Below are 71,278 nucleotides of genomic sequence, written 5' to 3'. Positions count from 1 at the left end.
AATGTAAAAATTGAAATAAAATTAACTAAACTTTAATAAATAAAAAAGGTTAAGTAAATAAAAGTAAAAGTAAGCAAAAGTAAGTAAATGTAAAAGTGAGTAAAAGTAAGAAATGTAAAAGTAAGTTTAAGATTCCTTGCGTCATAATCTTGATATATTCAGCTCTACTAATTGCTCATTATCTGACTTCTGCCTTAGAATAAGTCAATTTTGTTGTACTTAGTGCCCCTTGCGTTGAGATATTCTGTTTTATTATTCGACTTATGTTCATTGTGTAACACAAGTGCACCAATATGAAGGCGTAAAACTGCTCTTTACCACTTTTAGAAAGTAATTAAAAGAACAATAAAGGAAAAAGTAAGATAAGTATGTTTAATAAAGTAAGTAAACTACGTAAAGTAAATAAGTAAGCAAACAAATAATTAAGGAAAGTAAATAAAGTAACGAAAGACGGTAAGTAAGTTAAGGTAATAAAGTGAAACATGTAAAGTAAGTAAAGTGAGTAAAATAAGTAAAATTAGGTTGTGTATTAAAGTTAAGTAAAGTATGTTACGTAAAAGCCACCCCCCCCCCCCCCCCACCAAATAAAAGTAACTTTAAGCAAGCTTACAATAAGGTTAAAGTAAGTACGTAAGTTAAGTAAATAATGTAAGTAAAAGAAGAAAGTAAAGTAATGGAAGTAAATTAAGATAAATAAAAGTAAAACTAAGCAAAGCAAGTTAAATAAGTAAAATAAGTTATATAAACTAAAGTAAAAGTAAATTAAGAGTGAGTGAAAAGTAACGTAAAATAAGTTAAGTTAAAGTAATTCCTTGTTTACCTTTAAAGGTAAGGCAGGTACATAAGTAAATACCTTACTTCCATTTACTTAGCTTACATTTAATGGTAAGGTAAGTAAGTAAAGCAATTAACAAAGTAAGTAACTACGTAAGCGAAGTCAAGTAACGAGTTCTTATTCACTTATTGACTTATTACGCAGCCCTCTTGTACTATTCCCTGAGGCTTCGATACTGGGCTTCAGCCATTATAATGTCTCTAGGGCCAGCTCTGACTACCCATTGAAAATAAGGACATGACTTAGTCACTGTTTTTTACTTTATTTATCCTACTACATTCCTCAACGATTTCTTCCTCTTCTCTACAATTCAAAAATTCGCATTTTGAAAAAAGCAGTCCGCAAATTTGTTTTCAGAATCTCATCAGCTCCTTTATCACAATACCTGTTTGCTTTCCCCTGATTTCCTTCTTTTACTTTTCCAATGGTGACTGCTGAAAAATTAAAAAAATATTTTGCATCCCACTTCTCTATACATCTGCCCATTTCCTTTTTATAAAGTTTATCTGTCGTATCCTCACACTCCAGCATCGTCCAAGGGGCCATCTCTTCCCAATTAAATTCATTCTCTTGCACCTCTGACGTGTTTACTTTGTATTTTCCTTTATCTTTTTTTCCCAGTACTGCCATCCTATTCACTGCCTATTGCTCAACAAGGGGCCTGTATCATTTTTTTAGTGATCATCATCATCACTAAGGTAGACGTTTTGACGTGAAGCACGCTGATCTTCTTATAACCCCCATCTGCCCCGCTGAAGAATTTCTGTCATCTTAAGAGGTAAGGTTATTCCACGTCGCATTCCCCAACGAATAAACATATGCCGGCAGGGTCGTGCAGAATAATTGCACACGGAAAGACTATTAGGCTTGATTAGGGCTAAGGGCACTTAGGAATGAAGCAGGCGGGCTTCAAACATCGGGCTTCCAGGGCAGCATCACAAAAAGGGGGCGGATGACACAAGACTCTCGGGTGGAGGCTGACGTCGCCAAGAGGGCACTCCACGCAATACTTTCATATTGTAGTCCTTGAGGCTTGACAACAAGCCAGTGAGCTACCCTAGATGCTTGCTTCGTTGATCGCTGTTGTATTGCCAATACGGGTATTGATGGTTGGACGAGTATACCATCGACCTCAGAAGGAGTCGCGGTCCGAGTAGATTCGTCGCATCTTTTGCGATGTGCTCGCGAGCGAGATCTCCGACATTTTTAGCCTCTTTAACCTGTACGTACCATTTCACTGCTGCCACACCTTAAAACCACAACAGGGCTCTATGTGTCCGTCTGTCCCTCCTCCTCGCTAGGCCTCATTCACACAACCGTCATTCGTCCCGTTCCGTCACCGTCACGGCAACTGTTTTCCGCAAAAGAAGAACGCCATTTTCGACGGGTTTTTCCTCAAAAACGGTAAGCAGGCACCATTGATACATGCTCCCAACCTCGTCGGCGTCCAGTTTTCTTTTAGGTGAAACGACCGAGGAAACGCTGTCCCCTGACGGGAACTGCTTGCAGTAACGGTATCTAGCCACCGTAGTGACGGTGACGAAACAAGCTCATGGCACCTGCGTGAATAACGTCTTTCGCCGTCGTCATTATGACTACGCCGCATACGTGGCAAACAAAACACTGAGTTTCGCCCATCACGATAAGCAGTGAGAAAATGTCGGGAGAAAAAAAGAAGTGCGCTTCAATCCACACTAGGAAGGTACTTTGTCATTGAAGCTGTGGTATCACCTGATCAGATATACCAATGTGACGTAGCCTTGAACGGGGGCGTGCCGAGCGTGAGCTGGACACCGTTGTGCATACTGATGTTGCGGTTCCCGTTGCCGCTCATCGTGTTTACGCTGCTTTTCGGGAGTAGCAACTTTGCGTGACCTTTCCATAGCGCTATCACAACACCAATGCACTCAGCTGCTAAGCGGGCTCTTCTTTTACGCGCGAAAGTGTAGCGACGTGACTCCTTTCTTCGCGAGCTACACTTCCCGGCAAACGCAGCTTATGCAGCCGTAATCTTTACCGGGAAACGCTCGCGAAGAACGCTATGCACGAAGCCGAGCTTTCTGGGTCTCTTGCTTTACCCGCACCGCCGGCGCCGCCGCTGCCGGATGCGCGGAGGCAAGCGCCATCTCGTGGTGCTGCAAGGCAACCAGCGACGCGAGCCTCCCGCTGTGATTGGTTGAGATTTAGGCTGCGTGGGCGAAGGAATCCCGGGACCCTAGCCGTACAAAACTTCGCTGTAGAACATTCGTGCTGAATTTAGCTACCGTAGATCGTCAAAGTATGCGACGGCATGTTTATAAGTTTGAGAGGCACGCGCTTTAGGCAGGTGCAAGGATGCAAGATTCAATGCACACAAGCGCAAGCAAAGCTCTCGTCGCGCGCTTATTAAAAAAATCCTCTAAATCTGTCCATCTTCTGCACTCCGTTTTGCAGCATAGCGATTACTCGGCCCGGCATCGAGTGACAGCGGCCCAGTTTACTACGCTAGTGTCTCTCTAATTGGCCCCACACCTTTCAACGTGCGGTAGCCGTCTCGACAGCTGCTCGTGCCAGCGCTGACGGGCGACCTTCGAAATTGCCGTTTAATGAAGTGACTTTTCTCTGTTTCGAATCTCGGTGTGCAAACTCATTGTGGTTTTGTGCACACTGTGACGCAGTGGCGTGTACGCTCAGCATAGCTCACTCGGATTTTCGGTAACGTACATACACCTCCATAGTGGGTGAGGTTCGCGTATACAGTGCCTTAAAGGAATGCGTGACCAGCGATGGAATCAAACCCGCGTCTTCCAGCCTAACAGCCCTATGCTCTAACCATTAGGTCACGATAGGAAGCATAAGCCTTTCTCGTATCAGAGTCGATCTTGAGGCTGTCTGGGCGCGTTCGTCGCGTGCCCGTTTGGTCGCATTCTCGTCTCGTTAACTCTAAGCGCTTTGAGACGCTGTGTTAGATTGCACTGCCTTCGGGATTTATCCACGTATTGAGTCGGATAGCTTCTAAGTGCGCTGGAGTCCATCTGTCACGCTTTCGCTTTAAAACCTCATTGCGAGTCGTACCACACCATCGACTTAGTGTAGCGCGTAGTTTGTAGAGCTTGTCCGTGTTGCTCGTTCACGGTATGTTTTTGTTCAATTCGTGCGGTACACTAAGTCAACAGAGCAGAAATTAGCCCAAACCGGCGCGATTCCCTGTTGTACCCCTGTCAAGCGGGCAAGTTAATTGCACTTACGGGGAGTGCACTTCAGGACCTTGAGTGACACTTTAGGCTGCGCGGTGCTAAACGGGAACACAGAGTGCACTCGCACTGAAAGAAGAAGAATGAATCAATCAATCGATCGATCGATCCAGCTAGCACGCGCGCGTGCTTTTATGTGCGTGCGTACTTAATTTCTTGCGTCCGCAAAGATAAAAGCTCCTTTGTTCGCCGGACTCCATTGAAACCACTGGGAATGTTGTTGAAAACTTGGATGGATGTGGAAGCTGGTGCGACTAATCGGCGAGGTATTTTGTGTGCATACGTGTTATACGAAGCATACGTGTTACATGAAGTACGAAGCACACGGTTCAACGTGGCTCCTGACACGATGCACGATGTGTGTGTACGGAAGGATATCGAGCCCTCAAACTACGGGAACCTGTGCTGGAAAGGTTGTTGGGTGCGGCTGTTGGTGCGACAGGCTGAACGAAGGATTACGCGCTCTGTATAGTAACATGTGTATCGTGGTAATTCGTGATAAAAAGAATATGCTAGCGGCCCACCATCTGACAAACGGACAGAAAGGAGGAAGCGGGCACTCTGCTCCTTATTGTCAACGACATGCTTGAATTCGAATGCAGGATTGTTCAGACTTCATACTTCTTGAACCACCTTTGTGAAGCGTAGTGGTTATAATATAGGGCGTACGTGCAAGTTATTTAGCTCTTGAACTAGGACATGCTACAGCACTCAAACTCTTTGATGCGTCATAGCGCGCTTTCAGCCATAGTAAAGGAAAGTAGGCGCTGTCCCGAAGTCACTTTGTGTAAGCCTTCGCTCGGGCCTGTGCTTCACTCGTTTGCCTTGTTTTGATGAATTGTGCTTTGTAATGGCAGATTGTGCTGAGGCCCAATTTTGTTAGGCATTCAAAAGCAAGCGCTCGCACTGGGCGACTCTTAGCTGTGACTGAACCAAGGAGAGCTACCCTTATCATGATTAGCTCAGTTCAGATTGATAATTGAATCATTCAAAATTCTATCGTCGTTAATTTTTCCGTAAGTGGTTCATCGCTAGGAAAAAAAACGAAGGTGAACTATATATAAAGAGAGAGTAAACTTTAATGAACACCAGCAGTTCTGTCGGCTGGGCCTAGGCCTCCCACGATGGGACGTCGAGGTCTTGCCTCTTCGCCGCTCCGTAGGCCTGCTGGGTCGCCCAGAGTTGGTCGTCGAGATGGGAGCTGCGCAGGGCCGCGTGCCATCTCGACGAGAGGGTCACGGGATTAAGCTTTTGGTATTGATCTTTGCACTCCCATAGCATGTGGGGGAGTGTTGCCGATTCAGTTTTACAGACCTTGCACGTCTGGCTCGGGTAGATGTCGGGGTATATAGTGTGATAGCGTCTGAGGGAGGGTTATGTATTCGTCTGTAGCAGGCGAAGGGTGGTTTCCTGTGCCCTGTTTAACTTGCGGTGAGGGGTGGGGAAGGTTCTTCTTGCGAGGTAAAATGACTTTACAAGGTCGTTGTATCTTGTAAGGCGGTCGCGCCCTGCGGGTGCACCTGCACTGTCTCCGGCACGGTTGACTAGTCCTCGTGCTACGGAGTGTGTAACCTCGTTGAGGTTGGTGAGGTGCGGGTGGACAACGCCGGCGTGTGCTGGGATCCAGACGAGGGTGATTTGATTTTCAGACGAATGCGGAATTTGCACAAAATTCTATCGTCGTTAATTTTTCCGTAAGTGGTTCATCGCTAGGAAAAAAAGAACGAATGCGCAAAATTCTATCGTCGTTAATTTTTCCGTAAGTGGTTCATCGCTAGGAAAAAAAAAACGAAGGTGAACTATATATGTATACTTTTTTTTTTTCACGGCGAAACTCTGTGACGTCAAATTGACGTCACAGCGCATTAACCGTTTTCTAACTGAACTAATTTCAGTGTCTGGCTCATTTGTAAAACATCGTAGCCTGTATTCACTAATTAGGAACTAACTAGGTCTGAGGCAAAGCGTCAAGATCCATGTCGTAACTGCTCGCCGGTACTGAAACATCAAAGCGGCGTCGCCGGTATTCGGTCTTTTGTTTATGCGCGTCTTTTCTTACTAATTAAGCACCCGCAGAAGAGCGCTAGGCCACTACTCGCATTTCTGCGTGAGGAAGGCGTCGACGCTTCTATTTAAGTGTACATCTAAGGCGTACGGCAAGCTGCGCAAAAAAAGAAAATCTACTCTCACTATACGAGTTTCTCCAATATGTATTACAGCTGTGAAATTTGCTAAAACGGTTCAGCTCAACCTATTTCTTTTCTTTGGGCTCCGTTTGAGCACTGCGTGTCAACAGGAATTTTCTTTTCTGTTCAGCTTGCCAGCTCTGTCGCCGTCATGCAGTACCAATCTGGCTATTACAAGGATCCAGCTGCCTACGGACAGGCGTACGACCCGGCAAAGTACGCGCAGACACCGTACGGACAGGCGCCGTATGGACAGGCGCCGTATGGACAGGCGCCGTACGGCCAGGCTCCGTACGGACAGGCTCCGTACGGACAGGCTCCATACGGACAGGATCCGTACGGACAGGATCCGTACGGACAAGATCCGTATGGACAGGCTCCGTGCGGCCAGGCTCCGTACGGCCAGGATGCGTACGGCCAGGTCGACAACATGCAGGCGGGTCCCGCCGGTTACGCGCCAGCCCCCATCAGTATGTAATGTAAAAACATGGTTGCTGGGATAGTTGACTTGTAATTATAGCGGTGTCATATAGCACGAGCATATACGATATATATATATATATATATATATATATATATATATATATATATATATATATATATATATATATATATATATATATATATATATATATATCGTATATGCTAACTTAAGGATGGATAGTATAACCATTTGCTCCCAAACGGTTCGTTGGCAGATACCTCTAACCTCGTTGATTATGTTTGCCTTTCTGCTTGATTAATATGGTTCGTGCTAACAAACCATCGATCCTAATAGAGAACTATGGTATCATATCAGCAAGCTGGACGAGTTAGAACACCTTCGAAAGAATAACGCGAAAACGGACAACAGACCGTCATTATACCGTTTAGCTTTTACTGAATCATCTTTGTCAATGTCCGTTTTTCTCATACTACTAGGTATAAGTACTTACGTACCATTGCTTAAATGTTTCACTGGAACGTGAATGGCTGATCAATCGTACCTTACACACGATGAAAGCCGATTTCTCCACACTAAATTTAAATGCCCGAGCTATTCCGGGCTACCCGCATACAGGTGCTATGCTATGACACACACACACACACACACACACACACACACACACACACACACACACACACACACACACACACACACACACACACACACACACACACACACACACACACACACACACACACACACACACACACACACACACACACACACACACACACACACACACACACACACACACACACACACACACACACACACACACACACACACACACACACACACACACACACACACACACACACACACACACACACGATGTGGCCGGCGCCATGGGAATAGGCACTGGATCAGGCGGAGAACTGTCAGAAGAACCACCGCCGAGCTCCGGGAAGTCGAGCTCTTCCGGTTTGGAGGGAGCGTCTTCTGCGAGGGTAACGCGTGGTTATGTTGACGTGAATTAAACGTTCCTTAACGAAGCAATCAAAGAGGATCGCTTGCTGAAACCGATGTAAGGAAAGCATCGTGTGTGTGTGTGTGTGTGTGTGTGTGTGTGTGTGTGTGTGTGTGTGTGTGTGTGTGTGTGTGTGTGTGTGTGTGTGTGTGTGTGTGCGTGTGCGTGTGCGTGTGTGTGTGTGTGTGTGTGTGTGTGTGTGTGTAGTTCATAGCACCTGTATGCGGGTAGCCGGGAATAGCTTGGGCATTTAAATTTAGTGAGGAGAAATCGGCTTTCTTCGTGTTTAAAGTACGATTGATCAGCCAGTCACGTTACAGTGAAACATTAAAGGAATGGTAGGTAAGTACTTATACCTAGTAGTATGAAAAAAACGGACATTGACAAAGATGATTTCATCAAAGCTAAACGGTATAATGACGCGGCCTGGTGAAACATATGCAGGTACAAGATATATGAAGTAGCTATATGGAAGAGAGTAATGGGCTACGGGTTAACGTTTGCTGACTCGGTGCTGCTCGTAAGTTCACAAAAATAGTCAGGAGTGGACGTTAACCAGGGACCTATCCAAAAAGTAGCTGGGAACATGTGGAAAAACCGCAAGGGAAGCAGTGCAAAGCGACACAACCTGGTAGTTCTAACTTCTGAAGGTTCAAAGCAAAATCTACTTTAACAGGTGACTGAGCGATTGGTATGGATGAAAATAGACAGGCGGCTAGGTTATTCGTATATTCGCAAATCGTATATATGTGGACTTCTAGTGCTGCAAAAAGGACCGGGAAACAAATTAGCGAATACTATGCCAGCGCTGCGAACTGTGGCGGATATTAAATGTAAAGTCGGGGATGCAGGGACCATATACCGGGTAGGCGCACTGGATATGGAGCCAGCTATGAAAAGATAGCAAACCGCCAAGAATAAAATGAACAGACAAAAACATTTATGATAATTGGAGGGGGAGTGCTGTAGGTTCAAAGACAGGTGTAGCGTGTCTCAGAACTCGAAGTTGTTGTGCGCGGAGTTGTAGATGACTATGTCGTGCGTAGCGTTGGCAATGGAGTAGAAACCATTTAGTATATTCTGGTGCACTGTGACACTATCCATCTATCGATAAATGCACAACTGGTTACCCTACTCAGGGCTTTCGATTTCGTGATTTATGTGGTTCCCGTGTAAGTGCGACAGAGCTGTAGCAATATTCATTTAGACCTGTGCAAACAGGCACCAAGCCGAAATAGAACGCTTAATTTGTGCTATATGAGGACCACCAACCGACCTCTTCGTCGCTGTAGAATCGTGAAATCACCGTGGAAAAATGCTCGAACAGGATGACTACAAAGCAGGTGTACACGGGGAACACACGTCCTTATCCGTCCATTTGTCTCAGTTTATGTTCTTTTTTTTTCATTGATTCTTCAAGTCCAGTAGTAATCGAATACCAGCTGGCCCGCTCTAATGCCTTGCCTAATCACACGGGAATAGTTAATCAAACTCTTCTGCAGTTCTGCGATCAGATGTTTCCTTCTCGAATCTACTGTACTCTATACGCGATCCGTTTTGACGTGTGCTTGTATCGTGCAGATAAAGACTTGTGCGCCAGATAGCGGTACTGAATGCACTGTTACGTGCAAATTTTTTTCTTTGTTATTTTTTTTTTTGCTAGGGAAGGCATGGCACGTAAGCTACTCAAACTATCTTCGTTGTTTTTCTTGCCTTGTTTTCTAGAAGGACCTGTGGACGCCAAGCCGTCGTAAGTAACCCCATTTATCGTATAGTGGTCGACACATGCGCCCAAACAGGCCGATGCGTCTGGGCAATGCGTCTGTAAGGTGGTTGCTGGAGCAGCTGAAATGTGTTAGTACATTTTGAAAACTGTTAGGTTGCACGCTCTGAAGGATCCATGAAATAACTTCATCACCATTGTAATGAACGTTATTAAAGAGCTTGCCATCACGAATTCTACGGGGACTCTTGATAGGGTGCGGCAGAGTAAAGGAAAATGCGCAGGCAACATGATCAGACGGGGCTCAAGAATCCTAACTTACTGAATGCCTGCCAGGAACGAGTTTATCGCTGTAGAGCAGCACTAATGCGAGAACTGTTCATTTATGCGTAACAACACATTCAGCGTTAAATAGTTTCGTTTATCGATATGTCTCACAGGCTCCGCAACGAGTATTGCGTAAGGGAGTCTCAACTGTTCACAAAGAAATAGATAAAAAGCTAGTTATACAATGATATATATATATATATATATATATATATATATATATATATATAGTATTGTTGAATAGTAGTGTTAAATAATGAGGCCAGCTCTAAGCGCTCCCTTCAGGCTTGAACGATTGTACCCTTTCCACCGTTTCCGTTTCCAAAAGAAGAACGGAGAACAAAAAAAAGCTCCAAACAGCAAGCTTTCTTAACCACCATAGGGAACTCTGTTCATGCACGCCTCCGCAGACATATTCACATTATAATAAAACATGTTCCATCGTTTCCATAGCTCTACCACAGCATGCACAGGCTTCTTCCTTGTTGTAGCTCGCTTCATAATTATGCGTTCGTAGGTATCCTCATCTCGCTTCAAAGAGTAGAGTTTCCCTTTGAGTTGCCGTCATCAAATGTTTCTTTCCTGATTGCGTTTCTTCTTCTTAGGTAGTTAATCAAAGCAGGTATCCTTTCCATTTCCCCCCGTCCGCGAGATTGCCCCAGCCTCTCTGGTTTTTAGTTCGCTCCCGCAGAATGCACGGAGGCGAGCGCCATCTGGTGGTGTTGCAAAAAAACAAGCGGCGGCTGCGAGCTAGACCACAACAGCAGCAGCAGCGCCAGGGAATTAGGGAAAACAGGTCAAAAAAACTTCGCGTTAACAACAACGACGACGACAACGACGACAACATCATCATCAACAATAACGACGACGACGACAACAACAACAACGATACGTGCAAGGTTACATTCTAGATCACTGAACGTGCGTGATCCGTTAGCTGTTATTTTTTTCAGTGTGGACAGACCATGATAGGGTTGCTGTCAGAAGAATACCGAAGTAGTTGCTTGCAGACGTGTGAGCGACGACGCTGTTGTAATGTTGCTGTTTCAGAGCACCATGACACTGTAATAGATTATACTGTAGCAATTCGCCAGCTCAAGTGTTTGCATGGTGAAGATTCAGCACGAGCTAAATTATTGCAAGACCACGACTTCATGTTGGTGTATGAAAAACGGATCGGCGTACATTGATAACTTGGCTATCGGTATTCTACTACATTGTTTCAGGATGACACGGCTATCTTGTTCCAACAGTTTTTGAACATCGCTGATAAAGTGAGCAATCGTCGCAATTTAAGGTGGAATTGTGCCTATTTTGTAGTTTCGGCCGCAGTATTATACTCTGTCCCACTTTAGACAAATAAAGGCGCTGGTGTTAAAGATGTTCTGTTTATGTTCCGATACCGTTTTTTTCCGCACTATCGAGGCAGCGTGTTCGTAAACCCTAAGAACTCCCAGTCGCGAGTTTTCCGGAACCAAGTGTGGCGAGGAAAGAAAAAGTAATTTGTGTCATAATGATTGGCTCGTTAAAAGTACATTCTCGGGTTTTACGTGCCAAAACGACAACATGATTATGAGGTGCACCCTGTACAAGACGATTGTGGAGGGAGCTTGACCTCCTGCAGTGTGGTTCTTAACGTGCACCTAAATCTCAGCAGACAATCGCTTTTGCACTTTCTTGCACATACATACATACATACATACATACATACATACATACATACATACATACATACATACATACATACTACAATGTTTTAAGCTCTCCCATCCACTATCTACCTCTACCACGTGACCGGATTCCCACACTTCACACAAGTGCCTTTTTTTTTACACTCGGAAGCTGCTAACGCGACGAATTAAATAATGTATTCAATATGTGGGTAACACTAACTACAAACGAGCTACATGCTAGCAACCGTTCAGGCTATCTGAGCTTTGTCGACCGGTCCAGATAGGCGGGCAGCCTCACTCGCTCCAAAAGAAGATATATGTCGCGAGTAAACCGTAGAGCTTCACACTCCGGAAGAAAATCTAGCGCCGTAGTCTGGGCGCGCGCTGTCAGTACTGCAGCAAAGCCGACATGCAAATTATATAAGCGAGCAAGTGGATTCGTACAAACCTTGTTCATTTGGCGTTCAATGTGCGACGGGATTATAATCTTTTATCCATTATATGCGCATTTATGGCGAACTAACATTGTCGTTCGCGTGGCCGTCGATGTGATCATCTTTTTTTTGTGCGCTAGGTGAATGCCGCATATTATTGAAACACCAAAGTTTCTCTGACCAGGTTTTATGGCATTGACTGATTTACTCGTCAGGGTTTTGGCAATTGCAGAGGGCGAAGAACAGTCGTGAAACGCTAGATTCTCAATAAAACGCCTTGTATCATAAACCGTTAATTGTAGGCTTACAATAGCGAGGTATGAAGTTTCACCGGTACCGGGGCCAGTGGTATTTATGAATCTACCATTTCACTGGACGCTAACCAAGAGGCTAAAAAAATTGCCCGAGTTGTACCCTCCGCAGTTCGGTGTCAGCGCAGGGGAACCCAGAGTTCGCCTGTGCATCTATACTGAAAAGAGAACCGCGACAGCTGAAATACGTTCACAGCTCACTTCCTTTTTGGTCAGTTACTGTAAATGCTAGGCTAACTAGAAAATAAAGGCCATGGTCTTCGGCTGAAATGTTACCTTTTATATCATAATATGCCATAAAACTTGGCTAGACGTTTAGGCTTCCTTTTTAAACCAGTGTGACAAGAGGAAGACGTCGAACAATATCTATACGGCAAAACGGATCGTCCTTTAAATAACACACAGTAGGAGGAAAGCGCTTCGTATGTTTCCCGCTATTCGTTAACGTTTTCTTTTTCTTTTCGTGCCTATCGTAATATTGAGGTGGTCCGACTTCACATATGAAAGGTCATCTCCATTCCAGCCATTTTTTTAAAACCTCCTTGGCGCTAACTAGTGCTGACGATTTCCCGTCGCTCTCATCCAATCTCTCATCAAGCATCGTCGTTTCGCCGCGCCTACGCCCTCGCTTGCTGCACTTATGACGCCTGCATCATGAGACGCCTGGTAGAGGCCAGGGCATTGTTCCTTCGCCACAGCAGAAGTTGCCTCGTGGCATGCTTCGAACCAATATCCCACCCGCACGTAGTTACAGCAGGTTCCGGGGAGTTCCAGTGCAACGCCAAACCATGCTATCAACTCTCAATACTTTGAAAAACTGCGAACTATTAAAGGTGAGCATTTACAGCGTCGTGATGATTAGCTGATTAAGGCGTTAGGCCTTTCATTTTTACTGTACCACTTATAGCTCGCCACGTTGGCTCAGTAGCTGGAAAACTCTGCTCCTGAAGGCTATGTCGGAGGTTCGATACCTTGCTGCGGCGGCTGCATTTCGAAGGGACTAAAGTTCAAGAAACGCTCCTGCTGGCTGCTCATAGCATGTGGACTGCTAACAGATGGCGCCACTGCCTACGGAAACTGGCGGCACCCATGTATATATATATATCCATAGAGTAATAAAATAATCCGGAGCCTTCCAATATATGGCATCTCTCCGAACCCACTGTGCTGTTTCCGAACGTTAAACTCAACAGTGGACGTCTCGACCTGCGTGGCACTGTGGTAACCACGCGACCACGTTGTTGTGGCAGAAAGCGTCACTTGTTGCGCAAGTTTCACTGTGTAGGATGAGGTCGGCCGCTTAGTTTCCTCCTCAGATGTCACCTTCTTTCTTGTGCGCCCACGTGACCCGGTTTGCTATTCTCATTTTTCTTTTTTTTTTTTTTTTTACGCAGAGGGGGCAGCGTGTGGCTGACCGCAATGGTGCTGTGCATCACCATGTTGCTTCTGATCGGCATTTCAGTCACCGCACTGGTATTCGTAGACACCTACGGTGAGCCCCCTTTCCCTCTTTCACGAGTTTCTTGCGGAGTTTCTACGTGCGTTGACTTAATACAGGGTAATGACACTAGGAATCTGTCGTCCTCTGTCCTGCTCTCTCTCTCTCTCTCTCTCTCTCTCTCTCGCGATGACGTCTTGAAAGTAAGCTTTGTGACAATGATGATTCATTTTCGATTCATTCAAACGCACGTGACACGTAGGATTACTCTGATTTGAGAACTGCTGGAACAAGTTGAATACAATTCGTTGCATTTAAGAGAGAAAGATAAATTATACGAGGACGCCAAGCAATGCTGAGCACGGCATGTCAAGTTGACAGACTTGCATGAAAAACAAACAAACGTTGGATCCGGCCAACTCTGATGCACGTTGTGCGATACATTGTCGGACACATTGTCGATACAGGTTGTCACGTGCCGTGCATGCAACCTATTGCATGTTTGCAGGTCTTATGACTCCTCATGAACAACCGTTTGAGTTCGACAAGTCATACAATGCTATGACCGTAGTGAGTGCTCTCAAACGCCACCATTCCTTCTGGGACGAGAAACACGCAGGCGAGCTGCGCCTCCTTGAACGCCGCTCGAGAGGCTAAAGTTTAGCACCGACTGCGTCATGCGTGGCTCGACAAAGGCGCCATCTGCGCCCACGACACGCGTATCTCAGAGTGACGGTTTCCTCCCTCTACACAACGATATCAAAGTTTGGTGCGTATACGCAGTGCGGTTGCAAAGTTAGGGCTCTAACATGCTTTCCTTACATCGGTTTCAGCGAGCGACCCCCCTTGACCGTTTCCTTAAGGAACGTTTAATTCACGTCAACATAACCACGCGTTGCCCTCGCAGAAGACGCTCCCTCCAAACCGGAAGAGCTCGACTTCCCGGAGCTCGGCGGTGGTTCTTCTGACAGTTCTCCGCCTGATCCAGTGCCTATTCCCATGGCGCCGGCCACATCGAGGATGCCGGCGTCTGTTGTCACTAAGACGCCCCCCGCAGTGCCAACTATTGACTCCACAGCGTCCAAAGAGGCTCGTGATACCACCACGAAGACCTCCCCTGATAGGACCACGGAGCTCCCAGTTACTACCAGAGCGCCCTCTGGCACACCGTCAATATACGATGAAGGCAAGTCTAACTCGCCGCGGTAGTTTAGCAGCTATGGTGTTGCGCCGCTGAGCTTCGCGTCGCGGGTTGCAGAAAGTGCAGAAACGCTCGTGTACATGGGTTTAGGCACACGTTATAAACCTGATCTGCATGCTGCTAATAGGATTTATATCGGAAGACATACTAAGTAAGAGACATGCTGACAGGCAGGTGATTAGATAGACAGGCACAAAGGTAGACAAAGACACATATAGATAAGAATGCAGGCAGAGAGGTAAGTAGGCTGTCTAAAGTTATGTTTAGATGATGGGAGTTGTGGTTGTTGCCAACATTTCGTGCGGAGCCTAAACATATGAAATTTGTTTAAGGCACACTTCTTCAACGCATTACGTTGTCCTGCCAAATGCATAACGTTAAGAAGGTAAATAGTGAGCATCTATATGTTTCGCAACCAAAAGCAATGATTAACATTACGATTTGCTTCCTGTTGTTGTAGTTCAAACTTTTATTGAAGTAACGATAAAACGTTTCCGCTACTAGGACGTGGATCCATTAGGGCGGGGGGAACGACAAAGGAGGAGGTCAGTTCAGATATTATCGACCATCGTTGAGTCCTGTAGAAATGGAAATTGTGAGGCACCGTCTCTCGCTCCGGACCAGTGGGAAGAGGCGAGGCGCCGAAATTCTGAGGACTCAGGGTAGGAGGGAGGGTGGATATCGCTCCTCTACAATGCTCGGCGAAAGCCGAGCAGAGCCAGAATATATGTTTCTGATCCAGTAGCTGGTTCCTTGGACAGGAGCGGCAAGTGGCTGGTTGCAAGGTTTGGAGGCACATCCTGGCACGGCGGACTGGTATTGCTGCTGTCTCCGTGACGATGCGACGCATGCGTGTGGCTTCCGCACGAGTAAACTTCTATGGCAGAGGCGTAGGATTTTCTGAGAGGATGTTCTGAAGCACAGTCCTTCGAGCTTCCTTCGCCTCTACCAGGAATGTGTCCGGGCGATGGGGTATGGGTCGTCCGGCACTATGGCCAATTCTCCGAGGGGCAGGAAAAAAGCTCTCTTGCCATAGAGTCTGTTATTCGGTTGCCATTGACCCCAGAGTGAATTGGTGTCAATGTGAGGCGGACAGTGTGGCCAGCCTCGTCGGCTATCCACATCGCCAGGTGTGCCGAAGGAACAGCATCATTGCGCGAGTCCAACCGGGCGCAGGCCTTTATGGAGGCTGGCGAGTATGTGTAAACAGTATGATGAGTGAAGGCTGCAAAAGTAGGCTTGAGGACGGCGTCGCATGCAGCGGATATCGCAGCGAGTTCCGTCGTTAATGGGTCTTTGCAGGTCGGGCGGCAGGAGGAGTAGGCTGCGGCGGTACGTGGGCAATAGTAGGCTATGGCTGAAGCGTCGTCACCAAGAGCAACGTTCGATGTAGACAGCACCGTGAAGGGGAGAAGCGTCGCGAACTTTGACTTCGTGCCACCTTGCTTAAGACAACTGCCTCTCTTGCGTGATCGGCATTCATGTTTTGGGTAATCGGTGCAAAGTCCCCGGTCAGGGGACAATCCCACGGAGCAGGAAAAGAGAGCAGAGGCGTCGAGGTTATGGACAGGTGTAGAAACGAGTGGATGTTGCGACCGAATATCGTTGCTGTTAGTGGGAATTGATGCGAATGCTTGGCAGTCTCAGCTGTTCGGTTTCATCGGCTGTTCGGAATGCTAGCAGTCTAGGATTCATCCAGGGCCGTTTGGGCAAGACGGTGCAAAGGTGTGAAATGCGGCAGGTCGGTGAGAACCCTCATGGGTTCGTGGCTGGGAGATTCGAGTTTTTTTTTTTTTTTTTTCGTTGCTTTTCAGCCAGACTGTATCGTTTCAGCCAGCCGTATGCACAGTACCTGAGATCAGTAGAGCAGTCACGAGACGACGGAGAGTCCGCTTCTCACTGCCCCAGCTTTTGGACGCGATACGATAAACTAGGTACAGTATCTGATGCCACGTCCGAGCGATGTTGCGAATTCGTGCTGCTCAATCAGGATCTGCGTCAATGTGGAGGCCTAGAACTCGAACACAGCTTTGTCAGATTCCGCGCTGGTCTTAACCGGCGAGAAAAAAAAAACACACACCGCATTAGTGGCTAAAGATTTGATTGGAAAGTGGTTACAGTTGAATGAGTGAAATTTCATCTCTTGAATGAGTGAAATTTCACTCAGCAAGCGGGAGTTTATTATCGACTTGCGCCTGCTGAATTCTTTACATGATACAGACAAAATCAAAAGACCACAAACGCCAGTGAAATCAAAGCGAAGTCTGCAGACGATCTACAGGCTTTCTAATATTATGCTTATAAGGTCTACACGATGAGCTTTGGCTCTTGTTTGTAGAGCTTCTGTAAGCTTCATACTATATTGCCTATAGGAAGGCAATGGAGTCTATATGAAGCTTGTCGATACTTACGCTTGTTTATCACTTATATGTTGCAGTACCCGCCGTGGTTGCTCAGTGGCTATGGTGTTGGGCTGCTGATACGAGGTCGCGGGATCTAATCCCGGCCACGGCGGCCGCATTTCGATGGAGACAGAATGCTAAAACACCCGTGTATTTAGATTTAGGTGCACGTTAAAGAACCCCAGGCGGTCAAAATTTCCGGTGTCCTTCACTACGGCGTGCCTGAGAATCAGAAAGTGGTTTTGGCACGTAGAACCCCATAATTTAAATTATATGTTGCAGCATACGCATTGTCTCCAGAGCTAGTGTACCCGGGTGATCGCTTCTGGAGATAATTTGACTTTCGCGAAGCTTTGCGCGACTAGCACTAGGCGCCGCGGCGTCTCGAATTTTGTGATGCTGAAGTTTTGAGCAAATGACGAAAGCTGTAGCAGCCCTCTGAGCCAATCACGGCTGACAAGATGGCGAATCCGACAGCTAGCTGTAATTCTTACAATGTTTATAATAGCAACGTTGTGTTAGTCACGTGAAATCTCATGAAAGCGAAACTATCTCCTGAAGTGACCGCCCGTCGATACCATCGCAGAACTTCTATAAACCGTACACAGAGAAAATAAAAAGTCAAAATTGAGGCACTGAAGCGCAAGCATTTTAGAGAAAGTGTGTGGACTGTTGAAATTTACGTCTGGAAGATGCTCGTTGCTGTGTTTTCCTAACGAACACTTCCTGCGCAGCAATCGACAAGCAGCCCATGGTGTGTACCATGGGCGATAGGATCCTCACGAGTCTGCACTTCCCGCCGGACTCGCTGTGCGACTACATCTTCTTCGAGTCGCTGTACAAGGGAGGCCGCAACCTGCTCACCGACAACGCGACCTACACCAACAGCCTCTACACTTTCCTCCTCGACCACCGCGCTTACAAACGTACAAGCCTTGGCGTCGGCTTCGCATTTGAGTGAGCGGCCGGAGCCATTTTTAGTGTCCCTAAGCGCTTACAAGTGTCCCAAGGTTTCGCCAGCCATTTTAGTTCCCCAAGTGTTAATTCTTAGTGGCCGCAATTTTAGCCTCCCTCAATTTGTGGTGCTCCCTAAATTTTAGCTAACCCATCTTTGCTTTCAGTTCACCGCGCATGCTCCCATGATTGACACGTAGCCTAGTTTGCAGCCACCTTCTTATGGAATTGCCTGTTACAAAGGGATCGCCACAAACTTGAACGTCGGGCCCCGCTGCGTCGAAATTCGCATGCTTCTATCTGCGCGAGCCGCAAAACCGCGTCGTCTTGCTCTTAAGGACTTTGAGCCCTCGCATTGGTGTTCCGCTACCTTCGGCAGGCTGAAAAAGTCCGTGTACGTTACCTGCTTCTTCCTCGTTTTACTGCCACCGGACATGGAGCACCCTACAACTGGTCAGAAAGCCATCTCGTATCGAGAAAAAATCATTACATTCCACTCTGTGAAGGTGGATGACCAGCGAAGCTGTTTAACACACTACACAGAGGTGACAGAGTTTTGAACAAAGGTAGGAATACATTTATTGTCGTGATCGGTGTTCATCATGATGATAGGTATACGCACACACTTTCTCGTATCACCTCTGTTATTACTATAATAAATTGCAACCTGTTCGTGTAATTGCAACGCGCCTACGAAGAGCAACGGCAGAAACAGAGACGAGAATGCTATCGTCGCCGGAGGGTGGTAAACACTATCCGTGGAGGTCGTGCACAAAACGTCAAACGTACACGAGACGTCGCTCTTCCTATGCGCGTTGCTCCTCGGGAGTCTGGACTATACGGGTCCTCCCCATTGCGACGACAGAAGTTAAATTCAAAAATGGAGAACGGCAACTTGTCCTTCTGTTTTTATTTTATATATGTTCGCGTCGACGGCGGGACCACCACCCCGACGAGGCGGAGGATAGCAGACACGCGTTACGTATCGACGGTACCGCCACCACCGGAAAGCGGAAGGAAAGGAAACTAGATACGCAAGCGCTTGGAACACCGACAAAGAATGAATGAATGAATGAATGAATGAATGTTTATTTTGACAGAAATAAAATACAAAGAATCTCTGTCAAAGAGGCTGACAAAAAGGCACGAATGCCTGACTAAGTGTCAGGCATTCGTGCCTAAGAGGGAGAGTGGTGCGGACGTGAACATGACCGATGCGGTTCGGCCTTTTGAGCTAAGATCCGATCGTATCATCTGTCCTTACCCTTCTATCTGGGACTTCGTTGAGCCTGCAGGAGGGACAAGGGTAGTTGAAGGGCGTGTTACAGGCCCCGAGCCTAACACCCGGAGTCCACAGGGGCATAAGCACCATTGCGCTTGGACCCTCTGTGCACTGTCTTCGACATCGGACCACATTTTTTGTTCACGCAGAATAATAAATGCCGGGAAGCCTAGCCATAAACAGCTTTGCCGTAAAAATGTGAGCACGACGTCGACTGGCACCTTCTGTGCACTTTCAGCCGTGGTCAGTCGGCTTTGGGTGGTTCATTGCAATGGAAGATTGCTGTCCGGCAATTTCGAGCTGTGACGTGAGCACACGCTATTTATAGCCCACGAGATCATGTCAGTGCCCCTTGAATAAAGCATCCAACACGCCTTGTCGAGGACTAGAAGCAATACACCTTTCACTGAGTAGAATACAACTAGGAATATAACTGGTGTTCTCCACTGATAATAGCTACGATGCCTGTCAGTCATAATGTTTTTTCTATCTTTTCTTTACTGCAGCTATTTGGCGACGGCGGAGGACGCTCTGAAAGTGAGGAACCCCAGTCCACTTGCACCCTTCTGGAAACAGGGCATCTTCCACCTCGGTATCCTCGACACACCCGCGACGGCTCTTCGAAGCCAGACGAAAGCGGCCATCGCCACGCTTAAGGTACGGTTTCACGTATCGCACATTTGAAGCGAAATGATACGAAACGTCATCGGAAAAATCAATAAAGTGTGTGTGGCGACGCTTTTGGATCCATCGCCGTTAACTAGCTGCGGGTCAGTGGAATAGGTCCAGTAACCAGTACGGTTCAACGAGAAATATGCCCGATGTCGTTGTTTAGCGGCATGCCTGCTGAGAGTTGTTGTAGATCGGCTTTAACCTTTCTGTTTTTTTTTTCCACGCAGGCGATGAATCGGCTGCTTGACACTCAGAGGGCGCGGGGCAACTTTTCAATCACGGCGCTGGCTATGCCGCAACCGGAGCTGGAATGGAGTTTGGCTTTTGCCGCGGATTTCACGTCAGTTTGAAACACGCTTTAGCCCAGTCATGGTTGCATAACGTGCGCTTGGTCAATCGCCGGGACTAACACCTCCAGTGTTAGGAGTTAAAATCAAATCGTTGATGAAGACACATGGACTTTTCTTTGTTGGGTGGCTTTTTGTGGCAAGTTAACCCGATTTTAGCGGTGATGGACTGCAAGAAATGAAACTGTGATAACCATCGCTATCAAACTTTCGTGTCAACATTTCGCTTCCCACCGTCTGGCTAGAATGAATACACAGTTTTCAACTATGAGTTGCCTCATCGTTGGTGTATTTTGGCTTCGATGTCATGTGGTACAAAATGCCATGGGACAAACCACCAACTTTAATGGTGCGCTAACGCGTATCCAGCCGCTGTAATGTTTTCAAGTGCCGTGTAATGAGCCCACCTTGAATGTTGGGGATGTGCGATTAATACGAATTTCGAATACGGATTCGAATAATCATTGTTATTCGATTTTTATTTGATTCCAGAATTCACTGTTTCAAGTAACACTTCCTGGAGACTTCGGAGAGAACTACAAATTGCAAATTATGGTCTTTTATGAGTTATTGCGCTTCAGTGAAGCTGTGATTGCTGCGCATAGAGCAGTCAACTTCTTGCTCGATATCTTTCAATCAGGATGCCTCATCTGCAGGCCTCTTGTAAAAAAGAAATAGTTTTCTCAATTTAGACAAAGCAAAACACTATGCGGACAATCTCATTGCATTTGAATTGCTTTAGGGAGATCGGCGGCGACGTAGCAGCGGGATTTGCCATTTTTAACTAGCACACCACTACACGCATCTGGTGCCTTGGTGCCGTTGTGTTTCATTAATGTCATCGCGATGGTGCTCCAGGTACGAACATCTGTCAATTGTTTGGCATTTACAAGCTCTTCACTTGATTAGAGGTCCGGTTATAAACGGTAGTACGTGCTTGAAATCACGCATCTGAGCCCTCAGTTTCTCTTTGTTACCAAACGAGAACCAAAACCTCTTTAATTTTATATTGCTCGGAAGTGAGAAAATGTTCGGTGTACCATTCTACATTAAGAAGCCGTTATTCTTGAATGTCGGCATTCTGTGCGAATTGGAAATTTCGCTATTCAAACAGCTCAAGGGGATAGAAAATAAGGTATTTCGAGCAGGCAATTTCCAAATTGAAAAGCACTTCGCGCTACTTGGGTTCTTCTCTCGACTCGCATTCGAGGATGCATCTTGGACTAAGTTATCTTCCTTATTGTTTGTTTTCGTCCGTGGTCGCGAAACAGGAACCTCGGTTTCACCCCGTACCTGATCATCGCGTTCGGTCACTACCGGTTCGGCGACAACACGGTCCCGCACTGCGTCGTCATGCCCCCAACGCGTCACCCAGACGACACTCCTCCGGATGACATCGACCCGGACTACAACTTCGACCTGGTTGGCACACGTTTCACTCTACACACGCTTATGCGCGACGCCCAACTGCCTCGCAAACAAGGGCGTCAGTTAGCTTATGCACACAAACACAGCTTATGCACTCAAAAAAAAGTTATGCAAGTGTCTCCAATGTGACGCGGCCGTTATCCTCTACGTTTTCCAATGTTCCGAAATAACTCTGCGTTAAAATTTTATATTTAATGTAAACGATGGTCATCTTAAGCGCAATGGGTTGCAACATTTGAACTCTTCTGGCCCAATTAAGAGCGCTACAAATATTCCTTCAATCCTCTTTCTTCTTTTTTTTTTTCATGCGTTACATGAGCTTATCCCGGTGTGCCAGGGGAACTAAACGAGGCACCTTGTTTATGTTTAACGAAAGTAAGGATCAGGTTGTGAGTGGTGTTTTGTAAATGCTAAAAAAAAAAAAAAATCTGCGGGTTATTTGCAGCTCTTGCAAAACATTGCCTGCGCAACCACTCCGGAGCCTTAGGTTTGTGCCTTACGAGCGGAGCAGAATTTAGCACGTTGTCCACAATTTCCACCGAGGTAACATTTAAAGAACATCGGGGGTGACCCAAAGGGGATTCTCTGCACGAAATAAGAGCGCTTGTGATCCAAATGCAGCTTCTGCAACAAAAAAAAGAAAAAAAAATCTGACTCGAGCGTTCGAAAGTGTCATAAACGTCTGAAGACACCCGGAAATTGTTAATATCCTCAGCTTCCTCGACTACACCCGGGGGGGGGGGGGGGGGGGGGTGACAGAAGACTTATAGCTACGCCACTGCTTATAACGTAATCCAAACTTCTTTTTTTTTTTTTTTCAGTCCCAGAATTCAATTATTCCAACATATGCGTACAAAGACGTGTACATTATAAACGTAACTTTAAAGAATATGTATATGCGCATGATAATTCGTCTTCTTTGCAGTCGACCGCCGTGTTCAGCCTTCGCGAGCCCTTAGCCGTGGGCGCGAACACTAGAGGGCTTGTGTCAGTGACCATGAAGGGGCGTTGGACAGAGCCTCTGCTCCCGGATTTAGTCGACTTCTTTAAGCGCTGTTCATCTGACCCCAACATCGAGTCGTTCGGCAGCTACACTGAGGTAAGCGACCGTAACGTATAGGGTCCCAAATTTTTTGTTGGCGTGCTCGAACATTTAAGCGCGAGACAAACGGTCCGATTCGGTGTCCAATACGGCGTCCGACGCGCCAAAACGCTAGCCGGAATCGAGGTGTTTTGCCGGTTTTGCCGTGCCCAAGCGGCGGATCGGACGTCCGGCGTGCGACATGCCGGGCAGATTTTCATCGTCCGACGCGTCCGACTACCGCACCGTCGTCTGGCCGCAGCCAATGACAGCGCGGCTGGCATGTGACGTTCTCTGACGTTCCCTCCACGGCGGCGGCACTGGCTGGCCGGTTTCTCGCAGTCTTGTTCTTTTTTCCCTTGCCTGCTGCAGTTTGTTTCCGACATGAAATAGTTACCAGTTTAGTAAAATGATCTCGAACGTGTGCCTGTTATGCAAAGCAGCGCCTAGTACAGTAACACCAAGCTACTCGCGGGATCGGGAGCCGCGACGCGAGGGCATTTCGCAGGCAGACAGCGCACACCGACCGTTTTAGCGAGGCTGCTAACTTCGCTTGCACGTTTGCCCTTCGCAACGACTGCGTCGAGTAAACCAGTTGAATTTAATTACGGGCGACCTAAGTGTACAGTGTCAATTCTTTTGGCAAAAATAAGCGCTCTTCGACGAGCTCGGGTTTGATCGTAAGCGCCGTCGGCCGCGGCCTCCGCCTAGCCAGGCCTGCCGGCCCTGTCGCTGGCTGTTAGCGAAGTCGTCAGTGGACAACGCACCGTCGTGAAGTGTTCTGTCACGCGCAGAGGCATAATTTTATTGACACTGTTCGCGTAAAGCGAAGCAGTGTTGTGCAGAGTTGTTTGTATTGCGTTTCTAGACGTCGATATGAAGTCAAGCTGGGGGTGGCTGTATCTGGGCGGAGCTTACGCGCCGCTCGATCTTTCGGATGCACGCACCGTGTGCCCCGAATCGTCGTATGCCGCATGCCGGAGCATTCAGGGCCGCACGTCGGGCCGGACGCCAAATCGTGCCGCGTGTCTCCTGCTTTATAGGAAGCGCTCCACACTCCGATGTTAACGACTTTGTGTTCCGGACACCGGACCCCGGACGACACCGGACATTTAGGAGGGAGGTGTCCCTACACCTCCTGAACCGTTTAGGTGACGTGGCCTTGGATGGACAGGAGGATTTCGGGGCGTTGGCGGAGTTGTAGATTAGGAAAGCACCAGGGGTGCAGCTTTATAACGAAAGCAAAAGGGACGCAAGATAGATGAAGATAATTGTTGGGTACAAGATAAGTCCCAAAAGGTGCGAATTCATTTTAGAGCATGCTTTGGAGGTTCGATGAACTATGGTTGCGTAATCGATGCTTGAAACTAAATGCCCGTCTCTAAATGGTGGCAGCCAGTCAGCGAGAAAGCCTTTCTTAATGGTCGCCTAAAATGTAACTTTCGGTCGGGGATGACTGAGATTTCCCTCTAGATATACATGTAAAGCGAATAACTTTTTTGACTAGACAATATCTCTTGACTAATCTGAATCAAATTTGTTTGAAAATGGAAAGCCGCACTATATCGACTGCAGGAAGCAGAACTTTGACTTGGGACTGGAAAATGTTTCACGAAAGTAGCCCAAATTGTTTAAGTTTAAAGAAGGATTAACCATGAAGTTTACAAATCTATAAATCATCACACAAAGACACATAACAAAGTTCTGTAATATGCATCTGTTACGACATCTAAAGCGGATAAGTTCTGTTCGCAAGTTTAGGTTACGGGAAAGCTGACAATGCTTACGAAGGTTTGCGAAATTCTCACCCACAGATTAGCGGTGTACTTGAAAGCGGTCCAAAATACATCACTTTTCTCCTGTTAGATATATAATATAGCTGCAGCTTGCAGAGTTGTGATTTCATTGTTTATTACATAGTTACAGTATTAAAAACTCGCCTGTTTAAGTTCTCATTTTTAATGTTCTAATTTTCAACAGTTTTGTATATCACTCTTGACGCCTAAAATAAAAACAATATGGGCTGTGCAGGCGGCAAACTTGAACATTTCTATTTAATTGTAACAGACCTCGTCAAATTCGGGGCAGTGGTTGCCTAAAAAGAACGGTGCTCGCGTTGCTTCCTATTTAGATAGGACCTTCGGAGGTAACGCGTTCTCCTTCAATATCGTTCGTACTTACGGGGGGGGGGGGGGGGGGGGGGGCGGGTACATACCTCAAAGTTGGGACACACCAAACACGACAGCAGCTGTCACTCTCGCGTCTGCCACTGTCTCCGGGGTGTTTACCCATCACGTGGTGATGCAGTGACCGACCCGGATGCATACCACCCTAAAGATTTGCTTTCGCGCTTTGCTTTCTCAGGTGTGTCCCGGCGGTTCTTCTGGCGCCGGGGCTCGGTTAAATTATTCGGAAAAGCACTACGCCGTTATTACCTACATCGAGAGCATGAATCGCACCTTCGTCTACGACAACGAGAAGGCATTTGCCGCCAAGGTGAACAAGAAACGTTTCTTCTCTAGAAACCTCTGACGCGCCTAGCTGCACCGCTTCATACAGGCAGCAACCACTATAAACACTTATTGATTATTAGCGGCAATCGGTAGTGGGCCTCTTCGAATATCCATCGCTGGCACTCAACAAGCCAACAAACACTGACACCAAGAACAACATAAGGGAAATTACTTGTGTTTAATAAACGAGGTAACGAAACAATAAATTAATGGAAACGAAAGTGAATGAAAAAACAACTTGCCGCAGGTGGGGAACGATCCCACAATCTTCGCATTTCGCGTGCGATGCTCTACCAATCGAGTTACCGCGGCGCCGTTTCCCCGTCCACTTTCTCGGTTATCTATGTTTCCTATTAGAAACCCGGGTGTGTTAGCCAGCGCCACCACACGTACGAAACGCGAAGGTTGTGGGATCGTTGTGGGATCCGCTTTCATTTCCATTAATTGATCGTTTCTTTATTTCGTTAATTAAACACAAGTAATTTTCCCTATGTGGTCCTTGGTGTCAGTGTTTGTGTGCTTCTTATGACATGACTATATATATATATATATACAGCCACCCGCCCCTACAGCACCTCCACCAAAATGTTGCAGAAAGAAAGCAGGCCCACGAGTGTAAAATCTTGTATATTTACAACTGGTGTATATTGCGTTCAGGCAACGGCCAGTCTTCGTCTTCCTCTAGTTCAAGTCACCGTCTTATTTCCCGTCATCGTAACAATATGTATCATGTGTGTGTGTTTAACTACCTACCCTCGCTACAGTTTCCCATTGGCTAGGGCTGGTGTTGCGCTGCTGGGATCGAGGTGGCGGGTGCGATCTCGGCAGTATTTCGATGAAAAGCGAAATGCAAAATGATATAACGCTCCTGTACTCCGATTTGGGTGCCCGTTGAGAAAATCCTAGTGTTCCAAATTATTTCAAAATCCCCCTACAATACGGTGTGCCTCGTTATCGGATCGCGGTTGCGGACACGTAAGACCCCGAAATTTAGTTTCGCTTTTAATGAGCAGGTATACGCTGCGTAATACCCCTTTAGTGAACTGCAATTCATTCTTCCGTCACTTTTTTTTTCGTGCGCAGTTGTGCCACGCGAAAGGCATAGACCCCGACGTGACGTTCGGCATCGCCGTCTACGACATAGACTACGACGACTATGCTAATGCGTGTACGTCCCTCAACAGATACAACCGCAACAGCCGATTGAAGGCGGTGAAGAGGGTGGTGGAGTCCTTCCGGAGGCAGAATGCGGTTTTTAAAGAGGATGTCTGCGTAAGAAGCGCGGCGCCCTAAGAGCGCCGCCTGCTGCCCTGGTCCTCGACGCAGGGCCGGGTTCTCGTGGAATGCGGTGAAATATAGTACAGTTCTGGTCGCGCGTCCTGCATTTTCCAGAGCAGCCGTTGATGAAGCTGCCCGCCTAACTGACCGTGAGTAACGCGGTCAGTTAGGCAGACCACCCTGTTTTCTTCCTGTTGTACCATTGTACGTATGTAGTAATCGCGCGCAATAAACAATCGGTTGTTAGAAGCGCTGATGTCTTCGTTTCCTTCTGTCGTCTTGCGTGTTCTTTTGCGCTTTACCTCGAATTATGCGCTACCAACTAGCCCGCCAGTCTCTTCTTTCGTCCATACACGCATCGTACTTGATCGTCCGTCTCAACTTCCTGCTTGACACAGGGCGCGCATAGTTCGGACTCGTGGATACGTGTTTGTGAACCTGCTCCACGTAGAGCGAGCGAGTCTACCTTTGTCGCACGGATGCCACTGGAAGCACGCCGCCACCGCAAGCACTAAATGTGAACAAGTCATCACTTGGCACTCTTTTGCAGCGCCCCCTATAGTGGATGCCAAAGGGGGCATGGAGGAAACCAAAACTGGAACCTGGTGGTTCCAGTTTCAGCAAGTTCAGCTTTATTCTTCCCTCTGCTGATCATTGGGTGCCCTTGAGATCCTGCGCTGTGACCGCCTTATGATAGTTCCAGGCGATTTTCTGAGGCCCCCGCTTGTTGGCGTTAGTTTTACGTTAGCGTCAGCAAGGCGTTTGTGCTGACGACGATGCGAATGTGGAGCCCGCAACAGCGACCACACCTGCCCCCAACTGCAAGGAAGCCAGTACGACGCATCGCCAAACACTTGTGTACGGCACAGGAGCTGGTGTGGAGAACACACCACACCTTCGCCAGAAAGACACGTACCGAGCTACGAGGAGGGTACACGACCGGCGGGTGGTCTATACTAAACAAAAGGTGCGCTAAAGAACACGTAGACGAGAAAGAGAAACGACAAACGCGCGCGCTATTCGCAACTATTTGGAAATAAACCGTTAGTTGCGACTAGCGCCCGCGTTTCTCGTTTCTCTTTCTCGTCTACGTCTTTTTCGCGCACCTTTTGGTTAAGATGGAACCACACCAGCTTGCCCAAACGGTGAGTTCTGACGGGCGGTCTAAAGGACCGATGCACAGCCCTGGAGTCCCGCCTGACGTTTTCCAGAAAAAAGTCCACGCTTTTACACTGGTTGCAGATCCTGCTCCTTGCACCACGCCTTCCCCTTCCGACACACTTTTGTTTCCTATTACCCATTTCTCGTACAGAGATAGCCGATATCCTAATTGACGTTAAGAGAAAGAAATGGAGCTGGGCAGGTCACGCAACGCGTAGGTTAGATAGCCGGCGCACCATTAGGGTTACAGGATGGGGCCCAAGAGAAGGGAAGCGCAGTCGAGGAGGGCAGAAGACTAGATGGGCTGATGAAATTACGAAATTCGCGAGCGCTAGTTGGAATCGGTTGGCGCAGCACAGGGGTAATTGCAGATCGCAGGGAGAGGCCTTCGTCCTGCAGGGACCATAATATACACTGATGGTGACCATTACTCGTACTAGGCGCAAACGGCCATCCAATAAATATTTCGCGTGCGGCGAAATTCGCAGCGAGCATAGCGAGGGAGCTATATTAGGGATATTCGTGTTATATGTGAAAGGCGTGCAGCTACACAAAGCATGGCCCCCAAGGAGCAGATACATGGCGGCGGTGGGCTTCGCATTTATTTCTTGCAACGGCGCCGTTGTTTGCGGTTGAACTAGAAGCAGGTTGACATATACACCTGCCTGGACATGACTCTCCTCGTAGTAATGAATGCGTTAAACGCTGTCGACGGAGATCTGTCCGGCCAGGCACCAAGGGAAGAGCTGTCCAACCCAGATGGCGCCACCGACAGAACCCGTATGCATTACCGCGATGCTCCAGTACTGCAGACAGTGCCGCTACATTCCCCTCACCCCAACTCTTCCTTCGCTTAACCCTTGCTGGTCCAAGGATTCCTGAAGGACTTGTAACGTACCGCAAACAAACGAACATGAAGTCAAAACTAATCTTAGCAATCTCATCGTCAGAAACTCTAACTACATAACTCGCCAAATTTGTTTCGCTGATAAACGTGGTTCTTCTTGATATTTCGCGGCGCTTCAAGAAGTTACACCGCTGCGCGATATCTGGCGGGGCATGCTGCCTCAGGCATATCACTTGCCTTGGGGGTGAGGGAGAGGGGGAGGGCAAATGTACAGCATTAAGATAACAAAATTTAAAAAATTAACCAACTATATACGTTGCCTCGAACGCATTGATATGTCGACAGAGTTCTACTTGGAAACTTAAATACCCAAGAAAGTGGATGGGGAAACGGCGCCGCGGTAGCTCAATGGGTAAAGCATCGCCCGCGAAATGCGAAGGTTGTGGGATCCTTGCCCAGCTGCGGCAAGTTGTTTTTTCATCCACTTTCATACCCATTAATTTATCGTTTCTTTATTTCGTTTATTAAACGCAAGTAATTTCCCCTGTGTTGTCCTTGGTGTCAGTGTTTGTTGGCTTCTTTTGATATGACTAATAAAAATCGGGCCCCTCGGCTAACCCCCTTTCTTATCATTCTATACATATATATATATATATATATATATATATATATATATATATATATATATATATATATATACATATATACATACAGTACGGTGTCATGGCATAGGAATTACACGGATGTGCAGTGTATTTATAACATTTTCACCTCAATGATTCTGCACACATTTCATACATATCAGCGGTAATAGGCGCACCTATGAAGTCCCGAGTCCCGTAACTTTTGCCGGCGGGCACAGCAGGTAAGAGAAAGAGGTCACGCGCGATATACCCGGGGCCACGAGTACCAACATGACATTTCCGGCTTGTCATTTTTTTTTTCGGTAAACAAAGGTCAGAACATTTTAAATTGTACAAAAAAGAAAAATACTGGCGACCGTAAAAATAGCCCCCCCCCCCCCCTCCCAGAAGAAAAACTACTATAACCCTAGTTTCTATAACTATAACTATAACCCTTGGATGTTCCTTGAGAAATGAGAATACTTAAGCTAGCAGCTCCTTTCCGGATAAGGGAGCAGCAATTATTTATTGACATTTCGATATCTGATCGAAGAGGTGATGGAGGACCAATGCTGGTCCAACTATAGGTGTACTAGTCCAGTGACAGGCAGTCGTCCATCGCCGATGGGTCGTTGAATTTCTCCTCGAAGAAGTCCACCAAGTCTTTCAAGGTGCAGATCCTCGAGAACTCCCCGAAATAGTTCGTCGACGAACAAATGCCGAGGAAGTCATCGTAGTCGACGTCGAACGCAGCGATGCCAAAGGTAACTGACAAGTATTGCGCCTTCAGCCTGCATAGCTGCAGCAAATGTTCAATGACAATGAATATTCAATTTACTTTTTTTAATGTATTTAGATGTTTGTATAATATGCCCATGAAGTGCGAGCACATCTGCTTTGGCACACTTAGTTATACCCCTTATATTTTATATTGTCTTCCCGGACTGTGTCAAAAGTTAGCGCGCGGAACGGTTCATGAGACACAGAACGTTCAAGCAAAAACAGCCACAAGAAATACATTAGGCACTCTGTAGTAGTATGCTATGCAGGACACCATGCCATCACAGCAGCCCGCGATTTTCAGGTGGCATGTCATGTTCAGCAGTGATTGAGATGACTCGCAACAAATGATCGAGGATCTTATCCAAAAGGCTTTAAGAGCAGTCCATGAAGACGTAATATTCAATAGCCTTGTGAGCGACCGAGAATTCTTGATTGCAGTCAGGCCCTAGAATATCTTCATGACTGCTTTTATTTGGGGCGATTAGTTACAGGGAACTCTTATCATGAAGACAAAATGCCCAGTAGAAAACAATGGTTGGAATGCATTCGGCAGGCATTACAAACAATGACCGGCAGCTTCCCGCTAACCTTGAAAATAAATGTGTTCTATCATTGCATTCTACCGGTGCTAACATATGGGACAGAAACTTGGAGTTTAAAAAATCACGATAAAACGTTAAACACCGCGCGACGATCTATACAACGAAAAATGATGGGCCTAACGTTAAGAGACAGGAAGTCAGCGCAGTGGATTAGGGAACAAATGGGGGTGGCCGATATTCTAGTTGACAGTTAAGTGGTGGAAATCGAGCACGTGCTGGTGGGCGAGTATGTTATGCATGATTACAAAGAAGGCGCCAAATAAAACAACAGACGAAGGAAGGAGACACGAGACACGCGTCTCTGTGTCTGTGGCTCTGTGTGTCTGTCGTGTCTCGTGTCTCCTTCCTTCGTCTGTTGTTTTATTTGGCGCCTTCTTTGTAATCGTGGAAACTGAGTTGGGCATGACATGTAATGCGCAGTGCAGATAAAAGATGGTATGTTAAAATTATAGAATAGGTGCCAAGCGATGAACGCCCAGTGGGGAATGACCGGAAACAAGTTGGTGTCGTGAACTTTGCAGGCATAAAATGGTTTCAGCTAACACAAGGCTGGGGCGATTGGAGATCCTGGGAGACGATCGTTGTACTGTGAACCGAAATAAGCTGACGATATTGATGATGATGGCGATGAGGATGATTTTCATTAAATAATGGGAGTTTTTCTGGCCTAATCGCTTCATACGTGCAGGATAAGAAGCATGCACCACGGAAGAGACAAAGGTCTCCCTCCCTACCCTCCCTCAGAGCCTTGCGCGCGACGGAAGACGGCGAGCTTCCTCCCCGCCTTTCTCCCTCTTCTTGAACCTTCAATAAGTTTATATGAGATGTACATAGTTCCACGATGACGAAGACGATGCGTGACGCTTGTCTAGAGAAGAGTGTGGACGAGTTGCACCACAGTAGTACGACACTTTGTTTAAATATACTTCGGGTTTCATACTCCTTATGTCACTGTGGAACATCTGAGGGTTCGGTCAAGAATTAGGCCTGTTATAAGTACGCGCAGCACGTATGTCTGGTGCATATCATGTTTTCGTACACATTACAAACTACAAATGATACAGCACAATCGACGTTCAATCCTAAATAAGTAAAACCCAACACAGTACACGTCTAATCATCAATTGCGATCACTTCTTGTGAAAATGCTGTGATAGTCATTTGACGTATGTCGCTTATATTCGTGTCTGTGCTTCAGTGTTTCATGTAATTCTCGTTTTATTCGATTTCTTATTGTTGATTCCACTGTTAGCAGCACATTTGCATTACTGTATCGGCTTCTGTTTGCACTTGCTTCTTCCTTAGTTGCGCTGCCTGCTTTGTCGTGGTTACCTGTCTGTGCCTTTGTCAAACTGTCTATTCAGATTTTAGCCCAGGTAGATTCAGCAGGTGCTATCTGGTGAATAAAATGAATGAATGAGTAAAAAATAGGCACTCACTTAGTGGCGCATATCCAGTTGCACATATGTAACCAGTGCCGAATTTGTCTTATGGGGCAACTTGTATACTATGTCTACAGTAATGGAGGTTGTCTGGTAGGCCAGACAGCAGGCAGCAGTAAGTTGTCTGTTCGGGAACATACCCAGTGGCCAGAGTTGTGTATTGAGACACATGCCGAGCACAATGTGGCGTGTGGCCGAAGTTTGCACGAAAGCGCTTAAGTACGGACGGACATGCCGAAAAAGTATCATTTTAGTTGGTAAAACAATCAAATTAATAACTGCTCGGGAACCTAGAGTTTGAAAACTAAACAGCAAGAATTAGTCTGAGGTGTTCTTGTATGTATCTTGGTCATACATCAGTCACATTTCTGATTGATAATTACGTTTCTGGAGCGATTCAATATTTCAAAATTACCATGCTCATTCTGTTATGCAGCGCCGGTTGGACGACCACCGAAAAGAGGGTGTCAGGCATTTTTGCTTGCGTCATGGCGTCATGTGCCGCATTCAAAGGTGTAGGCATATACTGCTCAGCAAACCACTTTCTCGAGAAGAGCGAGTTTAGATTTCAACTGTTTCAATTAACTCTAAGCTACTATCGCCAGTCAAACTGGGAAGCAGCGTTGCTGTCCTACCTTTTCTAGAAGCGTCCACTCGTTGTCGAAAGAGAACATCTGCCCATTCGATAGGCTGCGAAACAGTGATCCATAAACTGTTGAGTTGTAGTAGAAATCGTGGTCGAAGTCCGGATCATCGCACACCTGATGAGAGGAGTGTGGAAAAGAATAGTTACATACCGCGTTCGGGCACCTGCAAAAAATATGGCTTTGTGCAAGCGGTAAAGAAACAAGTGTCATGCTAGCACCCTGCAGCTTTCTTGCGTTGAATTACGGCAGCTAGGACGTTCTCTAAAAGCAGAGACCTGCTTTATCGGAGACCTGTTGTCTTGTTGAGGATGTTGTGTCCTTTACACGTCACTAAGACAAATGAGGGGGATGGGCCGAACTCGATGTGCTAATGAGTAGGCACAGCGTGGGCAAAAAGAACAAAACAAGTATTCAAAAAAGGAATTAGAATTGCGCAAACGACAAATAAGGAAATTTTCAGAGAGCTAAATTTACACGCACATACACTCAAACGCACGTACATATCCCCCCCCCCCCACACACATAAGCACACACAACCAAATAGTACACCATGGTGGACATCATAAAGGACACTTCAAAGGGACGTGGAATGTCTGTGATCTCGAAGAATAAAACGGCGAGTTTGTTTATCTGCGTAATCATTGTACAATATTGTTTGTACTATGCTGTCATACGGTCGAAAAGCACAGAAGTACACAGAATGCAATTGGGATAGTGCGAAAATACAACGGAAAACAGTGAAGTTTGAACATTAAGGACACAGTGTAGGGTAATCATGACTGCAGTACAAATAACATCACGCGAAGCCTTCATCAAAGTACAGCATAGCTTGAGGAAAGAGTTCAAGAGGCGCAAGGGGAAAACGCTGCTTCAGTATGGCAATGTGACTCAGCTAGGAAAGGATGGGGTGGCAGAAATATTTGGTAAATAGTTTACATGCCCAACTACAGCAGAGAAATAGCAAATCCGCTTATAAACTTTCTTCTTTTCCTTCGTCACTCTGCTTCCCGCATAGAAGAAAGAAAGAAGAACACGTAGGAAAGCAACACCTGCGTAGGTGTTGCATCAGAAAGCACGTGCTTTCGAAGCCACGCATTCCAATTACGGTGCCACTGCTGCGGTGCGTAAGAGAGAAGCTCAATATCACCATTACCGTATTACCAGCTAAATGCTTGCACCAGTGGCTAAGAAACGTTCATAATGTTGGTCCGACTCATCGCGTGCTTGTCGCTACGACGCCTGGCTGTGCTATAAGCCCAAAGACATTGGCTTGAATGTGACGAGCAACATGCAAGCGTCCAATGAAGAACTCACATCCGCGTAGCTTCCGAAGGATTCAGCCCCCGGGTCGTGCTCGCACAGGGAGAGGAAGTTTGGCGGTTGCCCGGCTTTGAGGACCGTCCATCGGCCCTTCATGGTGACCGAAAGCGCCCACGATGTGTTCACACCTCGTGCAGTCAGTCTGCTGATGGTATCTGCCGCCGTGCGCTGCGTGGGGTGATACGCTCTACATCAGATAACTTGACTATCAATTCTTACCAGAACTATTACGTACTGCCCGTGGTAGATGACACCATTCAACTCCGGGATCGGCGCTGGATCATCGAACAATCTGACAAATGGGAAGCCACGTTTGCACAAAGAACGTTGTCTTCGTCAGAGCCAGTTGTGTCCATAAACGAAAACGGGTCTTCTCGAAAGTCTGGCTTAAGCTTAAAACATCCCTTGTTCCACAACATTACATCACTTGAAATCTCCTCCTTCCGGTGAAGCGCTGCTTTGTTTGCAATTCTACTCTTTGTTATGCTCATGCCAAGTATTTCTGACATGGAACATTATCTACCCTGCTAATTTCAGCATATACGCGACAATCGTATTCTTTTTTTTTTCAATAAATAAAAGAAGACCCTTCACTGCTATAGACTTAGTTGATTAATTTATTGACTCATGATTGATCGGATAACACTGCGGATTGGGAGACGACATAGAGGCATCTTCTATGTGCTCAACGCCTTGTGAACTCACCGGTTCGAATCACTCATTCGCAATTCATAACCCAATATGACTAATTTTATAGACAATTAGTGAAGCGTTGTTAATTTGTCAGTTATCAGGTTTTTGTACATGCTTTGTTCGCCTCTTCGAGTAATCCAGCTCAAGAACTGCAATTAAGTCCCGGCCCAAACGCCATGTTCGTCTCATTAAGGCCAATATCGGAAATCAGTATTAGCCCGGCCTTCCAGCAAGAGATGTGAGTAGGAAAGCTTCATGTGAAGAAAGTTGCTCAATTGCCTGCACCTAGAACAATGCTAGAAGGGTACCTATTTCTGCGTCCAGATAGCGCAGCCTTCGCAAATAACAAAAAAAGCTTGTCTTGGCTATGTAATCGAACTCTATTACAGCTTACAGCGAGCCGTAAAATAATCCGATCTATATCCACGATGCTAGCAGACGGCTGTTTAGGATAACCACTCTATCATAATAATATATGTTCGTAACTGCCGTTCTCATGAAAGAGAAGGAAAAGGAGAGAGTTATGACAACATGAGTTACTAGTTGTAATCGGCCGCCAAACGACACAAGACTGTTGACTTTTTGAAGGGCACACGAAGGGTAAATGTGCAATCACGAGCAAACGCTTGCTGTTCACAGCTTTGTCTGTCATCGTATGCACGTACAAGGCGTATGTAAAAAAACTTCGGCAATTACAAAAGAAAACGTCGCACTTTTCGCGCCTAACAGCATTCATATCACTCAATTTTCATTCCTCTACCATAAACACATAAGTGTTGTGCCACCATGTTGTCCCAAAGGTGGTCATCATAGGCACTTTCATAATAATGAGGTATGAATTCATAGCTTCGGTGGCATCATAGCTTGGATTGTAATAATTACGCAAAGCATTATAGCAACGTCCAAACTGCTACCTTCCTAGAGCCCTCTATAATTGCAAGAAACTCGGTGTCACATTTTCTAGCGTTTTGCTTTGGAACAACTAATCTTTTGGTCTTAAATCGTTCCGATGTCACTCAATTTACTGAGAACACTGCACGAATAGACGTTTAAAGAATTCGATAAGCTTATTGTTGAATATGTATTCCAAGCTTGCCCCTAACATCCTTATAGAGATTTCATGTCGCTTTATGAGTTCCGATAATGTTATGTGCGCAACACTGATTGCCACAAAGTCGGTGCACACGTAAAGATTTCATACGAGCTCCGCCGACGAGCCCATAATAAAGTTTCTTTATGTGCTTCCGCGCTCCAAAACGTACGCTCTTAAAATGGTTGCACCCTTTGGGGTATACACATATTTGCCTCACAACAATAATCGTCATCTGCCTTGCTTGGGTTTCCTTTCTTTAAAACTCGGCCCTCGTTACTTTCCTGTTGAGAATGCTGTGTCACACGTATAACGCGCAAGCCGTTCGTGACTAGGAAGTACCGGGCTCGCAGCGTTAAAGAAAAGAAATGCGGGCAAGACAGATGAAGATTATCGTTTGGGTACAAAATACAACCCAAAGGGCGTAAACTTTTTTTAGAGTGTAATTCACGATATACGCCGGTATTGAAAGAAGTTGCCCTGCGCCTTGGTGATATGGAAACGCACAAACGTAATTGACTGGCGCATACATAAATTTTTTTGAGTTGGGAAGCGGTGCATTTGACAATGCATTTCTTGGGTTGCCACCAACTTTACATTACCACTTAATCCTAAGTGTTTTTTGCTAGGACGTCCAGCCCGTTCTTTTATTGGCGTCGCCTTCCAGCGATTGTCTATTAATATTGCATCTGTGAATAATGTATTGTACTGAACGAAATGACTATTTCTCACCAGATCTTCTTTGTAGCCGCGACTGGTACCGAGTGCTGGAGGCCTCGTCAGCACCGTTGGCGGCATGACGTGGCAGTACTGCAACGTGTTGTCACCCTGGCCGTAGTGGCTCAGGATGACGACAACGTCCGGCGTGAAGATCTTCCTGCTCGCGCATGCGGGGACGCTTATGAATATGAACGGAAGAGACGTGGGAAACCACGTGGATGTCACAGCAGCACTCATTGGTTGTTAAGTCGGCCTCCGAGTACGTGACTCGCGAATTCGTTCGTTCTGGTACCCGACAAAGCAGTAGAGCGACTATGAGAAAGGTCATGGAAAAACATTTGGAGGACGCTTAAGCTTCGCCTTAAAGAGTGGAACGCAATAGCATTAAAGTACCCCTGACGGCTACTCACGCTTCCCGGCAACTGCAGCTTATGTAACCGTAGAGTTTTCCGGGAAACAGTGGCAGCGAACGCTATGACCGAAGGCGAGATTTCTGGTAGAAACGCGGCCCCTTGCGTGGGCCGATCGCGGACGTAGTGCACAGCGGCGCCAAGAAAATTACATCGCTTTCAGATTTATGTTATTGTTTTGAACTTTTAATATTTGTGCATTAGACGATTTACCATAAAAGGCATGCGCTGTCAGTGTTTTGTTTCGTGACATTTGTTTGAGGGCTGTCATTCTCAAAATGATGAGAAATAACTTTGTCGAGAACGTAACATAAGGTATGAGCAACTTCAGTGATATAATGGTGTGGTAATACAACCCGCATATACCGCAGGTCAAATATCAAGCCTTGGCATATACATACACCTAAATATACAAGGAAATTTTCGCTAATGAACAACTCTGACAACGCCGCCACCGACACAGGATTTTCTTCGTCCCGGAACCCTTAACGCTGTCGCGTTAAAATAACGGGTTGAGGGGGCGAGGCAATCATTTCATCCAGCTGGGGTACTTTCACATGTACACCCAAAATTGTGGTACAAAGGCGTTTTAACGTTCTGTAGCCATCAGGACGAAGCCGCCACGACTGGGAGTCACACCCGCGATACCGTGGTCAGCAGGAGAACTACAAAACCGCTTCACCACCGTGATATATTTTCCCAGCGCATGCTCAGGTTGCTGCAAACAAATGTATAAGAAAATAGTTTCGGTTGCTTCTTAAAAAATTAATGGGTTTTCACGACTAACAAATTATAACTATTGTTACAATGCTGACATTCTCAAAACTGCCAACTGCTAACTTGCGTCAACTGCTTTTTCTACGGATTTCGCACCAGCTTTACCAACGTTCTTGTAGAATAAGAAGATGAGGAATTCCTGACAAAGGAAACCGCTTGAAGTGTCAGCGCATGTTATACTCCGTAGGAACACTATTCGCACTCTTAATCAAGAAGGTTAATTTCTCATAACATTTTAAAGAAACCAGTGAGTTAGAGTTAATCAGTAGCACCGACTGCGTGCTCAATCACGTCGCTAAAGACCCCTAGAATAATTTCTTGGAGGTTTAGCTGCATACTATCATTACCTCGAACATAGTTAAACGCGATCACAAATTTCCATAGGCTCGCGTCTTAGGTATTTCACGTCGGGGCCCAGTTGTCACGATACTTACGAAAATTTTTCGAAGTAGATGTTTTCCAAGCTTGTGTCCGCAGCTGGCCCGGCAAAAACAATGTGGCAGCTTTTGCCCTGAGATCTCTGGCTTATTGAGAAGTCGTGTAGCATCTGTGATGAAAATGAAGACGCGACATGTTAGCCATCCCCAATCGGCGAAATTAACTAAATGTGAGCGTCATTCTCTCTAAAACAATGACTCTTTATAGGCACACCGTTATGGGAGCCTCCAAAATAATTACGACAATCTGGGGTTCGTTAAGGTTCACCTGAATATAAAAAACAACCACCACAAAATACGAAGAATACTGGATTCAAAGCATAAATTCCAGTTAAGCTTTCAACCGGAATGCAGAGATATGCACGACTGGAATATAAACAACATATTGTACATACTGCAAGCTTTTAGGCGAAGTAAAATTGCTTGAAAAATATAAACTAAAAACAACGCGTTGTTGGTACAGCGCTATACGAAAATGGTAGGCCTTGTATATTATACATATTATCACGATATAAGTCGTACAATAGATAAGTGCTACAATATTTGGCAGACATTATGATTGTATGCGTTTTATGCTGGTCTGTTGGAGAATAAAAAAAGATATTGTTGACAAGGACATGCGCACCTTGAGGCTTTCTAACATTTCTTCCAAGGAAGTTTCGTCGAGACCATTTGTCGGAGTGTCCAGGATGCCAAAGTCGCAAATATTTCGGTCCCAGAAGTACTGCAGCATGAGCGGCGTGGCTTCACCATTCGCGGAGAGTTGTAACTTCAGCTCGTGCCTGTACCTACATGATGTCAAGGTTTGTCGTAAAGTTCAAAACACCATTGAAACTCCGCATGTTCACCCTTGTCTAACACTTTGGTGAACAAAAGAGTTATAGCTCTATTTCTCTGCATTTTGTGCATTCTGAACACTTCTCCAACATTCGTGGCAATGTCGTTGCTTCGAGCCAGGGCGCCCACAACTGTGTCACTATGGAATTTTAGTTTGTCCGTACAAACTACTACTTTTCATGTAATACTAGGTTACCACAGACGTGACAACGTTAGTGGCGACACCATGTGGCGCCTTGTCCAACCACGACGCGTTAGAAACGTTTTTGTTTGGCATAGGTGTTCCCGTCGAAAGGAAATAATAAAGGTAACATGTCACGCCAGTGCCTAAGTATATGTTCTAATGTTAACTTCATCCGCCCCCATGAAGTGTAAGGGAGAGTGAGCTACGCGTCCATACGTAAAACCGCGTGCTAAGGAAAGAAGTTGCTGCCTTGACGAAGACGAGTGTACCTTTGTTAAAGCAGTGGTTCAAGGCAACATACCTGATTCGAAAACTACGCATCACTAATTCGGCTGTAGTTTGTCGCGGTTAGCTCAGTCGGTAGAGCGCGAGACCTTTCGTTTCAGAGTGGTGGGTTCGGGCACCACGTTGGGTGCCACTGCTGCGGATTTGGCCTTGCGGCTACCTGCTCTTGATTCAAGTAGGACGGAAATCAGTCACGTGTACACGCAAAAAAGGAAGATTCATTAAAACTTCCATAACAAAACAAATGAGTGCAACGCTGTCGCTAACAAGCATAACAGCTGGCCGCCATCTCAAGCCACCGTCACCAATCTCACGCTACCCGGAGGTGCACAAGCCACTTAATACTGGTACATCGTTGTGGGCACCGCGTGAGAATGGTGCAGCACGCCCTAAGACGGGGACGCTGCAGCATTCCCTACAAGTTGGACACTGCAACATTGCATCTTCTCCAAGTCTTCTGTAGTTAAACTCTGGGCCACACGATGACGTAACCAACGCGGCTGCTCACGTCAACGCATCCAGTCAACCAGTATTCAGTAAATACCACAACACCCATGGAAGGGCTTCTTAAACTCCCTTTCGACATTGAACAGTTTGCCTGCAGTCTACTGTTAACGAATTATTGTGACCCCTATTTTACTAGCCAACGGCGTCCGTGAGCACTGACTCCAGTCAGCTGGTGCACCACTACTCTCAGTTATGAAATAGGATTGTGCTAGCCACACCTTTGCGGGTGCTGTATAGACGAAACTCGTTCTATAATCTCATTAGGCACAGCATGGAAGGCACACAGCGTGGTGAGCCCAAATGTTTGGTGGGATAGCTAGGTAGTATGTAGAAGGAAAGAAAACTGGTCTGACAATGCAAAGAATGACATAGGCATTAATACACTTTGCAATAATGCACGCCGTTACAATGTTTTATTGATAGCATGTCAGCGTCGACCGCAAGGCATGTCTGCTGCCTTGTAACGGCAAGGGGCACTCCTGAAGGGAAAAAAGCAATAAAATACATAAAAGTGGAAATCCTCTCGCATGCTTGCACATACTGTCGTCGATCCCGCCGCGCCTCGCAGTTGCAAGGTCACTGACCCACCGTGGGGTCGATGCTCGCACGCTATTACTTAAAGAACTGCAAGGGCACACTTCAGTTAATGATGGGGCAGGTGGTGTATTGTTGAAAAGAACTGAAAGAAGGCAATGCCCTCAGCGAAAATACAAGGCAGGATGATTCCTTTATTTTACATTTATCCATCTTTTATTCCTACATCTTGGTTCATGCTGCGGTACAGGTGTTTCGCGTAACATAACCACGCAATGTTGGCCATGCACAAAGCTAAACACGAAAAGCGCACAAGTGAAATGCAAAATATTGCCATAGTATACCATAGATATGGTTCAACACAGACAAAAAGAAAAACTTTAACGCTGACAATCTCGAATAAACAATGCTAAAAGATAGGAAAATCTCCCGAGTGACTCGACCAAGTAAAGGATGAAGATATGCCTGTGTCGAAAATAGTGCGGTATTCTGAAAGTAATCCAGCTGCGCAGTGTTGTAACATTCCGCTGCGTTCCAACAACGCAGAAGTTTACATAAATATCGAGGCATCGGGTGATGAGAAGAGATGTAACAATGAATGGCGCTAGAGCAAACACTTCTTTAACGACTTGTATTCGTCAGGGCTCGGAGAACAAGTGCCCCTGCCGAAACGTTGGCTCTAGTCGAAGCTCCTTGTTCTACCGCTATTCATTAGATTCGCCATGTTGGCATTTTGAACCATTCAGCGAGGGCGTAGCAGCTTTGCAAGCCAATCAGAGATGACAAAATGGGCAGTTTATGAAATGGGAGCACTCGACGACGTTCAGAACCGCGATTACGGTCTGGTTTGAAAGACCAAGCACGCCTATCGGAAATCGTTTAAAATTATACAAAGTCAGAAGGATTTTAACACAGTTCGTACTTCAGTCGACTGAATTATTACCAACGGAAGAAAAGGTCTGCTCACTTGTGCGCGAAGCCGATGCCGAACTTGGTGTCGTGCATATTCGGACGTTCGCCCAAAAAGATGCTCAAGGCGGCCTCCACGTTGTTGGGTTCAAACTGCGCGGGGCCTCTCTTGTAGACAGAGTCGTAGAACATGTAATCGCACAATCCATCATCCGGGAACATGTCTGACGAGTTGAGCGTGGATCCAATCGTGCACAGCAGCCGCTGCCATTTGATTTCTGCGGATTTTTGTAACACTATCAGAATTCAGAATGAAACCTTGAGAGCAAGCTTTAGCTCCGGCGCGGCGGGGGGGGGGGGGGGGGGGGGGGGGGGAGAAATCCTTTTTCTCGGCAACCACTGCACCAAATGTGATGAGGTTCGTTGTACATATAGGAAAAAGAACTTAAAATCTAGTTATTGTTGGAAGCGGATTTATTTTATTTAAGCCATTGTTTCTGCTATATGAATTGACAAAAATAGCACATTTCCCGAAAACGAAACTATGAACTTTACACTTCTGCAACCCAGCAATGAAAAACGATATCGCAATTCTGTAAATTGCATCTAATAGCAAATCTAAAGCAAGCAATTTTAATGTATTATACGTGGTTCTCAAGTCCACCACTAATATCTGAGTAGCCCTTTCGGAAGACCTTCGTAAACATTGCAACAAATTCAGGTAAGTTACTATTTAATAAATAAAATTTGGCCCCTTTGGTCGTTCTGATGGATGCAGTTTACAGAACGCCGGTACCAGTCTTTGATGCAGAGGGAAGTATTTGTGAACTTCAGGCATCCATTCTTTTGACGCACACAATGATATCAATATCTTTGTAAACATTCCAAGCCCTAAATCAATATTACGCTTCCTACAGTCACTAGTGTTACACTTTTTCTCTCAAATACCGCAAATTCCGTTAAAATCTGCCCAGAGGTTATCTCAGAAAAGCATTTCTGCGTTTCACATGTCTTTGAATAGGCGGCGTCGAAGTTGGGGCCGAGCTAAAGCTTCCTCTTAAATATGCGCTACGGTGGCTCATTTGGTATTGTGTTAATATAGCGTCATAACTAAAATTAACACGTGGTCATGCAACATAGTTTAGTAAGAACAGCCGAAGTGGGGGGAAGTATTACGTAACATGTAACGCAGATAATAATTAGTATGGAAACTCGCCAGTATTTAATTTAGCGAAATTGATCGGAGATAAATATAGCATCAGTTAACACCACCCAGTCGAAACGGTGACTCCAGAATAAGGAATGGAGTCACTTTTGGTGCTGTCGCTTTTGGTGATGTGATGTCTTCACTTTCTGCCAACGTTATTGTTAAACTGTCTATCCTGTAGAAAAGCAGTCCAATAAGAGTTTTCGTCCATATGCCGTATACTAGAAGTGAGGCTTCACGTTTCAATTCCCTAAGGCACAACAACTATAAAGGAGTCATTAGCCTAAAGCGATGCAACACAGTCCTATCAGGCAGTTAATAATAAAATTATACATTTCCTATCTAGTTACGAACTACATATTAACTAAAATTTCAATTACGTCTCTCGCACAACACCGAATGTGAAAGGCATCACCGTAGCAAACAACTCAATTTCAGTTAACACTGTTTCTTAACAATAACAAACATATTCTAAACAACATTTATGAGCGTACTTTTTTCAGAGTACAGACACAGTGTTAAACAGTGCTTGCAGCTTAACGTAAACTATTAGATTTGTTGAGTGTAAGTTCTATTGCAAGGTGCTATATAATCTTTGTCTTTAGCATATATTTAACATGATCTCGTTAGATTATAAGGTGCTTCTATTGTAAAATGGCGTTGTTCCCGGCTGCCACGTGCTGAACGTGCTTGCAGGGGGCGGGGCCCTGTCAGGCACTTTTTATTTATTTATTTTATTTATTTAAGATACTTTCAGGGCCCGAAGGCATTACAGAAAGGAGTGGGTGAACATAACAAAACATTTGTGCTTCTGCTTTCTGCTTCTGCTTTCTGCTTCTGCTTCTACCTTCTGCTTTCTTTTTCTAAAGTGTACCCCCCCCCCCCTGTGTCGTTTAACTTTAAATAAAGTTCACTTCACCTTTGCAAGCTTATCAGAGGTTATACGCGCGGTCTACTTTCTGTGGCGATGAAGGAGAAGCTACGAACAAAAAGTGACATCGCTGCTGAAAAAAAAAAGAAAAGGTGCCACGTTTTCATCCGCGTTAATTCAGGCTGGGGAAGAGAAAACGCGAACACCTCATCCGCAACACGAAATTAGAACAGGTGAGCGTTAAAGTTATCTTCCGCGTTTTTCCGGTTTCGAGGTTGGCTAAATCCGAAACCTTCGCGGCGTAGAAGTTACTGCCGATTTTGTACATGTTCCAAGAACCCAAAAGCGTTGTCAGACAGCACAGAAATAGCTGGCTCCGTCATGCATGTGCAGAATCTCTTTCCTTATAGCTTTTCGTTCATTCCCACAGAATGCCAACCGGGAGTTCGAAGAAATTCATCAAGTGTATATCTTATTTCAATTACTAAAGGAAACAGAAGGCAATTTTAACTCATGGCGTACACCCTTAGAGGCTTGCTTTCACTCTTAATAAACTCACTCTTGAGCGGTACGCTTGACAATGTCGGGGGAGTGAATGTCTTTTCCATGATGGTCTCCTCTGCAGGAATAGCGGGTGCTGCGGTAGAATGTCTGGTGCTTCCTTCGACTCTCGAACTGGTCGCTGGTGCCGTGTTAATCCTGAATTCCGGCACGATCAGGCTAATGTCAGCACCGTCTCCCAGATTGTCTTCAGCAACTTCGTCATGCTGATGCGTCTCGGTTTTCTCGTCCTTAGAGCGGAAGCCTGAGAATCAATCACCGTTTTTTAGTCGATTCGTTTTCTAGACTGATCTTCAGGATGTGCCCACGAGAAGTCAGATAGGCGACATAAACTACGTAGATCTACTGGGACAAGAATGCTTCGCAATGAAACCGTATAAAGGTGGCGACTAGTACTTTACCTTTTAGCATATAAAGCACACAAAAAGCTAAATAAAACAAAAGTCGAAGAGTCACCCCAAATATAAAGCATCCACAGCCATAGCGAAGTGCTATATTATTACGCGAAGGAAGATTAAAGATACCTAAAGCAACCTTTGGGGACATGCCATAAGAAGATTGTTCTTGTGGGCGATTTTAATTGTACGTGTATTGAAAGCTCGGGATTAGTCAAGGTGACGCGTTGTTCTTGACAAAACCAGCGTCGTCCCTGCGCAGATTCTTAAGGAATTTTAATTAAGTATTGACTAGTGTTTTCAAGGCTTCCTCGAGGTGAAGTCCAAAATCTTTCAGGGAGCGAGTCAGGCTCGTATAGACCAAGTGTATTTGTCCGGTGACCTAACAGAGAAGGGCCGGTGTTTTTCAGTGATTGTGTTTTTTTTTTCTTTTCTGATCCCTGTGTTATCAAATGCACTGTTGAGCCAAAAAAAAACAAAATTACGTAGCTTCTGAAAATTAATGCGAAGCTAGTACAGGACGAGCGTTTCAGCGAATCTGTTTTCAACTACAAGAAAATGTTCACAGGGATGGCTCTATCAACAAAGGTGCCCAATGCAAATAGTGAGAAAGTGCCTTAAAATTCGAGATTTAGAAAGGTCGAGTGTGCTAAGCTTCGAGGAATCATAAAATTAAAGCGAGCTAAACACGTTAGTGTTAATATTGGCGGCACTTGAATACAATTGCCAGGAGCTAATCTAGACAATTTGCGCAACATAAAAATAAACTTGCACAATAGAAAAAATTGGGAGTGTTATCTGGGGCTCGAGTAAGTGAGAACGGAAGCCTTGACGCTGGAGTAGACGCCCACAAAGAGATTAGAGGTACTGGGACTCGCAAAAAAGCGTGCCCGCCGAAAACGGATTGAAGTCATAGAAACCGACATAATGGTTGTAACAGGTAACGACAGTCTCAGGCCTGCGTTTTACTGGCACTTTGAAACAACTTTTGCATTGAAGGCAGCCACTATGAATGTTTTAAACAACTGTTTCTTAGTCGCATTGTACAGGAACCAGCACCAGAATAGCAAGTAAGTAAAGCAATCGACGGTCTAAATCCTGGAATCTATCCGGAGGCGGGATTGTCTTTGTATCGCGTGGTGCAGAATATAGGCTTCAAAAATTATCTAAGACAACTACTAACCGCAGCTTTCCGTGAAGCTTATGAACTCAAAGTGTCAGATATACGACTATCGTCCAGTCGTTCTTACACCATACTGATAACAAAACAGAAGAAAGTGAAAAAACTTAGATAACATTACCCTACAGGCTCATAAGTTTGACGAATTGCGATCACAAAACATTTATGAAAGTGTTGGCACATCGTGTCCAGTCCGTTATTTGACTCGTTGGCCGCATCAAACTTGTGGTTTCGTAGGTCAATTTTCACTAACAAATCGTAAGATTAACGTTCTTTGACGTTGCAGTTCTACAGTTAGACCTTGAGAGAACTTTCGACTTTGGCTCACACGAAACGATGTTTTCAGGGCTCTAACATATTACTTTCAGCTGCGTAATAACTGGGGCGTGGCTATGGAGTTTCGGAATCGCTTTAGGAAAGTAATAATCTATGAGACATTGTGTGCTTTCATTAATATCAAGCGTTCCGTGTGTCAGGGCTACCCACTCAGCCCGCTGTTATTTGGTATTTACATAAAAACGATATCATCATCAGCAGCAGTAGCCTGGCTATACGCCCACTGCAGGGCAAAGGTCTCTCCCATACTTCTCCAACTACCTCGGTCATGTGCTAATTGTGGCCATGTTGTCCCTGCAAACTTCTTTATCTCATCCGCCCACCTAACTTTCTGCCGACCCCTGCTACGCTTCCCTTCTCTTGGAATCCAGTCCGTAACCTTTAATGAACATCGGTTATCTTCCCTCCCCATGACATGGCCTGCCCATGCCCATTTCTTTTTCTTGATTTCCACTAAGATGTCATTAACTCGCGTTTGTTCCCTCACTCAATCTCTTCTTTTCTTATCCCTTAAGGTCTTATCCCTTATCCTTTATCCTCGACCACTTTTATTGAAAGCAAACGTGTTCTGGATTTTTTTTTCCACTCAGTAGAAGTCAAGCAGCCCGCATGCGCTGACAATGTAGCCATACGATGCGAGTACAAGAACAATATTCCGAACACTGCAATCACACTGCGATGAAATTCGGTGACGTCACAAACAGTTTTGCTAATAGGGGGAAAGGCGTGCGGTTGCCTATACGCCAAATCTGCTGACGCACCTAACGTATATACTGTCGTTCGATTATCGTCATTCCCTGTGTTCCACCTCTGATGAGTATTTGGAAGTCCAACAAGTCGAAGGATGGCAATAAAGCACACTCAAGAAAAGCGTCCGTGGCCTAATGGTTACACTGTCGGGATTGTGTGCTATAGGTTTTAATCCCGTGGCACACATCCCAGTGGCTGCAGGGGCACATGTATATATGCTGCACTGCCTGTAGATCTGGCCACGAGAACGCCCAATCGCATCGCGAGATACGCCACCGAAAAAAACTGACACGACTCAGGGAAGAATGCTTGGTAATTAAAAGGAGAAGGTAAGACAGAAGAAGTCGCAAATGCGCATGCGCTGCTCCAGGATGAAGTGCAGCTCAACCTAATCAGTGCTCTTATATGCCTTATGTGCATTAGCTATTTCTAGCTAATGCATATAAGGCATTGAGAACTGGAGCGTTGCAAGTCACTCACCATTGCTCATCACGACCACCGCCACTCCCGTGACGATTATTATGAGGACCATCGTCGTGCAAATCGCCATCGTGGTGAACCTCGGGCAGCCGCTGCTGTGAAAAATAATATATAATGAAAATTATCACGTCTGTCTAATTATCCCAGTTGTTTATTATTTACGTGTCGGGCATATTTAATCAATAATTAAGCTCATATTGAATTGAAATGATCGACTGTTTGAAATTCTTATTCATTCGTCAATCTATTCGCATAGATAATTGGATTCATGAGCGAATACGTCGTTCAAACATGTATTGGTTGATTCATTGAGTCACTCATTGACTCATTCTTAGACCACCAATGTCAAATCATCTACTGCAATTAACGTACGAACCACTTCCTTGCTCTTTTTTCTTTTGAATTCACTACGTTTGCAGCACCTGCCGAAATGAAATTATATGTTTTGAATTCCATTGCTCTGCTCTAAGACTTGACAAAAATGTACGTAGTCCACAGATGGTCTATACAAGTTATTTGGGAAATCTTTGCACTGTGCCAGAAGATTTGCATATTAACTCATTTAGCGTTAATTACAGCAAGCAACTAGAACCTCCGTGGTGCATGAGCAGACCAAAAACTTGCGACAACGTTAATATAGGCAGCACATACACTTCACCTGGTCATAGGGCACAGTTTACAGGGAGGCAGAACTGTTTTGAAGAATTCCAAAGGCAATTCATAGGTAATCTATATTTTGTATTGCAAAAGATGTATCTTCTGTTAAATTGTATCGAGTTGACCTAGCACAGACCTTGTCCGAGCATGCCGACGTACAAGGAGACAATAAACTCAAAAGAACGCGTAGTTTTTCTCGTGTCTGCTCTTCCTGCCTGCTATGCTCTGTATATATAGCGAGAGTGGCAGTTCTTAAGCGAGTGTGAGAAAGAAATAGATACGCCCTATGAGAGAAGGCGTAGCGGGAAATTAACGATCGTTTCTCCCAACGTTAGCGGAACGCCGAAAATAACGGCACTCATTATTGGCAGTCTGCTTCCATTGAATTGTGGCCACCGCTGTTAGAAATAATACCCACTTCCCTTTTCTTGGCACAGAACACTGACTTTCGGAGCCACAGCAACGCGTTCTAGAAGAAAGCTGCAGCATTAATTGAGAAATAATGGGGCGGAATTTTTCCCTGTTCCTCGCTCTATCTAAATGGTCGTGCGTAAAGAGATAAACAAATGTTTTCTGATTCTCACCCTATTAGAACATTTTTGTTAAACCTTGAAAAATACGTAGTAAGATGTTTTACCAATGTCTCTTCCAGACCTGAAATTTTCCAGGTGCTGAACTCCACAACACATGATATACGATTCGCTTTCTTTCAAAGGAAGCTTATAACCTCTCGAGCTCCTATCAAAATACGCAGGAAAGGAGAAATCGGTACTATCAGATTCGGCGAATGAGATACGGAAACCGATCTCTGCAACTACTGCACCGACATAGATGAGATTATATACCTTTGAAAGACAATATTCAAATATAACGACTACACGAAACCTCTTTTAATAGACAACGTCAATCGTTCTACCAAAATTATTGAAAGTTGTAATACTGAAGAAAAGTTAAGCACCAAGTTTACATCTCCGCAAGTCGGCAATAAACAAGGGTATCACAATTCTCCAAACTGCATATGTTAGGACGTGTCAGCCTGCAAAACTGACGTATTATACATTGCTCCGTGACATGCCATTAATTTGGGAACAAGACTTTTACAATGGCCTCGCAAACACTGTAAACGTTCTATTTAGGATGTGTACTAGTACATCAATAACTTTTGCCAGCTTGAGATGCTGTATCACGTGCATTTGTAAGAATGAGGATATCGATTTTTTCAGCTGAGTTGCAAGTTTGTGAGATTTGCGCTTCTAATGTTCTTACCTAACGAATTTCGGGCAAATATTGCAACAATGCGGAAGTATTAAATCAGAATGAACCTTCCTACAAGTGGTAGAAATAAGCTTTATTTGCCCAATCCAAGTTGTCTAGTAGAAGGATTTATGCCTTTCACTTTTTTTAACGGGAAAATTGTAGCTGGCCACGAATTAGAGCTTCCTCTTAAGATTGTGAGTACAGCACGAAAAGCCGTATACTTACGTCTCATCCTCTTTGCTTCCTGCGAATAAACATAGCACAGCACAAACACGCCAGAGATTACTTCGTACTTGGGAGTCACTTTGAAGACACGAAGCGCGTTGCGCCTCGTTCCAGACGTGTAATGAGCGCATTGTTATGGCCTGAAAGCGTCACTTTAACGATGAATGGAGTCATAATGACGAGTAATACATTTGGCTTTAACCCTGCAACTGTTGTATGCTACTTGAGGAAGAAAGGTATGAAAAGACTCTGGTGGCATAGGGAAAGGGTGATGCTGAAATGTTAAATATAGCTTATCATTTCGAGGTGCCTTCTGTCCATCACTATGGCTGCAGGCAGGTCTTGCCCGCTTTCCTCCAAAAGGACCCGGCAGTAAGTGATTATTTCTCCTCCCCCGCGCTTTCCTTCCCAGTCCCCTATGATCCTCCGTTCAGCGCGAGCAGTTAAAAAGATATCGGCATATCGGCAATTACTGTGCGGCCAGCAGTACACTTCCTTCCTGCCTTATTCTTACAATATAACAAAGCAACCGGCGACGACCAACAGAAGTAATTTTTTCTCAGTGAAAGAAACGGTCACTGCTGTCGTCACTGCTACCATTCTAAGTGCAAAGCACGGCGTGAGCACTCAAACACGGCGCCACGCGATTCGTTCGTGGCAAAAAGAAAGAAAGGAAAAATGATGGCAGTTTCGCCCGAAGAGCGAAGCGTTGACAGCGATAGCAGAGTTCACTGTTGCGTTTGGGCTCATCGGACTCTGTTCTAACTACAGGCGGGTGCGACATGTTGGCACTACGTAGCACTAGAGGCGACCGCTGCTGGGCACGAGGAACATCGCCATGGCAGCTACCATGCGTCTTACAACGCTGGCGCGATGCGGTGCACTGCCAAAAGCCGCTGAAGGGGTCTGCACCTTAGTGTTCCTGTATATGCTCCACGGGAACACTATACCGCACCTCGGTGGCGCGCGCGAGGAGACAGAAGGGAAACCGTCAGCGTTAGTCCACACCCAGTGATCTATATTATATGTAACGCTGGATCGCGCGTCTATTTTACGTTGCGCTGAGACCACTACGTCTTCCGGGCAGCTCAGCAAGAAATGCTATAATGTGCTTAAGCATGCATACGACCATACCTGCCAACTGTCCTGATCTGCCCACATGACTTCCGAATCCTGACCAATCCTTCCAATTGTATGGACACGGTCATAAATTCTTCGAAAAAGTGCCCCAGAACCACGCACACAAAAAACACATCATTTTTTATAGTCGCTCGTAATTGACATTATGGTAGCTAGCTGAAGTCAAATTTAAATGAAAGACATTTGTGTGTGGGCGGCGCAGGCCTAACTCCGTTCGCTTCTGATTGGGACATGCATTGAGGAGAGCACGTAAAGAAAAGGCCTAATGTAAATTGCGCAAAGGCCGATTTTTCTCAGCTTCACCGCGGTGCAGTTGTGCAATTAGGTGAAGCAAGCGCATTTTATTGCGGTGAAGCAAGTTAGGAGTGGCAAGGGGACTACTCTCGCGGGACTTTGCACCGTGTTCTGTAATTCACATGCGCGCACTGTCTCTGGGCGCCGTACGAGTGCCGATGCGTGTAACAACTGTGCTAGCAGCCAATCACAGCTGCGTCGGACGTTGTGGCGATTTGAGCCCTTCTTTCGACCACTTTGAGTGCTCCGTATATAAGACCGTAACGGGTTCTAGTAGATATTCCTTATTTACGCACACATGTAGGCTCCATTTCCTGTTACAGTATGAGCACCGAGACACCTAATAACTGTACTGACAGCCATTCGAAGCTACTCTTGGAGCTGCTGTGTCCCAGGCCAAAAAGACGGAATTGTACTTTTTTTTTTTGGCGGCGACATCGATGTCCTTAATTATGATAGTTGCATATAATTAGTGAACACTTACTTTGTACCTATTTTCGTGCGTTAAACAAAATTAGTAGCAGGCTTTGCCGCTGTTGCCGGCGATCTGAACAAGCCATTCTATATATTTGGCGAAAATAAGAGAGATGTTATGGGTATTGTGCGAAAGCAATACAAAGCAATATGTGGCCTAATTACAGCCGTTGCAGTAAATTACGTATTTAAGCTCACCGGAGCAGTATAGGTGTGTTTCACGAACAGAGATGAATTGACCCTGCGATCATTGGTCAACTATAGTTGTCACTGATAACAAACCGATTGAAAATACAATGGTTGATGCGCATGCGAAGTTGAAAGTGTGTGGGTCAAGTACGGCCTTAGATTTCTTTTAAAGCGAATTCTCGAAAGCGTTGCACGCCGTCAACATTGAAAACACGTCACTCATGCGAACAAAGTTATATAGTGTGTGCTTTAATTACAGGCGCCTTAAATTTATCATGCAACTACTCAAACGAAACAGCTTCGCTGGAAATTGGGCTGTGATTCTGCAGTCAAACAAACTTGGTCTTTTTTTTTTTTTTTACGCAACGTTCAGTACATGACTCGGGACTAGATTTTTCCTACTTTGTCCATTAAGAGCTAGCGACAAGCTATTAACGCATTCGCACACCAACATGAATATCGAACATATAAGGAGTAGTTTTTACTCTGGTGCAGCTACATCTCGCGTTTCGCAACGGCAACTGGAGGCTTTCGTAAAAACGTAAGCGATGAAGGCGATGAAATGGCCACATCTGTCGATGACTGTGAATGGCTTTCAGCGTTTAATCTCTCAAAAACCTACAACTAAGCTGTGACAACCAAAACTTTGATTTCAAAGAAACTCGAGAAACTGATAAACCGGAGCCCGTATTCGCAAAGCACTTCTTAAGCGAAATCATTTCGTAAGATCATCGTGATAGCGAGCATATCTTAGCGAAAGCGGCCGACAAATGTTAAAGCGTTCTTACGAGAGAGGCTCTTTAACTCTCTGGCGCTGGTCTGAGCATCGGATAAATTTTTTGCAGCTTACGAAGCGCTTCGTTGGGGATGAATTCCATACCTACTGAGATACTCGGCGGGTCGTATGATGACGTCACTGTGTCCTCGTATTTTGCCGGCGCGTACGCTGGCGTGCCAAACGCCTGGGCCTGAGGCCTGGTATAGTCGGGAGTTGCTCCGTACGACATGTTGGTTACGCTGTAAAGAAACTTCCATGAAAGCGATATTCGTTGAAATGAATGACCGAGATGACGAGCAACGGGTCCTTTCCTTCATTTTTTTTCTTTCCTTTTCTATACATAATTTCAAAAAGGTGTGCTCAACTCTATTACTCGTTTCGAGGCCGGTCTCCCACTGCTGTACACAGCAGGGTTTAGTGCCACACACTGATTGGTTACAGACGCTTCCCATAGGGTTTCCAGTCGATGTCACCAGAGGAAAATCACGCGTTGCGGTCGTGTAAGCCACCATGCGAATTATTGTCATTGCGTGAATGTTCCAGAGATTTAGCAAGGCTTCGATTGGAAAGTCAACTGCAACTTACTACATTCTTGTTTGTCGTTCTGGTATGGTGAGTGCGACTCGCACAACTTCTGCTTAGGGCAGCAGAGCATTTTACCTTGTGAAGTATTTGAGCATCTTGACTAAACACGGATGCCTTATTAAGTCTCGACGTTCCCAAGCATGCATGTTGCGACATCTCGTTGAATTTTCGGGCGGCGACATTGGACAAGAGTAAATACTTTTGAATAGGAAAGGAACCGCGACTTCAGACGGGACGTAAGATGAAGGAGTGGACAAGACGAGCGGTGGACTGCCCGAGTCCACCAACGTGGACAACGCATTTCGTTACCTAGAAAACGATAACAAATGGTGAACTAATGTTCTCTGGCATAGCATAAAGATAGATGCAGGTGATACCACATATGTCGAAAGCTCAATCGTATCGTTGCCCCCGGTTTTCGAAATTATTGATGCTGTGTGCGAGATGTGTACCATGGCGTAGCGGCCACAACAAAACTGAGATGTCTAATACACGTTAAGCCAGGTGGGGCGGAAATCCAGGCTGCAATGTGAAACCAGCGAAGTGGAACGTGGCGTTACTATGTGCCCATACAATCTGAACATTCAAGCAATTCTTCACGTTCGTGAAATGTAGTTGACGATATGAACTGACTTCGATATATACTGTGTCACTATAGGAATTTGTTGGGCCAGAGGGTCATGCAGCAAATATCCTTCAAGATAACTTCTTGTTGGGCGAGTCGGTGTTTACATAACATTATGCCTTTTAGCTCAAAAACTCGAAGAAGAAAACAGAGAGAGGGAAAAGGAAAAGAAAGGAAAGGAACTCTCGCCTTTCCTTTCGTCTTGCCTCTCTTTGCTTACTTTCTTTAGTTTTGCGCTAAAAAGCATCATGTTAAAGGCAGCAAAGTTGAGGTAACAATCTTAGGTTATAAATGTACTGTGCACAAGAGGTCGTCCGGAGCCAAATTACAAAGATTAGACAAGTGCGTGTACTGTAAATTGTTACCATGTTGTTTAATGCAGTGTATTGGCAGCACGCCTAAATACAAGCGTCAGATTGTGATATTCTTAACTTTGGTGCAATACTCCAGGTTATTATCAGCAGAGAGATGGCCGTACCTACGATAACAGATGTTTGGTAGTTTGCGCACTCGCGAAAACCCACACACACTTACACACGACGAAATGGCAAACAGACAAACGGACGAACTAACTAACTAAAATTTGCCGATTGTTGCGGTACTCTCTGATGCGAAACTTTAGCGCAGGTCCATACATGCTTTCATTTCGCGATGTATATTGGTTGGCGCGGACAATCTGCCTCGTGCGGCACGTTGCAAACGGACCGAAGCGTGGCGCGACTGCCTCGCTTATCGGGAGATCGCGAGAGGCAGCGCGTGGGTGACGCGCTGGGCGCGATTCACAGCAGCCACCACACACAGACCTCCCAGGCGACGTGCGCTACTCTCGCGCCATCTCGTAACCACCGTCGCCACACTACGCTTTTCTTCTCACCCTTTCGCCGTACCCTCCTCCTCCGCTTTCCACCTCATGGTTAGACTGCACCCTCCTTTCTGCTTTGCTCCTCGCGTTTCCTTTCTTTTTTTCATCCCCCTCTGAGCGCCGCGTTCGCTCTCATCTTTCGCCGTGCTCGTTCGCTTGGTTACGCAGGGAACGCCGACGCTCGTCGAAGGAACTGGCATCTAGGAGCTGCGCTCTAAAACGCCTTAGGCTTAGCGGGCAGGCCTTATCGCTGTCATCACGACTATTTCGTCGTGATGTGTAGTATTCGTTTAACCATTGTACGCCGGGACTGCGGAATAACGGAATCTAACGTCTAAAAAATAACATCTATTGCCAATCAAATAAGCCATACTTGAAGGACTGCGAAGAGATTTTGGCCACGGCAAGGCTTTTAACGTTCGCTTAAATCGGCAACCGCCTCGATATCGCACGTTCATGTGGTTCGAGTAGAAAGTGCAGTATGTCAATGTCCTGCAATTTATGCAAGCGAGGATGCACGCACCGGTTGATGCTACTTACTGATTATCTTACGCCGCGTAAGAATCTGTGTTGATGATGGCGATTGCGTTTCACCGTTGATTTGTAGGTCGCTTGGTAGCCAAACGATTGGTGTAGCAGCACGAGACGTCGTCGTTTCCTATCAAGCACCTGGCTTCCACCCGCTATCAGGGATTGGGAAAGAAATGGGTGGATTATTCCGAGTCCTTCATGTAGTTTCCTTCAATCTTGGCACATACCCACGACTGGCGTCAGCGGCACATCGAGAAATAAAACGACGCGTAACAAATGCGACTACTTGTTTAATTTATGGGGTTTAACGTGCCAAGCGACTACTTGCTGACAAAAGGCTAAAAGAGAGATTCATATTTTGAGGGTGGCCTTGTAGCTGACAAATGTGTCTCGTGTCTCCCGCCACTACCAACTCACCCAGTTAACAGTTCTTCTTAAGGGTGCCCTGGAACACTTAAAAAAATTAGGAATGTATTTGATGTTAGAACATACTATTTCAGAAATACTTCGCAGCAAAAATGACTTCAATGCCTTCAGCAGAATAGGAGTTATTGGCGAACGAATATCGGCTGTGACCTTCTTCGCCCTGCTCCGACTCCTTCTTAAACGCCTTGCAGCTGCGAAGGCTATGGCGTAGCGGGGCGTGCCCACTACGCTCCGCAAAATCACATAGGCGTGCAGTTCAAATTTAATTGCGGATCTTCGTAGATTCCACCAGTTCCGATTTTGAGGCCTATACGACGAGCCACACTCATACGCTATCCCTCAACTGACGGCATAGTTCAAACATTGTTTCATCGCTTTCCCATGCTGCACTGTACTAAATAGCTACGAGCAGCCGCGCTCTCTCGCACCGAGCTGCAAGTTGCACATTTCATTTCGCGCTTATTTCTGTGGCGATCACACAATTTACGAGGGTTGAAGGAAACGCCGCGCTTACGTTCGCTTGTAACGAGCTTCGATCACGATGACGACACAGTTCGAAGGAGGTGTGCAACTAGAGAATCAGACGGCCTGTTCCAGTCGGATGCTGGCGCTTGGGCAGGCTCATCATGTGCCAGGAGTGAGTGAGTGAGTGAGTGAGTGAGTGAGTGAGTGAGTGAGTGAGTGAGTGAGTGAGTGAGTGAGTGAGTGAGTGAGTGAGTGAGTGAGTGAGTGAGTGAGTGAGTGAGTGAGTGAGTGAGTGAGTGAGTGAGTGAGTGAGTGAGTGAGTGAGTGAGTGAGTGAGTGAGTGAGTGAGTGAGTGAGTGAGTGAGTGAGTGAGTGAGTGAGTGAGTGAGTGAGTGAGTGAGTGAGTGAGTGAGTGAGTGAGTGAGTGAGTGAGTGAGTGAGTGAGTGAGTGAGTGAGTGAGTGAGTGAGTGAGTGAGTGAGTGAGTGAGTGAGTGAGTGAGTGATCCTTTATTGGGTGCAGCAAAATGCGATAAAACGTGCACCCGGCTAATCCCACGACGGCACTGACAGATCTAGCCTGCCGGCCCGATCGCGGGCGCGCTGGACGGCCCGGAACCGACCGAATATTAGAGTTGCAGAATGGGTGCCAAAAGAAGGGAAGCGCTGTCGAGGACGGTAGAAAATTGGGTGCGGTGATGAAATTACGAAACTTGCAGGCACAACTCGCAACCAACTAGCGCAAGCCTGGGGATAATTGGACGTTACTGGGAGAGGCCTTCGTCCTGCAGTGGACGTAAAACTGGGCTGATAATGACCACTTATAGCTTTTCAATAAACTTCTTTCGCGCCAACTTGGGTCACTGAGTATGCTTCGGTTTAAATGCGAAACATTTTTTGGCGGAGATTCGCCACTTCGATAGTATCTATCTATCTATCTATCTATCTATCTATCTATCTATCTATCTATCTATCTATCTATCTATCTATCTATCTATCTATCTATCTATCTATCTATCTATCTATCTATCTCTATCACTTCGCTAGCCGCCTGTGTCTTAGTGCTCTCATGGTCGTTTTATTAACTTGGTGTATACCGAAATTCTTATAGTATATGACAAGAGTGTATGACGAACATAAATGATCGATCATGACAAGAACATCATGACATGAGTGTCATGTAGGCCATGGAACAGCCGCCTACGTCTTCGTGCTCTCATGGTCGTTTCGTTAACATGGTTGGCTCCCCACACACTGCTTGGCATAACATCGATTCCCACAGGGTGTGGGCTTTGCCGGATTTTTTCTTCGTGTCGTTTATTTCTTGTAAAGCATTACGATCATAGGGTCACGAATGCTAAGACTGAGATGCTCGTTACCACCTTCTTCGATCCCCCCCCCCCCCCCCCCCCCCCCCCGGTCGCGCGGCCCATACCCATTAAACGAAGGACTACCGAGGCGGAGGCGAGTGCCATCTGGAAGTGTTGAAACGAACCGGGCGCGCCACTTTAAGGCGTTAGGCATTACCGCGCGCGCGCACATCTCGGAAGCAATGGCTGCTCTATGATTGGTAGAAACGCTAGAAAAGAGGCTTGTGTTTTGAGTTTCCGCGCAAGAGAATTATGCTTTCTCGTATATTCAAACTACAATTCGACGCTATCATGTCTGCAGGTTGTGCGTAAGTCGTACTTTACGATTTTTCTGACATATTTTACCTCGAGAAATTCAATTTGTTCAGCAACCTCCTTGTGCTATATGGAGGGACTGCGTGATCGGGTATGCGTAGTTTGCTGCTTGCTGCTGCTTTCCAGGTGGCGCATGTGTCGCTCCGCCTAGAAATCACGTGAACAGTCGCATCTGCGCCTCGAAGGGGTGGTCAGGTACCCCAAACAAATGGCGCAGAAAGCCAGCTTGCCTCTTTCAACCCCTATAATGCTTGTTGCGTTCAAAGATGCATTGCTCTTCATTTGGGGCATCCTTGAGCCAAATGAGAAGGTGGGCTAAACACTGCGCCGTATGCTTCGCTGTACATACATTTGAACCGGGCACGTCGGATCCGTTGCATTTTTTTCAAATATGGAAGATGGAGTTGGCCTCCGGCCAAAGCTTACTATTAAACAATGGCCCATAATCAGCAGGACTGTGCTGAATCACACCGGACAGATATGAAGTCATTCGCAGCGTTGTCAATGTCTTCCTAATCTTCGTCCGAATTTTTATTTTATTTTTTTTCGTTATTCGTTACTAATTCAGCATACGCTGAATGAGGAACGGCTTCTGACAGGCAGCTTATTTTTGCCTTTATTACGCGCTCCCTCAAATCATGTTGGAAGCGCGCAGGCGGCTAAATCTGACTGGTCGTGAAACTTCGTCCTGAAGAAATCGATCAGTCTGCGCAATTCAGCCAAGTGTAGCGAACTGTGCGTGTATTCAATGGAATCACGCGTGCAACATACAGAACTGCATACGTTTCAGTAAAGAACAACCTTAAAACAACCATTCGAGCCACATAATTCATGATTATGTTGTTAGTTAACCTTCCTTTCTTTTTATCTTGACTTATTTCGCGTTCTTTATTATTTGATTCTTGTTCTGTTCATATGTATGTAACCAAAAACATGCTATTGCTCCACACTTGTTATCTGTACCGCCCCCCTCACGCAATACTCCTTCTGGAGCCTGTGAGGTATATGAAATAAACAAATAAATAAATAAAAAAATAAGGCACTCCTGCGCCTACATGCGATGCGAAGCACGTAGCACCTCCCGCATATGCTTCCCGGTAAAGATTACTGTGGCTCGAGCTGCCGCGGCGATGGCAGCTTGATTGGAGCATACGAAGCAGGGAGTGAGGCAACTACACTTTCGTACGTAAAAGAAGTACCAGCCTAACAAGTGATTTGTGTTGTGACAGTGCTATAGGAAGGCCACATATAGTGAGGACTCCCGAAAGAGCAGCGTGCGTACGAGGAGCGGTTCGTTCGTTCGTTCGTTCGTTCGTTCGTTCGTTCGTTCGTTCGTTCGATCGTTCGTTCGTTCGTTCGTTCGTTCGTTCGTTCGTTCGTTCGATCGTTCGTTCGTTCGTTCGTTCGTTCGTTCGTTCGTTCGTTCGTTCGTTCGTTCGTTCGTTCGTTCGTTCGTTCGTTCGTTCGTTCGTTCGTTCAACGAACGATCGATCAATCGATCGATCAATCGATTGGCTGGCTGGCTGGCTGGCTGGCTGGCTGGCTGGCTGGCTGGCTGGCTGGCTGGCTGGCTGGCTGGCTGGCTGTGTGGCTGGACTCAACTAGAGTAGAATAGATAAGAGTAGACCAGACAAAGCTAGATGAGACAGGGCTGAACTAGACTGGACTGAAACGGACCGTGCCAGTCCGTCGGCTGGCTGGATGACTGACGCAGCGTTGTAACCTATAGTCGCTTAGGATTTTATTGCAGTCGTAGCTTCTCGTCGTTAGGAATAACAAAAACCCACGGTGGTGACGGCGATGTTTCGCCACACCGCTAACGACTTCGGTCGGGCGAGCTTTCCCGGTAGCGACAATAGTGGCTGCAGTGCGATCATGTCACGACCGAGGTGCAGGCTCTCTCGTCGAATGCGTTGCTGACAAGGCTCCGGAAGTAGTCCACGATCCTCCTCAGTGCCTTCAGTCGACTGTGGGGACCGTACATGTTGAGGGAGGCACAGTGGTTGCCATAGTCGTCATAGTCGACGTCGTAAGCGGCAATGCCGAAGTTGACGTCATCCACGTCTCGCTTTACCCTGCAAAGCTGGGTTAAAGAAAAAGAAAAAAAAAGAAGAAAAAAAGGCCGAAGCCATCGACGTTGGGTATCAATATAATCGAATAGTCGAACTCGCCCTACAGGAAGCTGCTCGATTTATTAAAGGAATTATGCACTTCGTGGTGAATATTTGTTACAGCGAGGACACATACGGGTAGCGCTTGTTCTTTCGTTGCATAATTCCGCAGAGAGTAGAACTGTTACCTAGCACATCTCGAGAGGTGGCTTTAAATATCAGCCGGTTCGTCATGCATGCGGTCTCTCCAACGGTGCGAGCGCCGGCGTGTTGAACGCGACTGCCATCCTTCCCGCCCCGCCGGAGCCTACACTGTCGTAGCCGCAACATGAGGAGAGGGTAGCTGGTGGAAAGAGAAGCCTGTCGTCGCCGAGTGTTCCACTGGCCTAAATTAGCCGCACGAGCACTGGAGTAGGGACGTAAAACTTCCGGAAATTTTAAATTGGAAGACAAAAAAAACTATTTCTTTTTTTTCTGTTTTATAGGATATTTTGAGAAAATTGGAACTCCACAAAAATAGCCTGTGTTTACAATTCCAGCAAGAAAACATTGTTATCCACAAACACACGCTATAATTACGCACAGAAGGCGAATCCGATAGAAGGAACGCCTTGTTCCCTTCCAAGAAAGATTGCTACTCTGATAACTGAGAAAAAGTACTTCAGTGTTCCGGATCACTCTCAATGGACATACTCGCATTAGAATCGGTCGCGGCTGCTTCTACAAGAATATTTGGAAGTACGTATATGAGTTTTTTTAACCATGTTTACTTCTGTGTGTGTTGGGAAGTTACTGATGTAACATTCGCAAACAAACGCCAGCTTCGTTCACAACCGGCAGGGGGCGAACATGTCAGCAACAGCCTAGAGCCTGTCAGCGGTAGATTAGTGCAAAGGCCCTTGGCACCAGGTTCACGGTTCTACGTGCTTCGCAGGGTCTCAGACGGCAGTCCTGGACCAACGCCAGTCCAGGACCAACGCCAATCCTGGACCAACGCCAGTCCAGGACCGACGCCAATCCTGGACGAATTCCAATCCGGGACCGACGCCAGCCCTGGACCAACGCCAGTCCTGGACCAAGCACAGTGGGCGTCCCATATTTCGCAACGTTTGAAAGCTACACTGTACCCGACGACAACTTTCTCTGGCAGCACAGCCAAGGCTACTCGCACGTGCTCGCACGTGCGGAACGTCTGCTCTTGTTTTACTCCTCCAAAGCCGTGTCGACGTCTTGCTTGCGGTTCATAGGACCAGAAGAACCAGATGACGATGCCAGATAAGTTCAGAAAGCTAGGAACAGCAAGTAACGGAAATCCTTTTTCCTTAGCAAGCTTTTGTTACGAAAAGAACACAAAAAATGAAAATAATTGGTACCGTTTGTCTAACGCCACGTAACTTCCAGTTGCTTACATTCGCGGACTACGTGCAGATATCCCGCAAAAGAAAAAGTGCGTGCTTCGGCTGCGTAGCTCTGACTGCGCCGAGAGAACGTTTTTGCCGGTTATACGTTTTAAAGCGAAACTGAAAGCACATAATGAAGATACTTGAAAACTGTGCTGCTGTTTTCTTGTCTCCATCGTCACTTCTACAGAATCCTATGCTGCATAGCCGAGACTTGAGAGCCTTACTCTATACGAAATTTTTTAATCACTTGTGTCTCTGCGCTGAAAAACACGGAAAAGAACGTTTTCTTTTTCTTTAATCTTTCCCGTTTTTTTTTTTTCTCGGCTCTTACATCTCTACAATGGAGCAGAGGACGGAAAATAACGACGGCAACAGGTTATAACTAGCGCCACGCCGCTCGTAGGTTCGCTCCCTAGCGAAAAAAGGGTTGAACTACAGATGGCGCGACGAACCAGGGTCATCTGCGCACGTCAACCAAACATTAGGCTTGACGCAAAGCGTATGCCTTGGCTCATGCCAAGCACTTCGCGGTAGGCAGGTACAAGGTCCCTGCCTGGCGTCATTTCTGGCCTCTTGAATGACAAAATGATTCAAGTGTCCGATGGCTTTATCGAGCCTTACTGTTTTGCGTTTCTTAAGATGTCGCCTTAGCGTAACAGACTCTCGCTCACCTTATCGCGAAGGCCGTCCTCGTTGTCGTATGCGAACGCGCGCGCGTCGGTAGCGTGGTGTGCGAGCATGGCGTAATGGCTAGGCGAGTACTTCAGTTGGGCCGCGTACCGAGTATGCTTGCACACCTGTACGACAAAAGGGCGCGTGGCAAGGTCTTTAGCTATAAACACCGGGCACCCACCAGACGACGCCACCAGCGCTTTAGCAAGTGGCGCCGCCTGTGACAGAGACATCTCACATGGCATGTAAAGCAGACGACAGACAGGAAGGAGAAATGTGACGCACACGGCGTGGTGGATTTGTTTTGCACCGATGTTAGAACTCACAATGTCTTGTAAGTGACTTTGACAAATTGAATCATCGATAACGTTGCCGCCTGCTCAAGCTCTAGCGTGACTGCGAGATCAGGATGCGAATGCTGAGACATTCAATGCAGCGTCAATGAAAACAGTGAGAGCACAAACAAGCGTTCTTCTTCTTCTTCTTGGGCTTTATCATTGTGGGGTCCTTGTTCATCGAGCAGTGCGTAGGCTGCTCTCCTGACGCGACCGACGTTAGCTCCCAAATCGTTATGATTATTATCAATTATCGACCCCCTTCGTGCCTACTAAAGAACGAAGACTTTTTCTTTCAGCAATCTCCAACTATCCATGCCTTGCACCAGCTGACCACATCGTCATCGTATGCCTGAAATTTACTCTTCATCGCCCCACCCAGTTCTCTGCTGTCGTTGACTACACTTGACTTTTGTTGTCACCCTCTCTTAACTCTAACAAAACACCGGTTGCCAGCAGTATAAATCCTCCCCATCTTCATTTCTTCTATTCGATGTCAACTAGATTATAGGCTACACCCGTTCACTCCCTAGCTCACACCTCCGTCTTCCTGTTTCATAACAGGACCAAAAATGATAGGCGTACCATAACGCAACACAACTGCCGGTTTCATTATAAAAAAAACACAGGAACAAGACCTCCAACAGCGTAACACAGGATGCATATAAATACATATATATATAAATACATATATATATATATATATATATATATATATATATATATATATATATATATATATATATATATATATATATATATATATATAGGGATGCCCCTCCTACTCACCTCTGTATAACTGCCGAAGGATTCGCTGCTCGGGTCGTACAGACAGGGTGAGAAGAAGTCCATTGCGTCTCTCGTTTTGGGTTCCGTCCAACGGCCCTTCATAGTCACAGTCAGCAGACCTTGGCTAACACCGTTGCTTGCGTAGAACTCGCGAAGGCTGAAGGGGCCATTCGACTGAATGGTAAATACAGCGACGGAGAAGAAATCAAATAATGAGTGACAACGTGTGTCCAAAAAACTGGCAAACTTCACCAATTCATGCGGCTCAGAGCAGATATACTGGCTCCCTCTGCAGACACCGTCATCTCATTATGACGGCGACGACGATGATGATGATCACGATTATTATGATGATGATGATGATGATGATGATGATGATGAGGAGGAGGAGGAGGAGGAGGAGGAGGAGGAGGAGGAGGAGGAGGAGGAGGAGGAGGGGGAGGAGGAGGAGGATTACAGTGTTGATTGCAATTGAGGATTATAGTGTTGATTACAATTCTCTTAAAGGCAGTGGTAGCTATCCACTCTGGAGGATTGAACAATAGTTGGGTTACTTTGAGGAATGAATCGGAAGAGTCATATTTAAAAGCTGACAAATTCGCTCGAAAGCGATAGATCAATCTTTGGCGTTAGGCGGTGACTCCTCAGACGGCGTTGGAGTTAAGCAGATGCGACATGTTTCGTTTTTCTTAGCCACATGATGAGAGCTGCATGGCGACGGCAGCGTTCGAGCTTTAGATCACCGTCTCTGTACACGCCACATCGAGACGTTAGCCGAAAAACAAAATGAGAAGAAGGGAACCATGCTGTTATCGCGTTGTCTTCATCGCCACATTGTATTCCTTTTTTTTTTCCTATCACAACTGATAGAACCATCACTTCTAGCAGCAAAGTGCTCGCGCTAATCTCCCGGATTCTGTATCCCGAACATTGTACACGTTCTCCAGAATTCGACGGTGAGATGTCTTTAATCAGATTCTACTTGTGACGCGAACAGCGTTGCATATTCTAGAATTCACGGGAGCATGAGCAATGGCTATGGAATGTATGTAGTATGTTGACGGCATCATAACCGTCATCATCAGCCGCAGTCGCAGCGATCCTCAATTAACCCGGTCTTGCTCTAGTCTTTACAAATTGCGCCTGCAAATTTACTAATTTCTTCACTCCCTCTAATATTGTACCGTCCTCGACTGCAGTTCCCTTTCCTTCGCACGCATTTGGTCGGGTGCATTATTACGGTCCACCGGTTATGTACCCTACACATTACATGGCCTGCCAAGCTCCATTGTAACGTCTTACGTTGACATGTAAATTAATAAATAACAAACCTGTTCGAGCATTGAGACGATAGATGCGACGACTAATGACAGTGATCATCGCTCTACCGATCACATTGTTGCTTGCCTCTCTGGCCAGAAGTTCGTTCAATAAGAGTTTTTAGCTCAACCATTTGGCAGCGTTTCTGGTTCTTCACCTTCACTACAACGTGACGATCTTCATGCCTCATCTTACATGCGAGAGCAGTTTCTGCAGGGCAGGTATTCTGTAAGAGTCCATCTAGTGGACTATCCATTTCGGCTGCTGCTGATTGTATGCAGCTGTATGAGCGAGAAGGAGACGAGCAGACCCAGCCAATCAGCAACGACCGAAATGGACATTCCACTAGCTGGGCTCCTACAGAATACCACCCCTGCTCGCGTCGATTCGATAACGCGCTAGGATTCTGGCTAACGTTTGTATAGTTTGATTAGACAGGCCTGCCTCACTGCCGACTCGCTTACAACGTTCCAGAAGTTTCGGATACAACAAGCCCGTCTTCCGGTCTTAACTTCATATTCCTCCATTAGAGTTCTTCCCAGATTTATTACGAGCTCTAATGAATAACTCTTCAAGTTGAGATGTCAGCATGGGCGTCACTGCTACCGCATGAAGGGCTCATTGTCGACGTCTCCCAGCTTGTTAACACGCTTTCTCTTTCCCTGGACTTGATTTATTGATTTTTTTTTCAGTTTCTAACAAAATATATATATGACCAACCCCGGTTGCCAGGCAGTAATTCATTTAGCATGCTTTCGGGAAGGGGCATTTGTGCACTGTAAGAACGTTTACACCCTTAAGGGTGTCTTCTTGTCGCACTAATGACACCCTTACCTTTAGGGACTTAGAAAAAGTTATAAAGGACGACAACAGAGCTATGACTAGACGTGCGATGACAAAAGACAAAGTTGAAAACTATGTAACCAATCTGACAGCCTTTGGCGCACGGAAATATCCGAAAGGAGTGTTTCATACCTATCCCTGTGAAATTCTCTCGCCGGATATTTCTGTACGCCCAAGGCTGTCAGAATGATAACATAGTTTTCAACTACGTCTCTTGTCATCGCACGTCCAGTTAGAGCTCCGTTGTCGGACTATATAAATAAAGGGTTACCAGAGCGACAAGAGAATACCCTTAAGAGTGTAAACATTTTTATAGTGTGACAGAATGTTGCACTATGTGTTATGGGGTGGCGCTCCCCTTACCACCATGACTTAACACTACGCGCGAACAAACTGGTACATGATGCGCCCTTTCCTTCAGGACCAGCTTGGAATCCCGTTCAGCGTCTGCGGCCACCTCTGGTCGCCCACCTTGCAATCAAAGGCGCAGCATCTCAAATGATAGTGCCTGCGTCTTCGACCACTGTAAGGGGGTCGGGGGGGGGGGGTAGAGGGGGCACAAAAATGGCGCGACATGGAAAATCGCGATTAGTTCCCAAATAATGCTGAACGCTTTACAATCAAGTAGTGAAACTGGGCTAACCAAGTCGTAGTGGTAGGCCTTGGCGACATTGTCCGTGGGCGCGTCATCTGGATGCCGAGTAGGAGGCATGACGGTGCAATTTTTGATCGTGTTGTCACCGAACTGGTAGTGGCCAAGCACGATGAGCAGGTCCGGGTGGAAACGCAGCTTGCTGCAACGCGATGCCAAGGACAGGTCACATGGAGACATGGTCACATGATCACAAGCGCACCTACTTATTATGTTCATCATTACTTTGCGTCATTTAACCCTGAATAAAAAATTCTTTGAAAATTTGAACGTTTATTTAACATAATGAGCGTGTACAATTGCAAAGTACACACTTTTGGGACCCAACAAATTTGTTAAGGGGTCTCTACCGATTGTTATCAGGAAAAAAACACTTCTATGGCAGCTGTTTATTTTTATTCTGTAAAATCACATAAAACTGAAATAGCTGAATAAGTAAAACAAGAAAATAGAGTAGTAAGGAAAAAATTCACAAATTAGATACATTTTTCTAACAATTTTCTATCTTACGGCATCGAAAACATCGGCACAGGAAAAGAAAAAAAAAGTGAGACCATGTGCAAGTATGCGCAGTGTTACGCATTGTTAGGTCACTGTCAAGCTTATTCCAAACTGAGGTGCCTGTAAACTGTAGTGTAGAGCGACCGTAATTAGTATTTACCTTAGGCAATAAAAAATGACAGTGAGACGCGTTTCCAACATTGCGAAGTGAGGGATGGAGCGAGACTGTTGTCAAGGCTAGTTTTTCATTAACTATTTGATGCATGACGTAGGCGATGTTGTATGTTGTCAAATCGCAAATGTTGAGGATGTTGAGGGTTTTAAATAAATCTTCCCTCTTGATATGCATACTGTTGGGTGCTATAATGCGAAGAGCTCTTTTTTGAAGTGTAAACACCGGTGACAGATGAGTTTTGTATGTGCAAACTCATCTGTAAACTCATCATGTAAACTTTGTGGGCTGAAGGAGACCTTATTTCAGGGTATGGCCAACAATCGTGCACTTGATCAACCTTGATACATAAACATTTTGACGCAGAGTCTACTCAGCACCATTGGCTGAGTAAAAGAAACTCAACAAGCTCGAAAAAATTTGCGCTACTGGGACTGGAACATGAATGAAGATTTGTCTGTAGAGCGCCTCTGCTGTCAACACATTTCGGGTGTCGAGCTTCGCCATACCTCAATGAGGATTGACTTCAATCCTCAGCGCTTGAGTCCGTTTCCACATGTCAGCCTTTCAATTCATATAAGTTCAATTCAATGTATGTTCAAGGAAACTTCGGGGAAAATATTATCGGTAAAAAGGGGAAATCGACAGTCTACAGGGCGAAGCTTATTATCACTCACTAGGCTGTGAGTGACGCCGCAGAAAACAACAGAATGATAATGCAATGAGAATAGAGGAATTTCAATCACGTGAATTGAAGAAAAAAACATTACACATTTACTTTAGTATAAGAAAATGTAGAAATAGGTAATATCGGTATGTATTCGTGTATGTACGCATAAGTGACACAGCAACAAGATATTGCACTGTAATTTGTACAATAATTGTACAATTGTAAAAGAAATTTTCTAGTAGCATAATAATTAAACATATCACGAAACACTGCTATAATTCTAGTTCTCTGGTGCACTTATAATTTGAGCAATTACTAACTACCTCGTAAAATTCCCCCTTGATGGCATTTTGAGTCAGCCGTAAGAGGGCATGGCAGCCGTTTGAGCGCCGGCCACGCCCTTTTAATCGGAGAGGCTTAGACAATCTCATAGGCGACGGCAGTTGAAAAGAAACTTGATATGAATGGGAGTGGGAATAGGAGTGGGAGTGGGAACCTGAGTGGGAAAAACAAAATCAGGAAAGAAACAATTTATGAGAACTCGAAGGGAAGCTCCTCACTTTTCGAAGCGAGATCGGGATGCGCTAGAGCGTGTAGTTATAAAACGAGGTACACCAAGGAAGAAGCATCGTGTACTTGCTGCGGTGAAGCTAGGGAAACGATGGAACATGTTTTATTAGAATATAAAGGCATCTACCCAGCTGGCAGTTTAGGCTCCTCTTGCCTCCTTGAAGCCCTTGGGTTAAAGGATAGCAGGGGGGAGGTAAACATGTATGCAAGAGATTAGTAAGAGGCGAGTGGAGGTTTGGTAGCAGAAAAGCAGGGAGACCACAAGAACCGAGGTGTACAAAAATTAAGTTCCCAGTAGGGGTTCAGAAAGTTTGATGCTGGGAATTCTTTGTGTGTGTGCGTATTTTTTTTCTCAGAAGCACAGCTAGGACATTAGGCAAAAATAATAACAAGAGCTCGGTAGTGGCACCCACCAACTTGTTTCAAAGGCGACGCTCATGGCATCCATCCATTCATCCATCCGGAACGCAGCAACAATAAAACACAGAGACCTTTGGGGCCACAATAAATACTCCTATGAAGTAGTGCGTGAAATCAGGAAAAGAGCAATGGTGCTTGCGCTAGCGTTCGCGAATGTCGTTCTGCGCTTAAAATCTGATATCTTGTCGGTGTTGGAAGTTAAACAAAGATCGGTAGGCCGATTGGCTTTCAGAGTTCACTGTAAAACTACAAATGAGGCAATGCAGGGTGAAATGCGGTGGGCCACTTTAGAAGTCAGAAAAGTGCAGAGCAAAATTAGTTTTGAAGAAAGACTCAGGAATTCGCATCAAAATAAATTGGCGGCTAAAGTGCACAAACATAAGTACCTATACTTGAAAAGCGTGGACGCAGGATGGAGGAAGAGGTCAAGAAAGTTGACAACCAAGTAATGGTAGCCAAAAACCGGGAAGACTTTGACACGACCTGATCCGTTACAGGCGTTGGTAGCGGTACAATTTATATGGAGAAGTTTTGAAGATAAGAAAAAAATTAAGCAGATGTATACATATATGCTAAAATGAAAAGCATGTATAGCACACCTGATTGATTCAAGCAGGATAGGTGACTATTTTGCGTTTCACCGTTTCAAAGGAGATCATCGAATCAAAATGACTAAGATTGCGAATTTAACAATATGGTGGGACTTTTCCGCGTCCCGTAACAGACCTCACTCAATTAATGACTTTCCTGTGGTAACCAAAAGTTTCCAAATGGGGTCACACTTGGGTCACACTAGGGATAGCCTTAGGTAACATTATGCCTTCTTTATTTACTTCTGTTGCGTTGATTTGTTTTCCTCCTTTGTTTACTTTAGTTGCTAATCGTACGTTCCACGTTTTATACATGTACTGACACGAGATCCCCCTGAATGTTCTTGCTGTGGGACCTCCTACTGTATTAATTTACTGTGTAATTGTATTAATGTCTACTATTGATGTCTATTATTGATTGATTGATTGATTGATTGATTGATTGATTGATTGATTGATTGATTGATTGATTGATTGATTGATTGATTGATTGATTGATTGATTGATTGATTGATTGATTGATTGATTGATTGATTGATTGATTGATTTCGACTAAGTTTGTCACAGTCCCGCAAAGTCTGCCACGGCGACCCTTACTGAAACTGACCTGAAGTGCCGGGCAAGAGCCCGGCTCCAGTCGTCCTCCGGAAGTGGTCCGGCGAACACTGTGAGCGAGCGCTGACCCCGAGCCCTCTGGCTGTCGAGAAGGCGGTCCATCACCTAAAGAGAAACAAAGCGTGCGGAGTGCAATAACATAAGGCACCTAGCTCAATAAGAAAGAATGGCAAGTATGCGCATGCAAAATGCGCACCGTTTCCTGTTGGGGGTGGGCTGGACGCGCCGTTCGTGTGGTTTCTGCGTGGAGTGTGTTTTGCGTCAGTGCTATATTAATCTTATAAAAAATAATTGTTATTATTAATATGTATACTTTGCGTCAGTGCTATACTATTCTTTTGACAATAAAGATTATTATTAATATGTATACTTTGTTCCTTTGTCGGTGCTGTTTGTGAGTGTGCACATATTTTAGTGCGTCTCTCGAGTACGTGGCGTGAACGCGCGTGCGTACGCGCACCTCGCTTTTGGGGTAGCAGCAATTATTTAAACCCTGGCAAGGAAAGTGGCTTTTACCCTGACGTTGAAACGTTTATGTTTGCTGCAGACTGACGCTTGACTTGTCAATCCATACTGTTGATCAATTCAAGGCTCTGTCTTCCGTAACTCCTTTGTCCTCCATATCACTCAGTTTTCTGGGGTTTTTGTTGCATACTTCTAGCTCTCAAAGTAAAGCCGAAGGACAATGGGCCGTACTTTTAGAATTGCAATGGCCTGCTGCCATTTCGCTGGGTGGGGTTGCTCCGGCGTGTCGAGGATGCCGACGTGGAAGATCTTGCTCGACCAGAAGATCGCCAGGGGACTCGGACTTCTCTGCTTCAGGTCGTTCTCCGCGTCTTGCAGATATCTGTAAGATTGCAGCATAGCACGAGGCCGCATATTCGAGCGGATCGAATATGCCATGGGTATAAAAGCTATAATGAAAAGAAGAATGTCGACCAAGCGCATGTCTGCAGACCGTTCTCTTCTACGTTGGTTTTGATTTCTCAAGCGAAACCCCGGGGACGTCAACGTAGTACACTAAGAAGCATTTCTCGGCACTAAGAGCGCATGCCGGTGAAGTCCGGCAACTGGTGTACGCTAAATACTAGCCGCTCTCTACAATTCAGCAAAGATGCTCACTCGAAAGCGAAGCCCACTCCCGATGTGGTCTTGTTGTACTTGGCCGCCACTCGCATGAATGTCTGAAGGTCCTCCTCGAACGGTTCGCCGGAGGAAAGTTTGTTCCGGCCTTGTGCGTAAAGCGAGTCGTAGAAGGCATAGTCGCACAAGCCGTCACTGGGCATGACAGCATCGGACGTTGTCCTCTGACCGTAGGTGCAGAGCAAGGTTTCTGTGCCGAGCGCTGCGATTGAGTTATTTGATCTATTTATTCATTCATTTAGTCGTTGTGGAGTGGTATAGATTCGTGATTCATGAGTACGACATTGAGTCATTTGTTGAGTAATGGGCGATTTAAGAATTTACTGAATGAGCTATCAATTGATAGATTCATTCATTCATTCATTCATTCATTCATTCATTCATAACAATTCATTCATATTCATGCATTCATTGAAGTAGGTCTGGATGTCCACTTCGCTCTTTTCATAAGCGCATGCATAGCACTAAACTCAAACCTGTGCTTGCTACGCTCCCCAAGCTGTACAAAAAAAGACCTTTATTAGTGTTTCAGCAACGAAGGCGTTCTCTTGCTGAGAGCGGTGCCACGTTGTAGCGCGAAAAAATATATCGAGCTTGTACCTTAGGATCTGGCAGACAGTCATGAACCATATCGTACAGTACCATACAAAATATGTGTTTGTAAATGTAATTATATGCGACAGAAAGAATTTCTCGGATGAGCAACAAATCAAATTTTCGACTTGGTAACTAAACCTCCCAACTGATCTCAACAACAGGACAGACGAGCCCGAATATAAGCAACCCAAATAAGGCAAAAAATTAACTTGGCATCCCGGCCCTGCGAAAATGGATGTCCAGCGAAGTTGTTGCAAAACCGTTATTATGACTGCTGAGGTAGGTATGCAATGCTTTATTGATAGTTCGGATGCTTGTTTGGAG

The 71,278-nt window shown here is 45.7% G+C and overlaps 4 protein-coding genes across 4 annotated transcripts; 1 reads left to right on the top strand and 3 right to left on the bottom strand.

Annotated features, from left to right (window-relative positions):
• The first annotated feature begins 22,654 nt into the window (after positions 1-22,654).
• On the top strand, positions 22,655-26,990 carry LOC129383351 (uncharacterized). Its single transcript, XM_055067809.2, has 3 exons — positions 22,655-22,999; positions 25,346-25,477; positions 26,578-26,990. The coding sequence occupies exons 1-3, from the start codon at positions 22,898-22,900 to the stop codon at positions 26,785-26,787; spliced, it is 444 nt and encodes a 147-aa protein (XP_054923784.1). The 5' UTR covers positions 22,655-22,897; the 3' UTR covers positions 26,788-26,990.
• A 2,941-nt stretch (positions 26,991-29,931) lies between these two features.
• LOC129383352 (uncharacterized) lies at positions 29,932-34,360 on the bottom strand. The gene is made up of 3 exons (XM_055067810.2): positions 34,192-34,360; positions 32,866-32,991; positions 29,932-30,202 (listed from the first exon to the last, which is right to left on the bottom strand). The coding sequence occupies exons 1-3, from the start codon at positions 34,291-34,293 to the stop codon at positions 29,996-29,998; spliced, it is 435 nt and encodes a 144-aa protein (XP_054923785.1). The 5' UTR covers positions 34,294-34,360; the 3' UTR covers positions 29,932-29,995.
• Positions 34,361-35,911: 1,551 nt separating this feature from the next.
• LOC126526032 (uncharacterized) lies at positions 35,912-41,852 on the bottom strand. The gene is made up of 5 exons (XM_050174033.2): positions 41,639-41,852; positions 38,950-39,112; positions 38,322-38,434; positions 36,713-36,857; positions 35,912-35,923 (listed from the first exon to the last, which is right to left on the bottom strand). The coding sequence occupies exons 1-5, from the start codon at positions 41,800-41,802 to the stop codon at positions 35,912-35,914; spliced, it is 597 nt and encodes a 198-aa protein (XP_050029990.2). The 5' UTR covers positions 41,803-41,852.
• Positions 41,853-59,227: 17,375 nt separating this feature from the next.
• On the bottom strand, positions 59,228-70,500 carry LOC129383406 (uncharacterized). Its single transcript, XM_055067970.2, has 7 exons — positions 70,337-70,500; positions 69,911-70,061; positions 69,207-69,319; positions 65,668-65,818; positions 62,862-63,035; positions 61,737-61,862; positions 59,228-59,634 (listed from the first exon to the last, which is right to left on the bottom strand). Exons 1-7 carry the CDS (start codon positions 70,498-70,500, stop codon positions 59,425-59,427), a joined length of 1,089 nt encoding a protein of 362 aa, XP_054923945.1. The 3' UTR covers positions 59,228-59,424.
• Between the last annotated feature and the right edge of the window lie 778 nt (positions 70,501-71,278).

Source organism: Dermacentor andersoni, chromosome 8 (genome assembly GCF_023375885.2).
Source record: "Dermacentor andersoni chromosome 8, qqDerAnde1_hic_scaffold, whole genome shotgun sequence".
NCBI lineage: Eukaryota > Metazoa > Arthropoda > Arachnida > Ixodida > Ixodidae > Dermacentor > Dermacentor andersoni.
Note: the sequence above shows the minus strand (reverse complement) of the source record. Positions and strands in the feature narration are given on the sequence as shown.

Bases quoted from the DNA above. Each gene is read 5' to 3' on its own strand.
- LOC129383352 (XM_055067810.2), bottom strand. From the start codon at position 34,293: ATGAAGGGCCGATGGACGGTCCTCAAAGCCGGGCAACCGCCAAACTTC. The intron at 32,992-34,191 runs GTGAGTTCTTCA...TCCTCTCATCAG, and splicing joins CCTTCGGAAGCTACGCGGAT to GTGTGCGATGATCCGGACTT. The intron at 30,203-32,865 runs GTAGGACAGCAA...CATTTGCTGCAG, and splicing joins AGTGGACGCTTCTAGAAAAG to CTATGCAGGCTGAAGGCGCA.
- LOC129383406 (XM_055067970.2), bottom strand. From the start codon at position 70,500: ATGCCCAGTGACGGCTTGTGCGACTATGCCTTCTACGACTCGCTTTAC. The intron at 70,062-70,336 runs GTGAGCATCTTT...GCAATCTTACAG, and splicing joins GGAGTGGGCTTCGCTTTCGA to ATATCTGCAAGACGCGGAGA. The intron at 63,036-65,667 runs GTTAGCCCAGTT...TTTACCATTCAG, and splicing joins AGGCCTACCACTACGACTTG to TCGAATGGCCCCTTCAGCCT.
- LOC126526032 (XM_050174033.2), bottom strand. From the start codon at position 41,802: ATGTTCCCGGATGATGGATTGTGCGATTACATGTTCTACGACTCTGTC. The intron at 39,113-41,638 runs GTGAGCAGACCT...GACATCATGTAG, and splicing joins GGCATCGGCTTCGCGCACAA to GTACAGGCACGAGCTGAAGT. The intron at 36,858-38,321 runs GTAAGTATCGTG...ATGCGCGAGCAG, and splicing joins ATCTACTTCGAAAAATTTTC to GAAGATCTTCACGCCGGACG.
- LOC129383351 (XM_055067809.2), top strand. From the start codon at position 22,898: ATGAAGGGGCGTTGGACAGAGCCTCTGCTCCCGGATTTAGTCGACTTC. The intron at 23,000-25,345 runs GTAAGCGACCGT...TTGCTTTCTCAG, and splicing joins CGTTCGGCAGCTACACTGAG to GTGTGTCCCGGCGGTTCTTC. The intron at 25,478-26,577 runs GTGAACAAGAAA...TTTCGTGCGCAG, and splicing joins AGAAGGCATTTGCCGCCAAG to TTGTGCCACGCGAAAGGCAT.